General features: G+C 53.6%; 1 protein-coding gene across 1 annotated transcript; it reads left to right on the forward strand.

Annotated features, from left to right (window-relative positions):
* Nucleotides 1–5,987: 5,987 nt before the first annotated feature.
* On the forward strand, nt 5,988–45,309 carry Mn1 (MN1 proto-oncogene, transcriptional regulator). The gene is made up of 2 exons (XM_055605771.1): nt 5,988–9,701; nt 42,861–45,309. The coding sequence occupies exons 1-2, from the start codon at nt 5,990–5,992 to the stop codon at nt 43,034–43,036; spliced, it is 3,888 nt and encodes a 1,295-aa protein (XP_055461746.1). The 5' UTR covers nt 5,988–5,989; the 3' UTR covers nt 43,037–45,309.
* The last annotated feature ends 21,255 nt before the right edge of the window (nt 45,310–66,564 follow it).

Consider the following 66,564-nt stretch of genomic DNA (forward strand, 5'->3'; position numbering starts at 1 on the left):
ATCTATCTATCTATCTATCTATCTATCTATCTATCTATCTATCTATCTATCTATCATATATCTATTCATCTTCATTCTTTCTTCATCTGTTCATCATCCATTCATTCAATCCATTTTTCTTTTTCTTTCTCAATTATCTGTGTGTTCATCCACCTATCCAATGAGCCATGTTCTTTCTCAAACATTTCCTCCTCTCTGAAACCTTTATAGACAGATGTAAGGCTGCTGTCGATTCAGGGCAGTGACAATGGCTCTGAACTTTATGGCTGCCATACCAAAGCTGCTCTGACAAGGGACAGGTGGGTGGACCTGGTGCCCATGGAGTGAGTCCTGTGCCACAAGAGGGAACTCTAGTCTGTGCAAATAGAATGAGATGTTCTGAGCTAGCTAATTAGGGACAAACACATCCTTTCTCTGAGGTCTAATTTCCAAGGAAACCAGGTGAGGATGACTTTTGAGACCACCTTGCAGGGCAAAGAAAGGAATAGTTCTCAGATCTCCAGGGGTTTACTTCTGAGTTTTCATGGTATTCACAAGGTCCACTTCCCCTGGAGGGCCTCCTGATCCCAGCCCTGTTGTTCTCATTGCTGCCTGAAACTTCCCACATCCTTCTAACCTGGTTTCTGTACCTGGAAAGGTCCTTTGGCCTTATCTGGTTTTCATACTCATATTCTACCTTCAAAACCCACCTTTGGGAATCCTTTTTCTATTTCGTTACCCTCTCATTACAGCTATTTTAAGCCCTAATTAATGGAATTCTTCTCATGTTAAATAATGGGACTCCTTTGATCTGATTTAAAGGTTGAAATTGTTTTCAAACTGCTTCTGAGTTTCCAGATTAAACCTTGGCATCCAGTGGGCATCCAGTGGACAGCTAGAAGAGACACCCTCAAAAGATATCAGGTCTCATGTGTAGAGAGGTGGGAATCACTGTTGCTTAGCAACCAGCAGCCTGTGGCTACACAGGAAGGTCTTATACCTTCCACCTGCTAGTCGGCCCTTCTCTCTCCTCTCCTGCCCACTCTGGGGCTGGCTGGAGGTTTCTGTCCAGGGTGCCATCTAGACTGTTCCATGGGCACTAGGGTGGAGAAGGGATTAAGGCGCCTGTTGTGATGTCAACTTTGATAGCTGGGCTACTGAGCAAGGCTGATTTGGACTATCATTTTCCCTGCCTTCTTGCATTCAGATGCTGGAGACATACCAATGAGGCAACTGTAGTGACAGGGAGCGGAACTTAATCATGGGCTACAAGTGAGGTCTGTTGGCTTTGCAAACACCATCAATCACCCTTAGGCTTACACAAACTGGCTTCCACGCTCCTTTCCAATAAAGAAGGAAGCAGCTCAGAGTAGGTAACATTGTGCCCAAAGTAACACAGCTCATGAAGGTGAAAGTAAGATTTCAATCCATAGGTCCATGGACAACTTCATCTCAAAGCTACTCTGTGGCACTGCCAAGGACCCCGGCAAGTGTCCAGGCTCCAAAAATGCATGGGAGACCTGGGGAAGGGAAAGCATTTGCTGGGGAAGGGCTTGCTATTCTCCTGCCTCTCAGGACAGCCATGCACGGCTATGAGCATGGTAACATAGGCCCAGAAGTAGCCCCAGCTGCTGTCTCTGGACTGGAATTTGGGATCCGCTATTACATGGCTCTAGGCAAATCTTTGACCAAGAGAGGCGTCTGTCGAATGGGTCAGGCCTAGACCTTGAAGATGAACCATGGAGATGAAATAGAACCTTAGAGGGGATGGCCAGATGAGAGGCCGCCTCAGTCATCAGTGCTGACGCGTCTGTCCACTGTGGGTGCTGGTGGGTCCCCTTTGTGTTTGTGTGGGCCTGATGGGCAAACGTGAGCGCCGTGTCTCCTGCTCGTGGGGTCGAGGGCTTTGAGTGTGTGCTTTGTTGCATGTGGATTCAGAAGGCCTTCTTCAGCCCCACTCGAAGGCTGTCCTGAGCACCTAGGGGGCCACTCCAGGCAGCTCCTCACACATCACCCGCACAGAGCACCCTTGGCAGCCCCAGGGCCCCAGCCCATCTGTGTCCCTTCCTTCCTTTGCTGGTGCCAACATGCTCGGTAGTGGTGGTAGCGGTGGGGTACAGGAAGGGGGAGAGGAAGGAGAAGGCCCGGGTGGATGCCCCAGGCTCTGCAGCTCCTGGCTTGGTGCCGGCAGGGACTCTGAGTTTGTCTGAGCACTAGGGGGCAATGTGTCTGTTTGAAAGAAACTTAGAAGCCAGCTCCAGAGGTCTGTGCACACACAGACACGTACAGGGGTGCCCACACCACACCACACCACGGAGGTACACACAGGGCCCAGGCAGGACATGCCAGCAGGACGACAGACACACCAGACACACGAGGCAGAGGTGAGGGCACCCAAGAGGCAAAGGCAACTGCACAGAGATACATAGGTGCACACCCAGAGAGATGGGCGGCGGTGGCTAGCGCGCACACACACACACACACACACACACACACACACACGCACACACACACACACACCCACACACATACACGCACACACACATACACACACACACACACACCACAGCAGTCTCCAAAGATGCATGCACCTGCCATATATAGAAACATACAGATGCCAGCTAGCCTCCCGGGACAAAGACACAAATGTAAGCACAGTCCATTTATAGTGTTAAGGAAGGGAACCCCCCCTTGTTCTGCATGCTCTTTCAGACACTCACCCCAAAGTCCTGACTGTGGGAAAGACTCTGGGAAAAACATGCCTACCCCTCCTCCCTTCGGTGCAAGCAGAAAATCCAGTCAGATGTGGGGACCCCCAACCCAAGGAGCGTGAAGTGACACCCCAACGCCTCAGACCAATACTCCCCAGACAGCAAGCCTGTGAACCCTTCTTCCCAGCTCCTGACGTCCCCCCTAGTGCTGCAAACAGGGGTGCCCCGCCGTGTCCCCTCCAGACATGACACACAGGGCATTTCATCCCTGCTTCCTGAGAAGGTCCCTGTCCCCAACACAGTGGCACACGGCCAGGTGTCTCAGCTTTGCTACCTGGGGCCTCCTCCTGCCATCAATCCTGGAACTCTCTCCCTTGTTGTTGGGAGGTCCAAAGGTCCCTAGCTCTGGGCCTGGAGGGTCAGTGGGGTACCTAACTGGGTCCTCATTCCTTTGTGCCTACCAAGCCTCTGTCTTCTCTCTGGCTCTCCTTCCCTGTCACTTTGCTAAGTAATAATTTCCATGTCCAATTCCATTTCTTTTCTAGTTCTGAAACCTCTAAGCTATCAGCAAGAGGATAGTTCGCATGAAAACTAATTACACAAAATCAATATTTAATCACAGACCAACAACCTGATCCTGCAGAAAAATCCTTTTAAAACTCCACCACCCTGCACAAATACTTCTTCCCAATGCTTATTTATGGGCCCGGTTTTTTGGTGGGGGTAATTTTCATTTTTAATTTCAAAAGGAGAAAAAAAAAAGTCTGTAGACTGCAGGAAAGGCCTGAGCTTCTTGCAGCTTCCTGAGCTTTGAGTGTGTGTGAGGGTGGGGGTGGGGTGGGGGTGGAGGCTGTGGGTGAGTGGTGTGTGTGTGTGTGTGTGTGTGTTTGATTTCTTCAGAAGTCCCTTGGGGCTTACTGCCCCTCTTCCTAAATCGAGCCCATTTTCCAACGTTACTTTGCTCAGAAGCTCCAGGGAGCAATGAATCCGCCGCGAATGACACGGTAACTTTTAACTCATGCCCACGACAGTGGAGTGCTTAATCTGAGGTTTTTAAATAAAAAGGGCTCCGGGTTGGTTTTATTATAACGTTTATTTCATTTCAGATTTCATGCGTAATTTAGCAAACGCTAGACAGACTTGGGCGATAAACACTTTCTTTTGTGGGGGGAAAAGGCATTTTTATACACCATGCTTAATTTTATTTAGATTTAATAGCGATATCAGGGCACTTCAACGAAAGTTTTTTTTTTTTTTTCTTCCTTTCTTCTTTTCCCCCCTCCTCTTTTAAGAATGCTGGCCTGCCAGCAAAATTGCCTCGCTTTATTTCATGGCAAGGAAAATTAAAAGCCTTTCCGCCCCTCCTCCCCTACTTACACTTTGAGAGGAAAACACGCACTCGCATGCTGGCGCTTGGGTGCGCGCGCATCCACAGAATAAACACCTCCACCTCCCATCACCTCCAACTTCCAACTTTTAATTGCAAGATAGATTTCAGCCTCCGTGAGGAGCAGAAAGATCTAAACATTTTAAGTAAGATTACTGGGATAAATATTTCATATGAAACAGGGCAGATATTAAATTACTCCTATTGATTTTAGTATCACAATCCAATTCCGTTCATTGACCTCTTCAGTTTAATTGATCTCTTAAGGAGGCCAACTCTGCGCCCTCCGGGGCCTGGGCTGAGCGCCTGGGGCTACAGCAAGGTGTCGCCCCTCACCCCCCACCCCGTGCGCCCTTTGCGCGTCGCTCTTCTTGGGGTTCCGCATTGTCTCGCCTCGCTGCTCCTGCGCGGGGCTCACCCGAAGCGTTCCCATAAAGAGGCCAAGTGTGCGTGGCTTCTTCCCGGTGGAGCCAGCGGCAGAGAACCGGAAGCCGCGGACGGTGGGAGACTAGGGAAAGGAGCGAGCCAGTCCGGGGTCCCGGAGACAAGCTTACTTCGTGTTTCCCACCGGCGATCACCTCCTGAACTTCCCGGGGCCGACTCCCTGGGGCGCCGCCTCGGGCCGAAGCACCAGGCGACACTTAGCGACTTTCCCTGGCGAGTCCCGGGGCTCTGCCAGGCGACCCCATTGTCTGCGCGCCCCGCACAGCTCACCGCCCACCTCCCCGCCCCCTGCCCACCCCGGCAGGTCGCGCTGGGCTTCAGTTGGGGGTGGGGAGTTGGGAACAGCGTGAATGGGAAGAGGGCGGACAAAGCCTGGCTCCCGCCGTCGTCCTCGGCTCGCGCCCTCCCCAGCCGGGGGCACCCAGGGCGAACCCCCATCGCGGGAGCGCCGGACCCGGAGTGGCGCGGGTCGGTGGCCGGGCCTGCGCAGCCGGGACCCGGGACCACCTTAAGAGCGAGCCCCGCCCCCGAGGCCGCTCGGGCGGCGCTGATTGGTGCAGAGGTAATGGCTGGAATGGATTGCTGAAACGCAAAACTTGTTGCTGCTTCTCCCGGCGCCGGCGAGAGGCAGACGCGGAGCGGGATCCCGGACCTCGCAGCGCCCCGCCCGCTCCGCGCGCCCCGCTCTCCCCGGCGGCCCCTTCCTGGGTCCGAGAGGAGCCGCGGAGCGCGGAGGCGGGAACCGCAGCTTCGGAGCCGCCGGCCCCGCGCCTCTCCTCCCGCGCGCGGCCCGGCACGCCCGCGAACTCGCGCGGAGACCGGCGGACGAGCCCGAGCCGCGGAGCCGCGCCGTCTCCCGCAGCCTGCGCTCCCGCCCCGGCGCCCGCGTCTCCTGCTGCGGGGGCCGGCAACGGCGATGAGGAGCCGAGCAGCCCGTCTGCCGAGCCGCTGAAGCCTTCGCCGCCGATCGCGCGCCGCCGACCGACCGGAGGTGCGGGAGCCGGTGCGGCCCGGGCGCGGGGACTTTGGGCGAGGGAAGGACCAGAGGGGCTCCCCTCCGGCCCCAGCCGCCTCGCCGCGGACACTAGAAGGTGATCATTCCGCCCTCCCGCCCCTCTCCCTCCCCCCCTACCTAACTTTTTTGTCTCAGCTCGTCGTTGGCCGCCGGGTTTCCTCTCCGCGTGACCCACCCGCGGCCGTGCCATCCACCCGGGGCATGGGCCCCCCGACCAGGCTCCAGGAGGCGCCGCGGCCTCACAAGACGTGAGAGGCCGGCTTGGGTCGGTCCCGAGTTCCGGAGAGCTCCCAGCCAGCGCCCGCGCGCCCGGCCGGGTGGCGGTGAGCGCTGCGCCCTGCGCTGCAGAACGTCCCGGGGCGCCGGAGCCGCGGCTGAAGCGAGTGGCTGGCCCGGGGCGCGCGACGGGGCAGGCTGTCATGCCCTATTGATCCCCCCGGTCCCCCGCCAAGTATGTTTGGGCTGGACCAGTTCGAGCCCCAGATCAACAGCCGGCACGCTGCTCAGGGCGAGGGGAACTTTAACGAAGCCGGACTGAGCATGAACGCCCACTTCAAGGCTCCCGCTTTCCACGCCGGGCCCCCTCCTGGCCCCGTGGACCCCGCCATAAGCGCCCTGGGAGAACCCCCGATCTTGGGTTTGAACATGGAGCCCTACGGCTTCCACGCGCGCGGCCACTCGGAGCTGCACGCGGGGGGGCTGCAGGCGCAGCCCGTGCACGGCTTCTTCGGCGGTCAGCAGCCTCACCACGGCCACCCCGGAGGCCCCCACCCGCACCAGCAGCACCCCCACTTCGGGGGCAACTTCGGTGGCCCGGACCCGGGCGCCTCGTGTCTGCACGGGGGCCGGCTGCTGGGCTACGGGGGTGCGGCGGGCGGCCTGGGCAGCCAGCCGCCCTTCGCGGAGAGTTACGAGCACATGGCGGAGAGCCAGGGGCCGGAGGGCTTCGGCCCGCAGCGCCCGGGAAACCTCCCGGACTTCCATGGTTCGGGCACCTCGGGCCATGCCGTGCCTGCCCCGTGCCTGCCGCTGGACCAGAGCCCGAACCGGGCGGCCTCTTTCCACGGCCTGTCCGCCTCCAGCGGCCCGGATTCGCACAGCCTGGAACCCCGGAGGGTGACGAACCAAGGAGCCGTAGACTCGATGGAATACAATTACCCGGGCGAGCCGCCCTCGGGACATTTTGACATGTTTTCACCCTCTGACTCCGAGGGCCAGCTGCCCCATTATGCTGCGGGTCGCCAGGTGCCCGGGGGCGCTTTCCCCGGTGCCCCGGCCATGCCCAGAGCCGCGGGCATGGTGGGTCTGTCCAAAATGCATGGCCAGCCGCCGCCGCCGCAGCCGCAGCAGCAGCCGCAGCACGGGATGTTCTTCGAGAGGTTTGGCGGGGCCCGGAAGATGCCCGTGGGTCTGGAGCCCGCGGTGGGCTCCCGGCACCCGTTGATGCAGCCTCCCCAGCAGGCCCCACCGCCCCCGCAGCAGCAGCCCCCGCAGCAGCCGCCGCCGCCACCCGGGCTTCTGGTCCGACAGAATTCTTGTCCTCCCGCGCTCCCGCGGCCCCAGCAGGGAGAGGCTGGCACCCCCAGTAGCGGCCTGCAGGACGGGGGGCCCATGCTGCCCAGCCAGCACGCGCAGTTCGAGTACCCCATCCACCGGCTGGAGAACCGGAGCATGCACCCGTATTCGGAGCCCGTTTTCAGCATGCAGCACCCCCCTCCGCAGCAGGCGCCCAACCAGAGGCTGCAGCACTTCGATGCTCCCCCCTACATGAACGTGGCCAAGAGGCCGCGCTTTGACTTCCCGGGCGGCGGAGGCGTGGACCGCTGCGCCTCGTGGAATGGCAGCATGCATAACGGCGCCCTGGACAACCAGCTCTCTCCCTCTGCCTACCCAGGCCTCCCAGGCGAGTTCACACCGCCCGTGCCGGACAGCTTTCCCTCGGGACCGCCCTTGCAGCACCCGGGGCCAGACCACCAGTCCCTGCAGCAGCAGCAGCAGCAGCAGCAGCAACAGCAGCAGCAACAGCAGCAGCAGCAACAGCAGCAGCAGCAGCAGCGCCAGAATGCAGCCCTCATGATCAAACAGATGGCGTCCCGGAACCAGCAGCAGCGGCTGCGCCAGCCCAACCTGGCCCAGCTAGGCCATCCTGGGGACGTGGGCCAGGGCGGCCTGGTCCACGGAGGTTCGGTGAGCGGCCTGGCCCAGACGAACTTTGAGCGCGAAGGCGGCAGCGCGGGCGCGGGGCGCCTGGGTGGCTTCGAGCAGCAGCCCCACCTGGCGCAGGAGAGCGCGTGGTTCCCCGGCCCACACCCGCCCGGAGACCTGCTGCCCCGGAGGATGGGCGGCGCGGGGCTGCCGGCCGACTGCGGCCCGCACGACCCGGGCCTGGCGCCTCCCCCCGCCCCGGGGGGCTCGGGGGTGCTGTTCCGAGGCTCCCTGCAGGAGCCTCTGAGGATGCCGGGGGAAGGCCATGTGCCCGCGCTGGCCTCGCCCGGGCTGCAGTTTGGAAGCAGCCTGGCCGGTCTGGGCCAGTTGCAGTCGCCCGGGGCCGGCGTGGGACTGCCCAGCGCTTCCTCGGAGCGGCGGCCTCCGCCCCCGGACTTCCCCGCGCCGGCCCTCGGGGGCCAGTCGGGCTTTCCGTTCGGCTCGGGGAGCCGGCAGGCCACGCCGCACAGCGCTCCGGGCGTGAACTCGCCCCCGGGCGCGGGCGCGGCCAGCGGCGGCTCGGGGGCCGGCGGCGCCGCTTACCCGCCGCAGGCGGATTTCCAGCCCAGCCAGCGCAGCTCGGCCAGTAAGCTGGGCGCGCTGTCGCTGGGGTCCTTCAACAAGCCCAGCTCCAAGGACAACCTGTTCGGCCAGAGCTGCCTGGCTGCGCTCTCCACCGCTTGCCAGAACATGATCGCCAGCCTGGGCGCCCCCAACCTCAACGTGACTTTCAACAAGAAGAACCCACCCGAGGGGAAGAGGAAACTGAGCCAGAACGAGCCCGACAGCGCGGCCGCAGCCGGGAACCCGGGCTCGGATTATTTCCCCGGAGGGACTACTCCAGGGGCCCCTGGACCCGGAGGCCCTTCCGGGACCGGCGGCAGTGGCCCCAAAGCCTCGGGACCGCCCAACCCTCCCATCCAGGGGGACGGGACCAGTCTCTCCCCCAATTATACCCTGGAGTCAACCTCGGGGAACGACGGCAAGCCCGTCCCCGGGGGCGGTGGCCGGGGAAGGGGACGCAGAAAAAGGGACAGCGGTCACGTGAGCCCCGGGACCTTCTTTGACAAGTACTCCGCGGCTCCTGACAGCGGGGGAGCACCAGGGGTGAGCCCGGGACAGCAGCAGGCTCCCAGCTCAGCCGCTGGGGGAAGCTCCGTGAATGAGGCCCGCGGGCCCACGCCCCACGAGAAGGCCCTCACGTCACCGTCGTGGGGCAAGGGAGCCGAGCTGCTCCTCGGGGACCAGCCGGACCTCATGGCGTCCCTGGACAGCACAGCCAAATCGGGCGGCAGTTCCCCGCACGTGGGGGAGTTCGCCTCTGATGAGGTGAGCACGAGTTATGCGAATGAGGACGAAGTGTCCTCCAGTTCTGACAACACCACGGGCCTGGCCAAAGCCAGCCGAAGTCCCCTGGTGACCAGCTCACCCAAACTCCCTCCTCGAGGGGTGGGTGCTGGGGACCACGCACCGAAGGCTCCCACGCTCGGCCTGGGCATCCTGTCTACCTCTACCTCGACCCCTGACAGCTATGGTGGCGGCGGGGGCACTGGCCATCCCGGCACACCGGGTCTGGAGCAGGTCCGGACCCCAACGAGCAGCAGCGGTGCGCCGCCTCCCGAGGAGATTCATCCCCTGGAGATCCTCCAGGCCCAGATTCAGCTGCAGAGACAGCAGTTCAGCATCTCGGAGGACCAGCCCCTGGGGCTCAAAGGTGGCAAAAAAACCGAGTGTGCTGTAGGGGCCTCCGGAGCGCAGAACGGTGACAGCGAGCTGGGTAGCTGCTGCTCCGAGGCCGTCAAGAGCGCCATGAGCACCATCGACCTGGACTCATTGATGGCAGAGCACAGCACCACCTGGTACATGCCGCCTGACAAGGCCCTGGTGGATGGTGGAGATGACGACAAGACGCTGGCGCCCTGGGAGAAGGCCAAGTCCCAGAACCCCAACAACAAAGAAGGTATATGTACCCGCCTTCCTTGCTTTCTGGTGCCAGCCCTAGCCTAGGCTGGCCTTCATCTCCACTCAGACTCTGGCTGCACCCTGCTGGGCTGTCAGGTAGATTTTGGCTTTCCTGGTGGCAAGAACTTTGGAGAGTCGGCTGTAGTCTGTAGTCATGCCTTCTGCCTCCCCGGTGCTAGCTGAGTTTTTCAGGGTTCAGGCCTTGGGGAAGCTGGGCTCCTCCCGTCTCACACGGAGACCCTTGCTGCCCTCAGCATTCAGCCCCACTGCTTAGGTGTTCTGCCCCCCCCCCCCCCCCGCAGGACAACTGGAAGGCCGAAAAGCTCTCGGCCTCTCCTCCCAGGCCTTTAGCTGGAGTTGGCTTAGGTGGCAATACTTTTGGATCAAGGTCCCCTGGCCCTGGTGTGGGCAGTGTCCCTCAGAGGCTAGTCCTCGTTGGATGTTTGCTTTTAGAGAATAGCTCCTTGGGCGTTTAAGATGCAGAGTTTCACAGGAAAATCGAAACACCTGGGTACCTGCCCAGGGTCTAGGCACCCCCCCTTCCCCTGCAGTCTCAGGTGTATCTGCTTGACACTGGGCCGGGTTCTGCCTGGCAGGACCACACCACTCCTTCAGGACATCATTTGTGTTTGGGGATATGACTATGTATTCCTAAGGCACAAAGGCGCTTCGTTTGTCAATATCTCACTTGGTGTTGGTGACAGATGTCCAGTCCCAGGTCTCATTTGCATTCAGAACACCCCTTCCCTAGCAGGCCTGGAGGCCTTTAAGGTGGCAGGGACAGGGACAGGGACAGTCTAACAGCTTTTAAAGCCAAAGATGAATAGGCTGCAGTAAGTTTACGTTTCATTTTAACCGGGGCTTTTTATTTTAAAACAAAAGCATAGCTAGCAGCATTTTTTTTTTTTTTTTAATTGGTAACATTGTTTTGCCTCCTTTTCCCACTTTGCTTCTAAATCCTAGTTAGCTTCTCCAGATTTTGTTGGATGGAGTGGAGTATTAGCATGGTGCCCACGGCTGGCATTTAAAGCCTGTCTTTCAGAACTGCACCCGGGATCACTGCTCCCTCTTCAGTTTTCTGCTCTCTGTTGGACCCTCTTACAGTCTGCTGTGCCTTAAGGATGGCTTTGCGGAGGGTGGGTTTTAAGAGGATCCGATGGTCCCCTTTAGGGAAAAGGAAGGGGGATGGTTGTAGGATTCAGAACTCTGTCTGGGGAGCCTTCCTGGGGTTTCTGGTTCACGAGTGTGGCCTGGCTGCTCTTCTCTTTGTTCGTCCTTGCTGCCCAGCCTGGGATGCCCAGACGCGCGCGCTCTCATTTGAGGCCGGGTGTTTAGCATGCACGGCAGACAGCAGCCCCACATCAGCATTCTGAAGATCACTCCTGGGCAAGGCCAGGAACTGGTTAGTTTGGGGCCCTCAGCGCCCCCTCCCTGGCTCTTAAAATGGAGCCGGACACCGCATCCTGCCGCCCCCTTGTTTTCTTGTGTAAGACGTCTCGATCCAGCCCGATCGATAGTCAGTTAGCACAGAATTCAGCCTTGTCACTTCTCCTGGCCCAGCCTGCCCCCCTCCTCCAGTAATTAAGAACTTATTGGCCAAAATGGGATGAAAAAAGTTTTTTAAAAATTAGAGAATTAATTAAAAAAAATCTGGTTAGTATTTCCCCTTCCAGTCTTTGGAAAGACCTTATGGGTGGAGAAGTGTTGGGAGGTTTTCATGAGATTTAAAAAACGAAATGTATCTTCCCAGCTCATTCTCAATGTCTGCGAGTGCTGAAATGCCATGGTGGAAACGTTTTTCATGTTGTTTCCATGTCCCAGTAACACACACCTAGGGAAGCCTGTGCCAGTAGTTTTTGGGTTGGTTCCCCCCTATAAACTGGAGGAAAGCGCTCCTGTGTGAGAGGACAGAGACTTCCTTCCAGCCCAGAAGGCTGGCCGCCACCCAAGCCCATGGGGATACCCACTTGACCTCCTTTGTTCCTCACCCTGGTAGAGGGAGGCTAGCACCCTCGACAGCTCGAGGAATTGAGGTGTTGGAGTGCTGCCGCATGGGCTGCGAGTTGGGCCTGAATAAGGTCTCTCCGCCTCTGCCTCCCTTCCCGGTAGTAAATAAGGATGATTAAACTTTTCATTACGATAACACCCCACAGTTCCATCCGTCCAGGTTGGAAATAAATACACACGGCTTTCTGTCAGCCTCTGAGAGCCCTGGCTGAAAAACCAGCGAAGAGAGCCACTTTGAAATAAGTCAGAAAAAAAAAAAAATAACTAAATAAATAAATAAAAGCAAAGAAAAATGGTCCTTCTCTTAAAAGTCCCGAAGCACGGTTTGCTGGAGTAGGGGATACCCAATGGGCTATCGATGGGCCTTCACCTTCCTCCACCCTCCCAGGCAAAGGCTGTTTCTATGATGATTATTTTATTTTGTCTCTCTGTAAAACGTGTCGGTACTAATGTGATTAAATATTAACCCCGTTTCTGAAATTCTCTGCTCCTGTAAAACCCTAGACCAGTGTTTTACAAAGTAGCCCACGCTGGAGGGCAAGACCTTGGGACCTCACAAGTGTGGAGGCATGGGGATGCCCCCTGCTTGTTCTCGGGGCGTAGACCGCCCCTGGGAGAGGAGGAAAACTTCCTGTCAAGTCCAGACCAGAAGGTCTGGTGATGAGCAGAGTGAGCCTCTCTAGATGAGTCGGCCCTCACTCCTCAGCTAACCAGACAACTTTTGATGAGGAAACTGCGCTTCCATGTCCCAGGCTTTTTGCACAGAGTTAGAGTGGAGTAGAGGGTGGGGTGAGCCAACCTGAGTTTGAGGCGATGCAGGTATGTGTCATGTCAGCAAGGATAACACGGATTTACCATAGCCGGACTGACCTCCACCTAGGGCGTAGATTGTAGACTTGGGGAATTTCAACGCACAAAGGCAAGAAAGCTGATAGTCAGAAGACAGACAACGGGTGCTGACTTGGAAAAATCCGTTTTCCCTCTTCCTTTGCCCACATGCTTTTCAGAATGGGAATTAGCCACGTTCTGCGCTGAGTCTGTTCTTACCAAACTTCTTCCCGTTGGTGGCTCTGCGCGTTAAACCCAGCAGCCAGAGGGTCTTCCGCACACTGAGAAGCTGGGACTGCCTCTGTCTGCACTGTGCCCCCGAACTGTCCTGTCCCCTGCTTTTGGGAGTCGTGTGTTTTTACAGAGACTCCCGAAGAAATGTTTAGAATTTCATGCCTCTCCGTGTTCCTGTAGGAACACAGGCAGGGCTGAGAAATACTAGGCGGGCAGGAATGGAACCCTAGATTCTGTTGGATGGAGGGGGACTTGAGGACGAGAGGCTCACCCTGGCTGCATCCTGGCTGGTGGGGCCATCTGTCCATCCTTCCTGCACTAGAGAGAGAATTTTGAAGTCCTGCCGGGGCTTTTCCCAGAAAAGTAAGCTGCCATTGCTGTCACCTTTCCCTCAAAGCATCATCCAGCACGGTTTGTTTGCCTTCGTGTGACTTCTGTGCAGCAGGAAGATGTAACCCCGAGCTCCTCAGGTGCTAACCAAGGGTACCGTAAACTGATAGGGGCCCCTCTTTGTGCAGCCGGTACTCCGGCTGCCCACTCCCTGGCTACGGAGGGCGCATAACTACTGCTCTTCCACGCTTGTTTAATATTTCATGGCTGTAATAAACCTGTCTCCCTTGCCCGCCTCCCGACATAAAACCCCAAGTAGCACACATCTGCAATTATACATTTCTACTAAATATTAATAAAGGACAACGGTTTTTTTTTTTTTTAAGGGGCTGACGCTCAGTAGGGTTGAACTTGCTATAGGCTCTGCTCCTGTGTTTTTCTGTTATTTTAAAATTTATTTATTTATTTCAAGTACTGGTGCATTTCAATATGCACCATTTACTTATAGTTACACACAACTTGGGCTGACGGAAAGGCATTCCTCATGATAGCCTTCTCGCATATAAACTCATTTAGATTTCTTGCAAGGCCCCTTTAGGCCGGAAGTGAGAGGCTGTCGAAATGCACTCCTGTTTTATTGAGGGCTCTAGGAAAAGAGCGTGGGTGGCTTAATCTCATTTCTCTTTCTAGCAATGAAATTCTATGATTCCTGATATGATTTTGTTTGCCTGACAGAGGTATTTAAATTTCTACAAAGAATCTTAATAGGTCCTGAGACTACAGCTGCCTTCACCAACAAGCTACCCGATCCGCTCTCCTGATATAAAATATGCATCTTTAATACACAGTGCTAGAGGACCGGGCGGAACGAGAGGAGCGGAATTCTCCTCTGGGTGGGAGGGCTGGCTGGAGGGGATCAGGGGCTCCTCCGCACTTTGGAATCCAGCAAATCACTAGTGGCCCGTTTCTCTCCACTCGAGTGACAATAACATTGGATTGTGTTCCTTGCCCAGGGAGCAATCTGCTTTGCCAAAACCATTTAGGAGATAAATACTGTCAGTTAGGAATACTGTATTTACCTCTGTTTGGCTAATTTTAGAGATGAAAAGCCTGCAGCTTTGTATAATGGGATCAAATGTCTGGGGACACACAGGCAACAGGAGGGACCGCCAGCTCCTCCCTTGCCCGGGGGTCCTCAGCTAGCGTGTTTTCCTGTAACCAGCATGCCTGCCTTCTAGCCTATTTGGCTAATTCTGTTTGTTCTTTGCCCAGGAGGAGCTGGAGTAGCCCAGCCTTCCCACCTTCACTGAAGTCAGGGTCTGTCTAGTGAGGGTAGGTTTGTTAGGATGCATCTATTTTTAGATGTGTCTTGGGGAGATAGATTTGAGTGTGGGATTTGATTGCTCACGGCAGACACATTGATAGATTCCCTTGGCGTGTGATGGCCAGGACCGGCATTTGGAGTTTCCCGGCCTCCCCATATACACTGAGGCCAGAGTAAGTAGTCTGGGGCCTCGAGTGGATTCAAGTCTTATGCCAGGTCTTGGGGTGACAAGAAAGGGCGGACACACGCCTTTGTGTGGCTCTTCCCCATACTTTGACACACACACACACACACACACACACACACACACACACACACACGTCAAGGTGTACACGGCCAAGCCTGCATCCCTCACTCAGATCTGTACCTTCTTGTCTGCTGTCCTCAGTCTGCCTTCCCGAAAGTAAGCTACTCCTCACCCCAGTGGCCACAGACAGGCTCCGGTTCTGTAAAGGGATGGGACAGGCACAAGTCCCAAAACTGGTGGTTTTGAAGATCCTGACGACAAAATCCAGGCCTCGCACGAAGGCCGCCGGTCTGAGGGTGGCTTCGGATTGGAGCCTCAGCTGTAGACACGGGCATTCTGTGCTGGGCTGCATGTATGGGCACGTGGTGTGGAAGGGTTTTCCCGGCTAAGTTCAGCCATGTCTGGTTTCCTGTGAGGAGAGAAACCCATGAATGAGTGATATCCCCTCCAGTTGTGGGCATCGGGCACTGCTGGTTGTTTATGGAAATTCCACTCCTTTATTGTAATTTTTTTTTTTTTTTTTTTTTTTGGTACCAATGATGTGTCAGAGCTTTGAAATTAGTCATGGCTCAGCCCGCAGGGACCCTCTGTGTCCAAAGGCACAGCACTCCCTTTACATCTCAACACTGAGCTGCTTGGGGGGGACTGTGAAGCCCAGCACGAGGTTCCAAGCTCAAGCAACTGCTGGGATCCTGGCACATCTACCTAGACGGGTTGCCAGCCCAAGGTGGCTGGCATTTCCTGCCATCTTCCGAGGGACAACTGCATGCCAGTCCCATTTGGGGACAACCGGTTGTTCTGTTGGGTGTAGTGTAAAGACACCTCGTAGGTGTGCCCTTCCTAGGGGCTAGACAGCACAGGGCTGCGCCCACATGTGGACAGTAGAGTTGAGTTCAGTTTTCTCGGGTGGGGAACCGGTTCGAAAGCTGTCCTTTTCTTGGGGTGACCAGAGGGGGCTGAGGCCTGCTGTGTTCTCTCCCCTGCATTTTAATCGGCAGGCTTGAGGTGTGGAAGGCCGGCTAAGTACTGAGGACAGTAGTGTTGACCGACAGGGGCACCAGGTCCGGGAGGCAACTGCCTGAGTTTCAAGTCTCCAGTCATTTCAGCTTGGGCCTTGCAACCTCACTGTAGACAGCCCCGAGCCTCCGGAGTGAGGCTCCCCCTAGCCACAGCATTCAAGGCTGAGGAAGCCGGGTTGTCGGCATGAGTGCTGTTCCCTTGTGAAGCCAGATCAGAGAGAACTTTATAGTGACGTCTGCGAATCCTTCCACGATTTATACATCGTCGGAGGGACCCAAATGCCCTTTAAACAGAAGGCAATTGAGGTCCTAGCACATTCCTGCTCACTTGCTGGCTCTTTCCGAATGTCCCACAAGAGACATCTTCCATGAAATGAACTGCTCTGAAAAAGGAGGGTAAAAACACACCCGGCTGGTTTAGTCCAGTGCAGCCCACATCCTTAGCGGCAGAAGCTGACACTCGACAGTCTTGCCCTCAAAGCACTGAGGTTCAAGATGCCTGCCCTGCCTCGTTCCCCCTAACTTGTGGATCATCCGTGGGACTGGAATTCTCCATCTTTCTTTTTATTTTTTTGACCTCTCTGTGGAGAGTTCAGGGTCTTCACAAAACACCCATCCCCAGGATTCAGATGGCTGTCAGCCTCTGGTTTAGGGTCTGTAGTCTGGTCTACCAGGGCTGGTGCTTTCTCTGGGTAAGCTGACGTGGATTGGAAAAGCATGCTGGGGACACATTGCCTTAGAGGGTCTTTGGAGAGCTCGCTGCTTCAGTGCCTCTCCCAAGCTCCTTCCACCCCCACCCCAAGGTAGCAAATGCTTTGAAGGGACTGACTCCTAGGCACTCTGGAGCCTCTTGCCCTGGCCCCCTTTGCTGCATCCAGCCTGTGGCAAGCAAGTGGCCCATCCCTGTGTTTGAGCTCCAAGATTTAAAATGACTTTTTCCTCTGGAGCGTTGATACGTACTTAAAGAGTCTTTGGGCAGGAAGGTTTCCTTTGACCCTAAGGCTCGGGAAAGACACTTTCCTGGGGCTGATGGACTCTGACTTTTCTTATGCCTTGGGCTTTGCACGGAGTGACTGGGGCTATGAGTCTGTTGTGAAGCTGGGGAACCTCAGCATGCTTTGTCTAGCTTTCTTGGTTGTGTTTGGGAGCTCCTAGAACGTGAGGTGATGGTTAATGAATTCCTCCATGCATGTGTTCATGTGACCCCCTCCCCTCCAAATACACGCACTGCGCGTGCGCGCGCGCGCACACACACACACACACACACACACACACACACACACTTCTCTAGTCATTCAGGACACGGGGCATAGGACCCTTCCTCGTTACCATGACGTCCTCAGATCTGGGAACACAGCATTGTTAAATGATTGACAATGACCACCAGGAATACGATACTTCTGAAGATGGCTGGGTGAGGCAACAGAGACCCCCAGTCAGCCTTGGGAGGAAGCTAGGCTAGGCTGAGAATTTATTGAGAAGTTGGTGGGTCCTCTCCTGTTTGAAAACTCCTAACTCTTTTATGGGCTCTGTGTGCTCTGCCCTTCTTTCTCGGGAGCCAGAAGGCAGAGAGAGAGAGAGAGAGAGAGAGAGAGAGAGAGAGAGAGAGAGAGGCAGCTTTCCCCAGTTTGGAAGCCTGGGGTACATCTTATCTTCTTACAGTGGGAGGAGTGGCTGTCACAGAGATGATGGACAGGCCGAAGTGCACCCTGAATCCAATGTCATTTACTGCATCTCAAGATTTAGGTGTGGAAAATAATTTCTAACAGTGGGAGCTATTTCCACCTCCCAGACAAGGCAAGGGTGTGGAAATTGCTTGGAGTCTGACATACCCATCACAGATGACAATCCACAGGGCCGTAGGTGTAGGGGACGTAGATATGGAAGCCTTTGCTTGGAAGGTCTGTTACCAGTCAGGAATCATTTTCGTGTGGTTAGCAGCCGAACCAATACAGGCGGTGGCAACCTCAGACAGGCCTAAGGTGGGTCGAGGTGCAGAAATACCCATCCAGACAAGTCCTGCAGATGCAGGGAGATTACAGGACGTGCTGGAGTTCGTCCCTAACCCAGGGACAATGGGGTGGGGAGTGTCTTTCCCCTGGGGAGCTGTGGGCTGGTCTAACCTTCCCCACTCCACGTGGCAGGTCCATTACAGTTGAAGGAACCAGCACACCCTCATTGTCCTCCCACTCGGTAGATATTTTTATCCTTTTTCTGAATGGTGAGGCAAAAGGGAACTCAAGTTAGTGACAGATTTAGCAGAAGGGAGATTTCCTGACTTGGGGTAAGCCAGATATAGGAAGGAGCCACGGCAAAGGGACTGAAGCCCATCCTTTAAGGGACCAGAAACCCTCATGCCCTGGTGAAAGGCCTGGCTGGCTGAAACAAGTGGCCTTTTCATCTCTGCAGCCAACTGTTGCGTAGCTTGCTAGTGGCTGAGGAGAGAAAGGTCGGGATTTGGGAGTGATTGCAGGATTCATATGCTCAGACTATTTCTAAATGATCCAGGCTGGACATTTTGTGTGTGTGTGTGTGTGTGTGTGTGTGTGTGTGTGTGTGTGTGTGTCCCTGTCCATCTGAGCTAAGGCCTGGCCTGGGAACTCTTACTAGGAAATGAAAAGATAATGTTCACCTCTTGAAGCTCAGACAAAGTTTTGGCCCCATTTGGAGTGAGGTATAAGGTTTTGCTGAATTGGCTATTCTTCTGGGCCTCTGGGACAGGGCTGTTGAATTTCCTTGTGTATTTCATTGTTTTGGCTCAGTTTAGTTAATAAGCATTTCTTGTACTAATGTAGGCACCCAATCACTGGTCACAGAAGAAATGCCCCCACACCCCATCCCTACACAGGCCGGGAAGAGAGGACAAGGGGCCTCAGAGATAACCTAGTTAGTTGCTCAGCTGTTCCCACCACCCAGGGCCTTGGAGGCTGCCGTAAGGCAGGGTGTCTCCTGATGCCCCCATCCTGGGACCGTGGGCAGTTTCTGAGCATCAATTCCTAAAAGACTGGGAGGCAGATGGCATGACCCCAAGCCTGAGGCACCTCAAAGTGCTTCGGGGCTCCCTGCATCGTCTCGCAGAGACGTGGGGGCTGGTTTTCCTTCTTTGGAAGGAAGGGAAACGATGCTGAGGCCTCACAAGCCGGAAAAAGGAAGGAGATGGCAGGCTGGCCCAGAACCTTTTTGAACATCGAGTCTCCACAGGACACACATGTCATGTTGACGGTGTGTCCACCGCCCCTCTCTTTGTCCGTGGGCTCCTCACACCTGCCTGTCTCTTGAGATGGTGTTTGAAAGACTCCACATCCTAAAGCTGCTACCACCATAAAGCCAGGTTAGGCGATGACAATTTTTGAGCAGCCATCTTCCTGAGAGCCCCCGGGTCCCCGACTGCTTTGACTCTCACGTGTTGTTTTCTTCCAAGGCCCCATCTTTGCACAGCCAGGCCCAGCCTGGGTGTTTTGGCGCCGTGCCAACCTTCGGTGAACTTGAGGCTCGGAGGAAACGGGCGTTTGGAATGATGAGAACACGATTTCTTTTTTTATGTGGGTCTGTTAAAGTCTAATGGACATTGGTGTCTGGCTTTAAATTTGGAGAGGGTCTTTATCTAACCCTTAAAACCAGAGTCATTTCCTGTAATTACGACCCCCAGCTTCCTTGTGCGGGGTGCTCCGGCAGGGTGGGGGCACACCTGTTACCTTTCCTAACTGTGATTATGACATTTCGAGCTCCTGGTTGGTAGTAAGAATTTATGGGCTGGGTCGTGCCAGAAGACAGCAGCCAGAGGCGCGGTGGCGAGGGAGCCCCACGCCCAGCTCCTGCCACAGCCTCACTCTTCTTTAATGAATTAATTTAGCTTCCCATACTTGGTATTCAGTAGTTATTTTGGGAATCCAAGGGAGAAAGCTGGAAGATTTGAAAAAAAAAAAAAAAAAAAAAAAAGAGACACTTAAAGAAAGAAAGAAAAAGTGCTGCTTTTGAAGTGTGAGCTGACTTGACATGAAATGCTGGGGGGACTTGTGAGGACTGTGGGGACAGACCCATGCCATGAGGCCAGAGGCGACCCCACTTCTCCCAGTGGAGAGCTTCCCCTTATTCTGGGCAGCAGAGTTCAGAGCAGCCGGGAACCTCTGTGCAGCATCAGTAGTGGCTGTCTATACGGCCTTGCCTTCCAAATCTAGAGAAATGTGGTTTAGTGGGAAATAGCAGTCCTACCATCTTGCTGTTTGCTCAGTGTTTAAAAATAGTTTGTTTTGATGTTCTAAATTTCATCTTATCCTTATTTGCTTGTTTGATGGAGACATGTTTGCCGTAGTGTGTTGGGCTTGGTGTGTGTGTTGGTGGTTGGATGGTTAGAACCATACAGCCAAAAAGCATTGGTGATTTGGCATGGCAGCTGGTAAGAGGGACATTGCTTTTGGCTTAAACTGTCTCTTCTCTTCCTCAGCCCTCACTCCCCTGCTCAGTAATGTTTCGTTTCTTCCTTTAAAAAAAAGGATGGGGCCCCGTTTTCTGAGTCTCCCTCTGAGTAGCATTTCAGGGGTTACAGAAAATGTGTTTGAGGGCGATCTCGGCTCTCAGCCTGGGTGTCCCAGCACTAATGGTTAGCAAGGCCTATTACAGAGAAGCGGAGTACATTGTAAATGGCTTATGCAGAAAAACCATTTAGATAAAAATGCAATTTTCCCTTCTGCATGGAGTACTAAGAATTAATAGCACATTCCTTCTAAATGGGTATTTTCATATTATATTTTCCCCCTAATGAAATTCTTTTCCCAAACAGGAGCAACTTTCATTTTGAACTTGGGGGTAGAGCGGACGTGTTCAGTAGCAGGCAGATAGAGTGCCCCAGCCCTCCTTGTCAGCCCTGCCCTTTGGGGGAGCCCGGGAGCTGGCCATGCATGTGTAGGCTGAGACGGGCAGAAGGCTTCGGCAGCCCTGTGTGGGTGTCCTTCCTTTTTCCTGTTGTAGGCTTGGGGTGTTTTTGACGCATAGAGAAATTAGCGCCTGGGCCATGGCCTGGCCCTTGAAAGTGACCTCACCTTCCCAGCCTGGGGAGTTCCCATGATTCTCTTTGATTGTGTCTGCCTGCCTGCAGGCCAACTCCTTCATAGGTGACAGCTGGGGACTGCTTTGTCCTGGGTACCCAGCGAGGGGCTGCTCCGGGGGCCATATCCAGCAGTGTCTGCCTGAATGGCTGATCCAGGCAGCAGATCAGGTCCAGGCTAGACAACTCACAGCAGAGTGTTGCAAGCTTGTCACCGGCTTCCCTGGGATTGGTTGGGTGCCTTGCCTTGCTCAGGCAATTTGGTAGGGAAGCACTGCTTACTGCAGAACATCCCAGAACACACGTCCATGCTGCTTTCCCAAGTGAAAGCAGTTAAAGCAGAAGTCCTAAGGCGGGAGACACTTAACGCTCGTCTTTAATGTTCCTGTCCTAAAACATTTCCCAGCTGAGAGAACTGCCCAGAGAGGTCAGGCAACTCAGAGAAGATCACACAGCGTAGCTTCCAGTGAGGGATGCACTTCAACTGAGCCTGGCCTGTGACCTTTTTCTTTCTCACTGGGGAGCTAGGCTCTCGTTCAGCTAAGTTTTCTGCAGACCGGGACCGAAGTCAGATGACAAACCAGAAATTCTCAAAGCTTTCTAGACTGTCCCAGGACACACATCCCCCAGGAGCATTCAGCATTCGCTGCCCTCAGCCTTGCAGATAACGGTCCTCCGGAGGCTGTGTGGAACTCATCCCTCCAGGTGAGGGACTGTGCCTCAGGCTTGTCTCTGGCTTTTCCGAGCTGATGTGGTCTCAGATACCCACTTGCTCTTTTGCTTTCTGGCATCTTTGACATGGATAAGAAAGGGAATGTCCTCTCCCTCCCTCCCCGTAGAAGTTCTGTGAAGACGCATAGTGTGAAGATGCGGGGCCGATGATGGAATGATGCTATAGAGAAGCCAGGCCTCCTGGGTTCAGACCCCAGCCGCTCTGGAGCAGGTTACTCAGTCTCTCTGTGCTTCTGTTTTCTTATTGGTGAGGAGGCTAATAACAGTTCTACCTCAGTGAGCCGGCACTCTGGAGCCCTCTGCACAACACCAGCCTTTACTGGCCGGCCGGCTCTGCCGTGTGGAGATGGAAGACGTACACATAGCATTGCTTTTACTTTTGTCCGATCTGACTGGGGAAACTCGGGCATGTTGCAATGTCACAGGCGGGGGGTGGGGACCACCATCCCTGATTCAGCCTCACCATCAGGCTGGAGGGTGGGAGAACGAGCCGCATACAGACCCTCTTGCTGGAGGCTGTTGGACAGACCTCAGGCAGGCACTGGCAGGCTGGCGGAGCTGTCCGGCACTGTCAAGCACTGCTGGTTGCAGGCAGCTGGGAGCATGGAGGTGTTTTTCTTCCTCCTGACAGCAATACCCGGCTGGGAAGCAGTCCCTGGTGTGCGTAACGGTCACCCCTCCTGTTGGAGGAATTCATGAGTTACCCCGACCCTAGCCTCCCAGTTCTGGGCGAGGAGCCAGAGCCAGCCATAAACAGTCTGGGAGCTGACAGTACACCCGCAGAACCCCGGTGTCTAGCACCTCAGGTGGGGGCCTCAGCAACCTGCAGAACTGGGCCGAACAGAGAGAGTGATCTGGGGGCAGAGTGTTGACAGGCAGCGAAGTCTCTGCTGCTGCTGAGATTAAGGTAGCAGGAGTTGGAAGGCCTGGGTTGAATCCCCCTGTGCTGTGTGACTTTGGGCAAGTGCTCCCCCTTCCTGAGCATTGGTTTCTTCTCCTGGGTAGGGGTTTCTTCTCAAGAGTGGCTGTTGGCTGAGCAGAAAAGAGGTGGCCCAGAGTTCGGCGTGCTGAATTCAGAGGGAAGGGATGGTTCTCTGACCCTCAGCTTAGTGCTGTCCGAACTTCAGTTTTCATAGCTGCCAACTGAGCTGTGGTGGTGGTCCATCACCCCTGGTGATGCCCCCCAGGGGAATTTTGACAGTTGTCACACTGAGGCAGGTTCCTCTTGGAGTCTACTGGATAGAGAGGCCTGGCAGGCCCTATCCCACTATGCCTGAGGTGTGGCCCTCAACAGCAACAGCAGCACATCCAGCTCCACCCATCAGTAGAGCCCAGGAAGTGAGAAATGCCTGGACGGCAGTGAGTGGCTTGGGTTCAGAATAAACATCACGTCATCCAGTGGGCCCTCATCATGAGTGGGGTCACGGGGAGCCACAGGGACCTAAGCCCCACTCTGGTGCAGGTTGCCCTCCCTAAGAAGGCCACAGACTACAAAAAAAGACAGCGTCATGGGATGGGCCAGCCTGGAAATGCAGCAGGACACACACACAGTTTTAGCCTGGGCCGCAGGGAGATGGAGACGCAGTGCTGAGTTCTGGGTGGTGGGAAAGAATAGACCGTGGCATTCTGAACTCAAAGCTGCTGATGCCAGTGGTGAAAATGCTGATGTTTCGGCCATAGACTTTCTGGATCTGTAACATGGACTCCCGTGGCTTGAAGCCAGCCACGTTCAACTGGGCAGATTCAACTGGGCAGGGTCCAGAGGGCTTGAGAGCATAGTTGAGGCTATGTGATGGGAGCTGCGGAGGTCTGGGCTCTGGAAGGTGAGAGCCCAATTAAGTTTACTTTGAATCCAAGGTGTCCAGAATATTTTCTTCCTTCCAGTTGGGATGAAGGATGTTCCTGCCACCCTGGGAGGAGGAGCTGGGGCACCAAGGAGGGGTCCAGCTTGCCTCACCTGGGGAGTCTGTGGTCCTCTGTTCAGGGCAATCTAGGATTTATGTGCTGGTCCAGGGTGCCTGCTTCCTCCGTCCCTCAGCCATTGTTCTTGAGGCCTACAGAGGTCACCAGCAGGAAGGCACAGGCCCCACCCAGGTGGCTGCCCTGGCCTCCGCCTTCTGGAAGCCTTTCTTTTGCTTTCCTCCCAGCCCTGTTCATGGCAAAGGAATGCAGGCACCTAGGCCTAAGCCTCAGTTTGCAGAGAGGGAAGGCTTAGCGATAGATAGGATGTGAGCTGCCCAAGGTCATTTTGTCTTGGGGGGATGGTATGCAAGCTTTTCTGAGCCACGGTTAGGGAAAGGCTCAGGAATTTGTATGTACTGGAGGTAACACAACTCTCCCATTCTCCCAGCCCTGGGACAGGCGATGGGGCTGGACTTAGAGCCCTGGGCGACAGTGTCACTAGGGGGTGTGGCTGGGATGAAGCCAGCCTTATCTCCTCATTGGGCTTCTGGGATCCAAGACACGGACCCTGGTCTCTGCTAATGAGAAGGGAGCTTTTTGTGTGTGCAGGGGCACATGGCCATCCTGGCAGGGCTGCTTCCTGTTGATTTCAGGTGGGCCCAGGGCCTGTCACAGATAATACTGAGCGCGGCAACCCCAGCACCCTGCTGTCTCTGACCCCTGAAGCTCAGGTGGCCTCCACCAGAGAGCTGGGTCAGAGATCAAGGTCATCTGTCTCTGCCGGGAAGGTGATCTCCATTTCAGCCCACCTACCTCTTCCTTATCTACCCTCACCCCTCATGCCTCCTCCTGTGCTATGCCACCTCCCACCTTCAGCCACCATCTTTAAGACCAGGATGGCTATCAGAATGGCTGTGATGGGATTTCCTGTCCCACTTAGAGCCTGCTGGTCATCAGCATTGGCGTGTATGTCTCAGAACTAGAGGAGGAAGACAGTGCTAGAACCAAAGCCACTGGAGAGAGCCTTCAGTTCCCCAGGCCTCGGTTTCCTCAGCTACCATTTGGGTTATATTGGTGTGGTGAGGTTGGAGAGTTCTCACCTCGATGCCTGGCATGGCCCAGATGTTCCAGGCCCTGGCAGACGCATGATTTCCATCACTGATGGGTAAAATCAGGGACCTGTGGGGCAGTGAGGGATGCCGCAGCAAGAGGGGAGCCAGTATCCTTGCACAGGGATCTTGGGCAGGACCAAGGGGGAGGTCAGTCTGTAGTTTGGGGTAGTGGTGATCCCAGGGGCTTGGCTTCGGGACTTTCCAGGCTGGCTGTGTGTTTTCAAGTGCAGGCCGGTATGAAGATGCATCTGATGAGGCAGAAAAACTTTTTTTTTTAATTTAATTTTAAAATTTTGTTGTTCGCTTATTATTTGTGTGTATATGTGTGTACACATTTCACAGCGAATTACCTGGAAGTCAGAGGACAACTTTCAGGAGTCAGCTCTTTCCTTCCACTATATGTCCTGGGGATTGGCCTCAGGTCATCAGGCTTGGCAGCAAGTGGCTTTACCCACTGAGCCATTTTGCTGGCCCCAATCCATTAGTTTAAAACTCCTTGCACCATGTAGCTGCCTCTTCGATCTCTGCTCTCGCAGGCTTTGGAAAATCTGCCCCTTGCTAACATGAGGAGACTGTTGTAGAAAGTCCCTGGGAGACTGCTAAGAACATCTCACAGAATGAGAATGGCGCCTGCGTGTGGGCACGGGCCGTGAACAGACCAGCCTGTCTGTCGGCTTTTAATCAGAGGGCATCCCTGCTGCTCTGTCACCTGCCGTGGTCTCCGAGGCAGGAGAGGAGAAGCACCCTGCAGGTCATCCCTCTTTTGAGACATAGCCCAGGCTTGCTCCCCCACCTCAGACCTCTCCTTGTTCTCCCCTCCCTCCTGCAGGAGCCATACCAGCATGCTCCTTTGCACCCCCACAACCAGTCTGCACCCCAGACGACCAGGCGTGTGTCATTTTGACTGTTGTGATGGCTTGGAAGAGAGCAGGGCTGTTAGGGAGCCTGGAGCAGTGTCAAGAAGGAAGAGCTGAGCCACAGTGATGCACACCCCAGGGACTGAGGCACCCCCATACCTTCCTCTAGGCCAGAGGTTCTCAACTTGGGGGACCCCCCGAGGGTCCAATGACCCTTTTACAGGGGTTGACTAAGGCCATCAGAAAACACCTTTTCATCACAGTTTGTAACAGTAGCAAAGTTACAGTTATGAAGTAGTAATAGTTTAACGGTTGAGGGTCACCACAGCACGAGGAACGGTGTTAAAGGGACACAGCGTCAGGAAGGTTGAAGACCACTGCTCTAGGTAATGTCTCCTGCCTGCCCTGAAGCTGGCCAGCCTGCCTCTGGATTTCAGACTTCCCTGTGTATTCTATCTGTTATTATTATCATTCAACTTGGTCAGGGTGAAAGTCTGTGTGACCAGGCCTGCCTGCCTGCATTTGAAGACAATTAAACAAAGACCCACTCTTTAATCGGGAGGTGTGTGTGTGTGTGTGTGTGTGTGTGTGTGTGTGTGTGTGTGTGTGTGTAGGAAATCACATTTGGTCAATTCTTCATCCTCTTTGGCTCTAACTAGAGATGGCCTCAAGTGGAGTGAGCACCCCCGCCATGGGACAGCTAAATTTCTCCCTCAGAGCAGGCACCTTGCTCTTCAAATGGGGTGTTCCCTGCTCGGGAAGACACTGGCAAAGGACCCTGTCAGGGTTAATTCATCAAAAGCACACCAGCTCCAGCTGATACCAGATCTTTCTTGAGTTTGCTGGGTGGAGGCAATTGAGCTCTGCTGGAGGAAATCTATAGATGCTCTTCCTTCTGTACCCCTCTTTTCTTCTTTCCCATAAGCTTGGGTCTACTCCATGATTCTTTCTCTTCCCCTTTCTGAATGGAATGCCAGCATCCCTGGGGTGGATCTGCAGGGCACAGGCCAGCCTAGGTGTACTGGGAGAGAGCTCAGCCCTGCACGGAATGGATGGACACAGGGTCCCCCACATCAGTATCTGCCCTTCGGCACTGAGCTGAGTCTAAGCTGTTTTGCAGTGGGAGCAACAGGTGCAGCAGCTGGCTTTAGCAGAGGATTCCCCCACGTGCTGTGCGCTGCTGGCCGCCAGACAGACTTGGTTGCATTCGTGTAGGGCGGGCATGGCCACATTCACCACTTCAAACCATCAGGCCACAGGCAAGGCCCAGGGGAAGTCCAGGCCTCACTGGGAGCTATGCTGTGTCTCGACTTACAGATAGGGAAACCGAGGTCTTGGCAAGGTGGTGCTGGGCTCAGCGGAGCGGAAGTGGGTGCGGCTCCCCCAGGTCTCAATCCTTAGAATCTCTCTTTGGACCCCTCTTGCATAGAATGAGAGAGGGCTGGGCTCACAGGTGAACATCATAGCTGTTCTGTGACCCTGGGACCAGCCTGCCAGTGGCTTGGGTCAGTCTCTGAAGAGCCCGTTGGCCTATATGTAATTACGGATGCTGTCTCCAGGCCTCAACTTCCCCATCTGAGCCTTGGGAAGATGTCAGTGTTGGGGCTCAAAGGAAGAAGGCCCTGTTAGAATTAGCCCCACTATGGCTAGCCAGAAGCATGAAGGGCACCGTGCGAGCAAGTGAGGCTGGAGGTAGGGAGCTCTGACAGCCTAGCCTTTGGGCTAGCCCCTGAACTGGGGCTGTGTGGCTGTTTTTCAGTGTAGGAAGAAATGTCGGCTTCCTAGATAGCAATGCATTTGTGATGGGAGCGGGGGGGGGGGGGTGTCTCTACCCTAAGCTGGGCCTCAGTTTCCCCGTATGCAATGGAGAACTTGTAGTAAGACTTCCAGGTGAAAACACCCTGACATGAATGCTACCCTCAGGTGGGCTGGCTGGCTGGAAGGGCTTGCTTCCAGATGACAGAGTGCAGGTTTGGCTGAGTGTGCAGGAAGCCATGTTTATCAGTTCAAGGCCTGCAGAGAGAATTGTCAATAGAAGGACCAAAATGGTGTTTGCAAGCCTGGCGCTCTGCCACTCTGCAGTGAAGCCCCATGTTAATCACTTGTTCCCTTCTGACTCAGCTTCCCCTCCTGGGAAATGAGGCCCATGGATTTCCTACTGCCCAGGGAGCTAGGAGGACTGGGTGAAGCATGACATGAAAGATGCCAGCCTGGGATCTCCCATGGCACTGTCTGGTCTGGTGTAGCCTGGGAAGATCTGGAGCAGCAGAAACAACCAAGTTCTCCCCTGGCTGGCTATGGCTTCTCTCCCTCTCTCCCTTTCTCCCTCCCTCCTCACTCTGAAATCAAGCTCAGCACGTTTCCCTGGGAACTGCTTAATATTCTACTGTGGTAAAATGAACTCATTGGAGCCACCCGCACGCAGCTGAATGAGCCCCGGCAGCCTTTCAGAGTGGCTCTAGACCCCCCTTGGGCCTTGGGGAAGGCTGGCAGCAGCCATAGCTCTGGGACAAGGGTCCTCTTTTCTTCCTAGTTCCCCAGGGAGCCCGTTTCCCCAAAGGAGCTCCTGGAGGGCCAGAAGGGGTCTGCAGCTTGGGTTGGGAGGCCTGTTTGGGGCTTGTTTGGGCTGCATGGCTCTGTGTGTGAGGCCTCCTGGGGCAGGCTGAGAAAGCTAGGCCTTCCACAGTCTCATGACTTTCCCCAGTCCAGCCTTAAGTTGGGCCCAGGGTAGGCAGGAAGCCCCAACCTACAAGCTATATGACTGGTAAAGATGGTAAACTTGGTGATGGTGGTGATGGCGATGATGATGGTGGTGATGCTTCTGGTGGCGGTGGTGATTATGGCAGTGGGACTGGTGATGCTGGTGGTGGTGCTGGTGGTGATGATGATGGTGCTGGTGATGCTGCTGGTGACAGTGGTAATATGGAAGTGGTACTAGTTACTATTGTGATGGGAACCATGGTGATGATGGCAGCAAAAACCGTACCATTTGTGACTCCCCCAGAATCACTGGGGATCTCTGCTATCCTGATTCCTATTTGACACACGAGAGGGCTGAGGCCTCCCAAAGTCAGCTAGTTCAGAGTCGTACAGCCAGGAGATGGTAAGGAACAGTAGCCGCCGGAGCCCAGCTCTGGCCACCAGGCCCCAGCTCTGTTCTCGACACCACCGCAGGGCTGTGTTGAGGTCGAGTGGGAGCACTGTGCACAGTCCCACAGTGGCACTGCTGAAGTGCAGTCACTGTCACTGCTTGATGACTTAACAGCTGTGGGTTCGCTTTTCCTACACCCAGTTGCACCTGTGTGTCATGCTTTGCCCCGAGCTCCCTCAAAAGTCATACGTTAGGGACTGTCCTGAGTATACAGGAGGCACAATGAAACTGACTGTATCGCACCTGGCAGGTGGCAGCTAGCATGACATCTACTATTATTATTTTTGACATCATAGCAAACGTTACTATCACTACCACCATCATCATCACCATCATCACCATTACCAGCATCACCATCACTGCCATCATTATCACTACCAGCCTCACCATTACCATTATCATCACCATCACCACCATCACCACCACCATCATCACCATCACTACCACCATCATCACCATCATCATCACCATCACCATCACCATCATCACCACCACCACCATCATCATCACCACCATCATCACCATCACTACCACCATCATCATCACCACCACCACCACCATCATCATCATCACTACCACCATCATCACCATCACTACCACCATCATCACCATCATCATCACCATCATCACCACCATCACTACCACCATCATCATCACCACCACCACCATCATCACCATCACTACCACCACCATCATCATCATCACTATCACCATCATCACCATCACTACCACCACCACCATCATCATCACCACCACTGCCACACCCTTCAGCCCCTGCATCTTTAAGACCCTGCTGAGTGGATTTCAGCTGCTCAGGGCTTTCACAGGGGAGGGGTGCCAGGGGTAGTAGGAGGCAGATGTGAGGTTGTTTGTTTCTAGAGCCTGGACTCCGTGCGTGGCCCAGGCTGGTCTCAGCCTCTTGACTGCTGGGATTACAGGCATGCTGCACCACACCTCATTGATAATATGTATACCTATCAGCTGACTTTGGCTTGGTTATTTTACTGCTCTGGACCTTGGTTTCTCCTTTGCTGTGATGGGGCTGGGTGAGATCACAGACTCAGCACCATGGATCAGTCTAGATTGACCAGTCTTGGCTGCTTGTAACAGTGTGTAGAAGTCTGAAGCTGGGCGGGGGTCCGTAGGCACCACTGCTGTGGTTTGTGGGGATGTCTGGTAACCCTGAAAAATTCCCATGGGGCCTCTTGGCCTCAGGTTGGTTTAGGGGAAGGATCTTCATATTAGGAAAGTGTAGTACTTCTTTGTAGGAAAAACACTTGTCACACTAGCCCTTGACACAGATTGGATGGACTTGGCAGGTCATTCTGGACTAGTGGAAATGTCCTCTGCTGCCACGTGTAGTCTCGACTGGCCTCATGCATTTTAGGACAGCCTGGTGTGGCCGGCTGTAAAGGACTGGGCTGATTCTCATTTCTAAATTTCGTTTAATTTGGAACTGTCAGAGCCATTGGTGTGTGTGCATGTGGGGTAACCTCAGGACACCCCAGTTCTGGCCTCTAGAGCTTCTTAATCCCAGCATCATTTGTTAGTGTTACTGCAAGAACTCAGGTGGGTCCTGAGGGGAGGAGAGTCTGTTGCTTGGCAACAGAGATAGACAGTCCTGGCCATGCTCCTCTGCGTTTGTTTCCCGGGTGGTGGCTGCCTGCTTGGAGCCTGCTGTTCTCTTGTGGGTCTTGGCCTCTTCTGGGGATGAGAGCTGCTTTTCAGAGAGCTGAGCTGCGTTGTGCAGGGGCCTGGATCTGGTGCTCAGTGTCAGAGACTGTGTGTAGGTGCTTATCCCCCAGGGCCCCAGGAAATAGCCTGGTGGTTCCAGGTGTACAGGAGGCCCCAGCAGGGAAGGCAGGGAGTTAGGGTGGCGGGAAAGCTATGGCTCTCTTCCAGCTTCTCTTTCGATCACCTGCCTCTGGTGTGGGATGGTGCTGGACGAGGTACCGGGAAGGACTTGGCCAGGTCTCCAGTCAGTGGCTTCTGTGATGTGTGGTGGCGAGCGACTTGCGCTCTCTCTGAATGGGAGTCTGCTGCCTGTAAAACAGAGTTCTCGCCCTGCAGTGGTGTGTGCAAGATGCTTAGGAAGCAGGCATGTGGTGCCCATTCCTGGGGAAGTCAGCGAAGTGTTTGCCCTCTACCCAGCTGATCTCTCTCTCTCATTCCTATTTTCATTCTCTCCTCTCCTCTCCCTGTCCTTAAAAATTATTGCCCCCCCCGCCTCAGTTCTTCTCCCCCTGTCCAGAGATGGCTGCAGAGAACTGCAGCTGGGGAACTGATTCTCCTGCCTGAAGTCAATCAACTTAACTCTCACTCAGAGATCATCATCATGCCACAGCCAGGCAGGCTGGGCACAGAGCCTTCCAGGGCAGAAGGACATGGCTACCACCTTTCAGCCCATGCCCAGGTCTACCTTGCACAAAAGGCACCTCTAGCCACCCTCTCTTCTCTCTCCCTGAATCTAAAGCCCTCAGGGAACAGTCTAGGATCCAGGTTCTGAAGTGAGGCTGTTGATGTGTCCGGGTTCTGGAAAGGGTATGTGTGGGTTTCCCCTATCTGCGACCCTGGCAGGGCACAGTGGCCCTTCAGGAGGTTCTGTGTCTCCTGCCACCAGCAGTCCCCTGCAAGTTCCTATTCATGTTATCCTGGAGTCCCAGCATGGTGGCAAGGCTTCCTCACTGTGAGGCCTTGTCAGGACTTGGCAAATGACAAGACCTACTGTGTGCAATATCGGGGAGCCAACCCAGGGAGCAGAAGTCAGGGCCCTTGGTATATAGAAATCACACTCTTGGGTTGTACAGACGATTATGAGAGATTAGGGTACCCTGTTACCGTACAGATGACACCAGGTGTGACAAGGGGCATAGAGCAGTCTTGCTAAGGCAGGAAGGGTCATGTAGGGAAATAAGCCAGGGACAACAATAGCCCAGCAAGCTGAAGGCAGGAGTAGGGCTGCCTCTCCTGGTGACATTGGACTATGAAGCCTGCAGAGTGTCTTTGATGGATCTAGTAGCAACTTCTGCAATGGCTTAAAAGGCCTGGCCTTGGGCTGGAGAGATGGCTCAGCAGTTAAGAGCATTAGTTGTTCTTCCACAGGACATGAGTTCAAATCCTAGCACCCACATGGCTGCTCACAGGTATCTGTAACTCCAGTTCCAGGGGCTCTGACACCCTCACACCCATACAAGCAGTCAGAGAATACTAATATACATAAAATAAAAATAAAATTAAAAAGAAGGCCTGGCCTTGGGTTCCTGATGTACGGCACCTACCAGCCCTGTCTCCTGGGGTCTTTTTCCGTCTTCTTTGGAACATCCCAGTGACAAGGAACTCTGACCTCTGCCCTAGGAGGAGAAGTTCTGGGTTCTATCTAATCCAGCCTTTGTGGTGTCCTAGAGACTTAAACCAAACAGAAAATCCCTCGCAAGGTGGAGTATGGGTGTTCCCAAATGTGTCTTGTTGGGGGAAATCTGACAGATGAGGCCGTGCTGACTCAGTCGCTGGCCCCCACCCCTGTACCTGCCTCTTCCCTAGGAGGCCTCTGCTCCCCTAGGAGTCCACACCCCACCTACCCGGGTTATGCCAGAAACTGCACTTGGGTGTTACAGACCCAGTGGGAATCCTCCAAGCCTTCTCCCACCCCCAAGGGAGAGATTAAGGAACATTTCCCAGAAGTCCACAGGGCGGTTTGGGGGTGGGAAACACCCACCGGGGGCTTCTGCAGGTCATGGAGTCATGGTTCTGTCAGCTGACTTTCACCATCCAATCACAAGAGGGATAGCAGCTAAGAGTTGGCAAAGCAGTGTCCCTGAGGTCCCGCAGGTAGCTTCTGGCAGAGCTGGCACCTGGTTTTCCCTAATGGCAGAGGAGAGCCTGTTGGGAGCAAACTGGGCACTCTTCTTTCCAGAGAGTCAGAGGTGGGCTATCACAGAAGGAGCTGGGCATGAGTACCCTCTACATAAGCATCCAAAGATGTCTGTCCCGACTGCTGGGATGGTTCTTTTTAAGTCCAGGCTGTTTAACATGGATTCTGGATTCACACAGACGTGTGTTCGAAACTAGCCTGTCATTTTCAGTCACATGGCCTTGGTTCTCAGGCTGTCAGGGAGGTGAGCTGGGGATGTGGCTGTGGCTCAGTTGACAGAATGCCACCCTGGCATGATCTGTAATACAACATAAACAGGCCTGGTCATGTACACCTATAATCCCAAGCCTGCAGAGGTGGAGGTAAGGCTAACCTGGGCTAGCCTCAGCTGTGTGAGACCCTGTCTCAAAGAGAGATCAGCCTTGAGAGATGTGCTGCTGGTCTGGGCCGTTGTCTACGCATCTACTCCCAGGCTGTCTGTCTGGCCATAACTGTCTTTGCAGTTCAGGGTGTGGCTTCTAGGATGTGTCTCAGGCTTGAAGTGGCAGGCTTGCTCTGTCTCAGAGAACCCGTTTCTCCTCTTTTGTGGAAAATCCTGGGCCGATTTTTTTTTTTTTTTTTAATTCAAAAGCATTTTTAGAGCAACTCCAGTTCATTGATTTTTTTTTTTTTTCCTAGTTGGAGGTTGGAAGGTGTTCACAGTCAGCTAAGAAGAATGATGGGGCCACAGAGACCAATAAAGATATTTTAGATCCCCAAAGTCTCATGTAATATCCTCACATGTCTAGAGCATGTATTGAGCATCCACTAGGTGCCTGCTGACATCCTCCTTGTATAAACTTGAGCCTCAGGTTTGAAGGTTGACAAACTTTCTCTGTACAGGTGCCAGTTAATATTTGTGGTTTGTGGGTTACACCACACAGTGGTTCGTTTTGCCTGGGTCATGGAGTGCCCAGATCTTTTGGTAACTGTTGTTTGTCCGGAAAGCCCAGACACATGCCACGATGACATGAAAATAGCTGCAAACAAAGCCACATGCTAGTGAAACTTTACTTAGTGTGAGCCATGGTCGGTTACCCTGGGGTAAATGTCTCTGTGACTAGCCTGGGATAAGTGTCTCTGTGATTAGGTTAGGAGACACGGCAGAGCCCTCAGAGGCTTTTAAGGAATAGACTGGGGTGCTATTAGCCACAATTGCTGCCTGTCACTGCACACACAGGGAAATGGAGACTCAGTGGCAGGACCCGCCTCACCCTACCCATGGCACATCTTAGAGTCCTGGGCCTCTGTCTCCCTCCCTGTAACTTCATCGAGGACTTGCTGATGTGAGGTGTAGGCCGTGATAACTGCAGAGGGGAGGCAGAGGTGCAGGGAGGTGTGGCAGGCTGCTGAGGAGCCATCCTGGGCCTGGGGACCTGAGCTGCAGGTGCGACTTGGAAGCCGCCCAGGTCTCCTGGCTAGCCCAGTTAGGCAAGAGTTTTTCCAGAGTGTCATTCAGGTGTTGTGACTGTGGCTTTGATCTCCAGTTTGCTCAGGGTTGAAGGACACCAGGGATTGTGTGTGTTTCCACGTCAAGAGTTCTGTGCCAAGACTGGGGTAAGGGAGCCGAGAACTCTTACCCACCTTGATGTATTCCCTATGCCCAGCCCTTGCTCTGAAGACTCCCTGGCTCCCCATTGCTTTCAGGAGTACGAAGCTCCTTCCTGGACACCCCATGACATAGCCCATCGACCCTTGAGCTTGCTCTCCTCAGACCCCCACCCCAAGCGTAAGTTAGAGTGCAGGGTTCCAGATGTTCAGGGTCAAGTGAAGCTCTTCACTGTTCAGAAAGAGGCCCCCAGTGGCTTCAGACGTCCCTCTTCTTCCTCTCCTGAAAAATTCTGTGTTCATCCTTAAATCTGCCTACATACCTCCCAGAGCACAGCACACGGCACAGCTCACGGCACATAGCACACAGCACAACACGCAGCACACAGCATAGGCTTTCACTGTTTACCAGCATGTGCCAACATCTCTTCTCTGGCTAGGAGCTCTGAGGACAGGGCACAGGTTGGCGTGACCTCTCAGAGCCTTGAACCCAGCTCACTGTATAGGGCACATTGTGTTGTGCCCTGAAGATCTCCACAGGACCATGATGGGGGTCACTTGTTAAAAAGCTTAGTGTCCCTTCAGGGCCCAGCAGGAGCAAGCAATCGTGCTCTTCAGAGTAGGAGGTAGAGACGTGGGGAGCTGACTTGTGTCTGCCTCAGCCCCACAGCCTGGCACTTACGCATAGGTTACTCAGACCTTTGTATGGCGTGTGAACGACTACCCACATAGACCCTCTTTTTGGAAAACATCTTAACTATAGGAACTCACGTGGTGGCAGACAGTTACCATCACCACTGTCCCCCTGAAGAAGCACCCCACAAAGAGGAGCAGGCACCTCCAGGGACAACCTGGAACTACAGCCCCTTGAAAATGTATTTTCTGCAGTTGGAGCCGTGAGGCTGACGGCTAAAGAAATGGGTGTGCTTGTTTGTCTTGATAGACAGAGTATTGTCAGACCAGGAGGGCACAGCGAGTACAGCAACTTGAAGTGCAAACACCAGGGCGTGAGTTCAGGGCTCAGCACCAGCGGGAGAGCTGGGTGTGAATACACAAGACTGCCGCTCCTCGGGAGGACAGGACGGCGTGGCTTGTTGCCAGCCGGCTTAGCTCCACGTCCATTAGGAGACCCTGCCTCAAGGGAATAAGGCAGAGAGTAATGACACGGGGCACGGATATCCTCTTCTGGCCTCCATCAGCATGCTCACAGGAGTACACACCCTGTAGGTATCCCCCGACACCCCCCCAACACAGTGCCAACCTCCAAACCCACCACATACCACACCACATACATGCCTCTCCATACACCACACATACCTGCACACACAAAACACACACCTCTCTCTATACTACACACACACACACACACACACACACACACACACACGCACGCACGCACGCGCGCACACGGGCACACGTACACACGCACGCATCACCCACTCTCCACACACACTGACCGCTGAAGTGACCACATCCTGGCAGAGCATGTGAGGTGCTTAGAGCCCCGAAAGGTGCCAGGGGTGAGGTCACCCAGCACTCCGTCTCCTGTCATTGCACTAAAAGGCAGAACAGCTAAAGGCAGCGTCACTGCAGCTGGAGTCAGGACTCGCCCGGGACATACAAGGCTGTCCTCTGGGGACCATGCTCTCTGTGTCCTGCATCCCGGGCGAGGAACTGAGGCTTGAGGGCGGGAACTTTTGGCTAGAGGAGCTAGCGAGGTCTCTGAGTGTCAGGACATGTTTTACACCAGGATCTCCCAGGGGAGGGCTCACCACATCTGTTCCAGCTTGGAGAAACGATGTCCACCCTGCAGAGAGTGGCCTCTGTGCCCCCATGTCCCCTCTCTCATCACACTCCCCTCCCAACTTTGCCCTTTCCTGCCGTCAGCCGGCCCATCTGAGTGACAGCTGCCCTTGTCCCAAGGTGATGTGAATGGGTTGCTCAGCTTCCCCACAATGCCATCCTCACTTTTCTGGGCTCTCAAAGCTGGGCTCATGGACTCCTGGTCCTCAGTGAGGCTTTTACCCAGCCTGACCCTGTGCTAGGGCCAAAGGGCTTGCAGGACCCTCTTCAGGACCTGTGACAAAGGGCGCAGCTGCCTGAGGCAATGTTTCAAATTGTGTTCCCAGGGGTGCTTCATGTCTACCTTGGGTAACTCTTAACTCAGTGTTGTGAGCCTGGGCATTCTTTCCAGAGAGCAAGGAGGGCATTGACCAGAGGAGGGTGACAGAAATAGAGAAAGGAGGGGGGACTGTGAGGGAAGGCACTGGAGCTGTAGTCCTGCCACCCAGGCAAGGACATTTTATCTCTACAAATGACTCCACACCAGACAATGTGGGTGTGGCCGCTCTACTGCTCATCAGCTGTGTGACTGCAGTGCTGGAAGTTTGGACTCAGTTTCCAAGGCTGTGAAATGGGCTGTAGATTTGGCCTTTGCGCCCTGGCTGTTGAGGTGACCCGAGCTCAGCAGAGCCAGTGACTCTTGTCACAGTTATAGCCTGTGACTGGCAGTACAGAGGCATGACTAACTTCCCTCCTGTTTTTCTGTTGTCACATGACACTGGAGTTTCACATCACAGATGGAGAGCTGAGCCGGAGGAACATGGGTGTGGGAAGGTAGCTGAGATCAGGTGCTGCCTACCTTGGTCCCTGTGAGATGCCATGCAGTGTCACCAGCTGGCTACTGTCCCTGAATCCTGAGGTCAAGGCTTCAGTGGGGGCCCCAGTCCTGCCCCAACCTCTGCCTGTAAAATGGACTCCCAAGGCATGGAAGGACTGTGGGTCAGCCAGTGCCTTAGTTACTCATCGTGTGGCTGTGGCAAGAAGCAGCTGAAGGAAGGGAGGCTTTACTCAGGCTCCCAGTTCAAGGATTATGGTCTGTCGTGGTGGTTGGGAAGGCATGGTGGCAGGAGGATAAGGCGACTGTCACATCCCACTGTAGCCAGGAGGATGAAGGTGGCACTCAGCTTGCTTTTTCCTTCTAGTTTGGTCTAGGACCCAGCCCATTCGATGGTGCCACCTGCATTTAGGGCAGGTCTTTCTTCCATAATTAACTCAATCCAGCTAAGCCTTCACAGGTGGCCTGGAGGCTTCCATCCTAGGTGGCTCCAGAAGAGCCAGCCAAGTTGACAGTCAACTGTAACCACAGCTAGCATGGGGTGCATGTCGTGACCCTGGCACTCAGGATGCTGAGGCAGAACTGTATGCTTAGGTCATCCTGGGCTACACAGAGGGACTGTGTAGCACTCTGTCCTTTAAAAGCCAAGGCTGGACACCCACCTGCCACAGTCATCAGAGACGACTGAACAGGCCCATCGAGGGGGGGGGATTTGCACCAGGCCATACAATGGGCAGGGTATCATAAAGACATTGAACAGGTTCCTAATAGGCATTTTTCTGTGTGCCAGGAGGGAGAGGGCAAGAGGGCCGGCATGGCCAGCCAAGGCCTTCTGCCATCCACATCTGGCCGAGGCTTGTTCTTTTTGCCCCTGAACCCAGAGGGTTGAGCTGTGGGCCTGTCTTTTTCCAGAGCTCAACAAAGACAGTAGAATCTGGGTCCTCCGGCTGCAGAGGTAGTCCTTTTTGCTTACAGGGTCCTCTACAGCCCAGTTTCAACTTCAGTGTGTAGCCTGGACATGAATTCGTGGTTCTCATGGCTTAGCCTCTAAGTATTGGGATGATAGGTATGTTCCACCATGTCCAGAAGCAGGCTCATGGAGACATGCCTTAGCACCATGGTAAAGAGAGTTGAGGGCTGAGGAGACAGCTCAGTTGGTAAAGGGCTTGGAACGTAGGGATAGGGACCCAAGTTTTCGTCTCCAGCACCCATGTCAACCCCAGACATGGGAGCATGTATTTGTAACCACCACATGGGAAGTAAAGACAGTAGCATCCTTGGGGCTCACTGGTCAGTCAGTGTAGTCAAACCTGTGAGTTTCAGGCTCAGTGAGACATCCTGTCACAAAAACTAAAAATGACAGAGACACATGCACCGTTGATGGCGCTTGCACAGGACCGAAGCCTTGAACAGTGTGGCCTTCCTTTCCTGAGCTCCCTCTGAGGGAGCAGGCCCAAGCAGCTGGTGTCATTGGCCACAGAGTGGGGTCATCATCCATCTCAGGCGAGTGACTGTCTCTGCTGTCAGGGGCTCATCCACCTGAGCCCTGTGTCTCTAGGTGTTTATCCTTGGCAGCCTCGGGGGAGGATCCCGGGCATACAACTGCCCGCCACCCTGTGTCTGCCAGCAGGGCTAGAAGGTCATGTACCTTGGGTTGGGGACCGCCCATGGGTTTGACAGCTGGGCAGGACGGTGAGAATCAACAGGGGTGCAGAGGGAGGGTGCTACAGACCGAATGTGGAAGGAGGAGGGGTGTGGCCATGGCAAAGACAGGGCTTTGTGTAAGGATTGTACAATGTAGGGAAGATGCAGAAATGACACTAGAGGCCAAGTGGCATGTGTGACCAGGTGGTTGTGTAAAGTCAGGGCTCAATCCTGGGGACTGGGGAGCTATGGAAGGTTTAAGTAGGAGAGGGGTCTGTCCAGCCCTGTGCACACAGTAGATTCAGAGAGAACCAAAGCAGCTGTAGGCTGGAGCCGGTGTAGCTGGTCTCAAGAAAAGGAAGTGGTCCAGCCCTGCCTCAGCCAAGGGCAGAAGTCACAGAAGATTCCTGGGTCCAAATAAAGGAAATTCAAAGTATATTTCCCTTTGTGGGAATCGGGCGAGGTGAATGTGGGGGTGGCATTAGCTGTTGCTCAGGCCCACACTCCCTCTTACGTAAGCCATGAGTTAAAAATACCCTCTCTGCCTCATGCTGGCCATAGAGAGCCCCCACAGAGATGAGAGCACTGTTGTTCTAGGTCTGGTACCCCCAGATCCTGGGCTATTGAGTGCCAAGTTTAGGCTCCGGACTTTTGGAGGTGTGGGTGCCCCACAGACCTGGCCAGAGGTGGATCCACCCACCTCCCCTCTGTGCCCACCCATGATATGGAGGGCATCAGCTGGACCCCACCTGTCTGGTGGGCAGAGAACAGAAGGCCAGGCCAGAATCCCTATCGCAGGACTCAAAGCAGAATGGGTCTGGAGAGAATGAGGCAGGAGGAGGTCACCCAACAAGGCTGCTGGGGTCTGTGCCCCATGGTGGATCCTGGCTGGGGCTTCAGTGCAGAGCAGGGTGCAGCTAGAGGAAGCCTCTGTGGACCTAGATGAAGAAAGGAATGACAGAGGAGGAAGCCGTGGAAGCAAAGGAGAGAATGAGGGGGGTGGTGGGGAGAAGGGAAGAGGAAGAAAGGAAGGACAGAAAGAGGGAAGGAAAGTATGGAGGAGGAAGGAGAAAAGACAGACAACAGGTAGACATTTTGCTCCAGTAGCCACTCGAGCTCCCAAGCCCCTGGCATTCCAGGTTTCCCTGCTTTGCACAGCTGACTCCAGGATCTGAAGGCCCAGGGATGGACACACGCAAATATTGCAGAACACAGGTACTGGCTGCCATTGTTGTTGGGCCCACAGGAGCAGGATGGAGACATGGCTTCCACTGGGCTCACTGCTTCCTCTGCTTCAGCGGCTGATGTCTCCATGTCTTGCTGTGGCTTGAAGTTGGGCAGACGGAAGCCCACATGAGCCTTTTGGCTACATTGGGGGAGCCAGGCTGGCTCTGACCTCAACTCTATGAAGCAAGCCATCAGCAATGATGACCCAGTGCGGGGTCATTGTTGGTGAGGTTCATGCAGGGCATGTTTAGAGACGATGGTACCCCTCCCCTCTGGGTGGGGCCACTCAGACCTCACCTTTATGCATGAGGCCTGCCCTTCTGCTTCATGGTCCCTTTGCTGCTGTGAGCCTGGCTCACCCTAAACGGCCCCTCCAGGAACAAATGAAAGAACAGGTGCTGCGGATAGTCAGCAGCCTAGGTGTGGGAGTTCCCTCACCTCTCAGGAACCCCAGGCTTAAAAGAGAAAGCCAGCCTGTGGCATCTACCAGCACCAGGTACCCAAGGATCTCAGGTCCCCCTTAGCCTCAGGGCTTGGTGAAGGGACAGTGTTATCTGTCTCTGCATTGCTGGCATGGAGGCCTGGCTGTGCCTGCCACCTGAGGCTTGGGGACTCAGTGTCATCCTGGCTGGGACAGATTGGGACTGGAACAGCTTCTTTAAGATAGATTGATCACCTGTGAGTTGACCGCCTGGGGGGCCACTGTCTAGGGTATGATGGGTCCCCCCACTGTAATGAGTCGGCAGATGGTGTGAATACAGGCTTGCACAGTCAAGAGCTGAAGAACAACACTCTCTCCTAAAAGGCCTACGTGTGGACACTAGGCTGGGGTTGCCTGCTGGGACCGGAGAATTCTGTACCCATGCTGTGTGCCACCAGGCCAGACCCTCACCCTCTCTGAACCACAGGTGCTCCTTGCCAAAATGGAGGAAGGGCAGTGCATCGTGTGCTTGTTGAGGGATGGAATTAGGCAGTCCTGGACTCTACCTCAGGGGCAGCAAGTGCCTGACTCTGAGATCCAGACACAGCTGAGCAAGTGGCAGGCCTGGGAATGGGAGCAGAGGGTAACCCGGGTGTGGATTTACCTGAGCCTGCCAATCCTACATGCTTAAGAAATACCTATTTCCTGTCACCTTCTTGCGACCTGCAGAGCTGGAGCTGGCTCATTGCTGCTTTGATGAGGGCCTCCATTTCTCTGGTCTCTCTGTGTGTAATGGGTACAGGCATGACTACATGAGTCTCCTGAGAGTATGACCCGCCCGCCCTTCGTGGGGTATTGCACTCTGGAATAATAGAACATGCGGCAGGAAGCAGGGATCTGCTGGGAGTGAGGCATGTGTGGGCTCAGAGTAAGGACTGTATTGCTACAAGCTGGGGCCCGTGTGCCCTCAGGGACCTGACCCTCTGAGGTTTACGGGGTATTGAAACTTATGCCTGAAACCTTAGTTGCTTTTACAAGATGGCTGAAGACTCACGAGTTGAGGAGGAGGGAGATCACCCCGCCAAGGCGTAGGGAATGAGGGCCTTCTTCACCAGCTTCTGGGCGGCTCCCTTATCACCTTCCCAGGGGCCTGCCCATCAGTCCTTCCTGGGACCTTTCTATACCAGGCGGCCACAGGCCTGGAGACAGGCAGCAGTGGAGAGCTGTGTTACACAGTGGGTAGAATTGCCACCACGATGGATCACAGAATGGTGCTGCCTGGCGTCACTCAGGAGGATCCACAGGCCACTGTGCCAGGACACAATAGGTCCCAGATAAATGCTTGTTGATTGAATGAGCGAGGGCAGAAGCCAGTGCAGGTTGCTCTCCCAACCTGCCAGGTCCGGAAGCCCTAATTCTTAGAGGCTTGCCTGGCCCAGGGGGTGGGGCTTAGCGCCAGAGCCTTCCTCCTCTGCAGGCTAGGGCTAGGCTCTTAATCCTAAGCACCTCTTCTGTAGTGATGATGAGTGGTTCACGGGGTTCAGTATCCGGGTGTGCCCCCTTAATCTGAGTTGGGCCCCCACCCCAGTTTCATCTTTGTCTTTCATCTTTCATCTTTGAAGTCACCATATTCAAACCTAGTTTTCTGAGCCTTCCTGTAAGGCAGCCTCACATAGGGTATCAGACCTTCTGAAAAAAGAGAATTGGGAAAGTGTCATTCAGACACAGTAGGGCAGAGCCCAGCGTTGCTTGGCAGCATGCTCTGAAAATCTCCAATCTGTCCCATCCACCTCAAGCAGAGGAGGAACGATTTTGGCCTAACTCCTACTGGCATGTTAGTGGTTGTTGAAAACCTTTCTCCCTTGGGACATATCTGACACAGAGACAGCTGTGACCTGTGGTAGTTCTGGTTCTGTGTGGCCAATAGAGCAGGTTCCCATGAAGGTGTGGAGGGAGCACGGACCACCCCAACCACTGGCCTTTCCAGTGATGGCTGGTGTGGTCTGGGAGCTCAACGCTGTCTACAACCCAGAGCACTACAAGGCACTTTATAGTTTGTACAAATACCTGAACATAGTAAGAGCCTTGATAACAGATGCATATGAGGCCCACATTGCCTGGGTCATTCCATTTTCAGAGAATGGGACTTGGATTCCATTGTAGGGCTAGAACTGGTGTCAGTTAGAGCTATATGTCTCCAGGCAAGTTTCTGCATCTCTCTGGGCTGCAGGTGTCTTGTCTGCAGAGTGCAGGGCTGGGAGGGTGAGGGGTATAGTAGGTGCCCGTAGGCTCCTCCCTTGTCAGTCCACTCCACAAACCACCTCTTCTGAGCCCGCTCCCTGTGCCCTGGGAAGGGACAGAAACTCCTGGATGGGAGGAAGCTACAGGGACGTGACCACAGAGCACTCTGACCTCTGCTTGCCACAGTTGGTGTCTCACTGGTCCCCCCTGGCTCCTTCTCTACTCTGCCAGTAGAATTCTCCTTCATGTCCCCTGAGGCAGGCCATTACCCAATCTGGACCTCAGTTTTCTTAACTGTAATGTTAGGTAGCCACCCTTAGCTCCTGGACTGTGCTCTGCAGTCTGTCTATTTAAGGAAGTTTTGAGTGCATAATAGGCCCACAGCAGGTGCCTGTCCAAAGGACTAGACAGCTCTCCCCAACTCCTTTGGGGTATCTGTGGAGTCCTCTGTACACTCTGATGTGTTTTTAGATGGCTTCTCACTCTCCTGGTGTCTGGTTAGTCTTCATCCACCAGAGATGGGCAATTTATGATGTCATCCCATCCCATCTCCTGCTTCCCAGGGGACAACAGACCTGGGTGTGATGTGGGTGTGGCCTGGTGGGCTTTTCTTACACAGTCTTCATAGCCCAAGCTTCTGAGACCATCCCCAGCCATGGAAGAGGGCCAGATACGACCTCTCATTATCCCCTCGGCTGTCACCCCTGCAGGATGTCCCACTGGCTACCTGTGTCTTCTAACTTGTGTCTTCTTTCTCCACAGCCCATGACCTCCCCACCAACAAGGCCTCAGCCACCCAGCCCGGCAGTCACCTGCAGTGCCTGACTGTCCACTGCACAGATGGTGACCCCAAGGCCCGCGCCTCCGTACCCACCTGGCGGTCACTACACTCCGACATCTCCAACCGATTTGGGACATTTGTGGCTGCCCTGACTTGAGCCCACGGGAGTCCCCACCCTACCCACCTATGAGGGCCTCTGTGGCTGAGCAGACTCTTATGTTTTTGTTTAGGTTGGTACCTGCTTAGTGGCACTCAGAATGGAAAGGGTTTGTTTAAAGGGGCTGGGGAAGGTGAGAAAAAGAACCTCAAAAATTATTTTAAAGAAACTGTGTGATACACCGTGACACCGGTGTCAGTCCTCAGCCAACAGCAAACGCTGGCTCAAGCCTTTTTTCCTGCTAGAGAACCCCTATTTTCTGTACTCGGCGTGTTCTAGAAGGCCCTTGCCTCGTTTAAGCCCAGCCAGGGTGCACCTGTTACCCCTTTTCTTTTTTACTCTCTTCGATTCTTTTCATTCCCTGCTTCCCTTCCTCTCCCCCCTTTGCTTTGTTCATCACTTATGAAGATGAAAATCTTGGAGAATAGTGTTCTGGAATATTCCTGGGTGGAAGCCGCAGGGTCGTCGCAGTGTTAGCTCCTCCGTCACCAGTCAGGACAACAAGCATCCCTAGGAACTGCGTTTCCTCTGTTCCCTGAGAACTTGGAGAGGCATTTTCCTCACTGGCCCTGAGCCTTCAACTAGCTTCCATCCCTCCCACTGGGAGCTGTCCCTCCAGACCATTCTGGGTTGTGAGCTGGATGCTGTAAGGCCATGTTCAGCCACTTGAAGGAAGGAGCCTGCCAGGGTCATGAGCTCTCCTCTCCATTGTAACCCCTGTCTTCTCTGTGCTGAGCAGGGTGGCCTTATGACCCTCAGAGGGGACAGGGAGGGGTAGTCAGTTGTGCCAGTGACTTCCTGGCCCTGCTCTCCCAGAATGGCAGCTGGGATGCCTCAGCTCTCCTACTTCCTCCTAGCCTACTCTAAGTGACTCTATCTCTGGGAGGAGGGATTAGGGCAGCCGGACTCTGGCTGAGACCCTGTCATTGATCCTGTAGCTCCCTCAGGAGGGAAGGAGAATGAAACGAATGGCTTCATGGTATCCATTCTGGGGCCTCATGTTCCCTTTGTGGGGTATCTCCTGCCCTTCTGATTTGGTTTCATGCTCATTCAAAAGCAGAGCCCTGCCCAATAGGTCCCCCGGGAGAGGTGCTTCCCCCTAAGCAGAGAGGAGCAGAGATTGTAGCGCTGATAAGGACAACACCTTAGGGTGTGGTCTATACCCTGCTAAGCTGTGACCCACTGCTGTGGGGCCGTCCATCCGTCCCTCCCTGGGAGCGTCAGGCCAGAGCCAACCCTCCTGTTTCAGCTCAGTTTTTTTGTTGTCAGTGTGTCTTTCCAATTGCTTCTTTCTGAGGCCCCCAGCCCCAACTTGACAGACCCCCTTCCTTTTCTTAGCAAGAGGCCTGGAAGGCTTAGGGCTCTCTACACACCTCTATTGTTTGTGTCAAGGGACTTTCAGGTGTGGGAGCCACTTGCCAAAAGCCGACTTTCTCCCTCCTGTCCTCCTCCTCCTCTTGGCTGAGGTCTGAGCCCCCCAGGCCTGTACTTGTTGCCTGGGCAGTGAGATGGCCTCAAAGGGCAGAAACAGGTGGCATGGGCTGGTGAGCAGGAAGGGCCCCAAACAGTGAGGGGGATGGCTTCCCCTTCCACAGGAGCATCCACCAGGCTTTGGTCCAGACTCCACATTTACCCTCAGAGTTTGCACCGTCTAGCTGTCTGAGAGTGCCAGCCTTTCCCTTCCCAAACACGAATGACTTCTCCTTACTGCTTAAGGCTGGAAAACGAGCATCCTAATGTCCACCAACGAACTTCCCAGCACCAAGCCCACACACAGCCACCAGCGAGTGGCTCAGGTCACCCGGAAGTGTCCAGTGTTACCTTGTTCTCACTCCCCACCACCCCAGGGTGGAGAAGCTTTTAAAACAGCCTTAAGCAAAAGGACATCATGTTGTTAAGTTTGGTTTTAGTGGAAAGAATAAAAAATGGAAGAAAACCGCGCCCGAAGCGCAGGAGCCTGGGAACACTGTAATCAGTATACAGCCAACTCCAGTAGAGAGAAGGAAATCGCTATTGCACATGTAAAATATGAACCCTTAACCCTGCAGTGCGGTGCGCGAGCCTGTAAGCTTTTTTTTGACTCTTAAAGAAAACCATTTCTGAAATGCTTGGTTGGAAGACAGTGACAATAGCTCATGAAACTGAGTGGTATTTTTCTTTCTTTTTTTAAAAAAAATATGTAAAGTTGAGTCTTCCGTATTCACGCATACTGTATATACGTGTATATGTTTTGCTGAGCAGCTTAAATAACAATAAATACGACGTTAATGGTGTCTGGTGCATTTTTGTGGGTGGGGCTTATCTCTCTCCCTAGGCTCCTGTGTGTGCACTAGCCCTATCACTTGTAGAGCCCAGCTCTCCCCCGTTTGGCTACCTTGGTTGCTCTGATAATCCTGACCCCTCCATCTCCTAAGGATGGGGTTGCAAGCAGCCATCACACCTGTCATGTAAATGTCAGGCATCCAAACTCCAGTCCTCACCCTTGTGCTGCACCTTATACACAGAGCCATCTCCCCACCTGCCATGGGGCTTTTATGTTCCATGGAATGCTGGAATTGGAGGCCCTGGGTTCCACCCCTGCCCCCATGTTCCAGGGGTGCAGATAGCATCCAATTAGAAGGTCTTCCGCCATCTTCTGTAGCCCAGAATTCCAGGCACAGCTCTACAATGTTACTGAGACACCCCCTTCTCCCCTTCACATCTTTAACGGTGTGTCCCCACAGTGTGAGCCATGAAACCCGGCAGCAGAAGCCAGGGAGGGCTTGTTAACATTGGCTCGCTGGCCGAAGTCAGGCCCGTCCTTGAATTCCATAGTTATACGGTGCTCCGGTTTCTCTCAGCCTGCCGCAGTCATCAGTGTGCCCCCTGTCACATGGGCCTCTACTGCCCTCCCCTCCCTGGAAGTTCATTCCACTTAGCTGATCCCCAGGTAGCCATGTAACTGGCCAGCCAGGCCAGCCATACCTCTATCTCAGGAGCAAAGAATGCTGTTTCCCACAATGCTCTGAGGCAGTGACAATCCCCAGGCCTCCTCAGAGGTGCGGAGTACACACCACTGGCCCCACAGAGGCGAGGCCTGTGGGCATAGGGGAGCACAGCCAGATGCAGGGTTCGGGCAGGTGTGAGATCCGAGTCCCCTTGCAAAGGACTAGTCACAAGGAAATCAGCATTGGTTTTGAACTCAGCTGCAGCATTTCTCCCGATGTGTCCAGGTCGGTAACTGTCAGGTGCATACAAGCTAGAGGTGGGGTCCTCTGAAGCATGTCTCAGAACAATGCTGTCTCCTTGAATTTCCATGGCCACCTGCGCCCAATGGGAACAAGGGCTCAGCTTACAAAGCAGCTTTGAGGCCTGTTGCAACAGACACCGTGGTCTCCCTGCCCATAAATTATCCAGGTCTAGGAAGGGAACACGGGGAATAAAGTGACAGCTTAAAGTAAGGAGTCAAGTCGCAGTGGTGGTCTAAGGGTCTCGAGGACGGCTTCCTCCGCCAGAGCATGTCCAGACAGGGTTTTGAAGAATGAGTAAGAGTTTATCCTACTTCTCTTACCATATAGATGGACCTTGATTGTCTTTGTCTCTGCATTAGCTCAAGGACCCTCTGTCTTCTGCTTAAAAATCTTTCAACCTTTAAAGGGCCCCTCCCAGACTGTCACTGTTCTGTGATCATGGTCAGGACCCGAGGAAGGGCACAACTATAGAGAGTGTTTGTGTCTGGCTGGAGTGGGCTTGTGGGGCTGTATTACACTAGGAATGGCCTCTGGGGTGGGGACCCCAGACATATACAACAGGGAGGTGGGGGGTCACCTGCTCAGGGACTCGGCAGCAGGCCAGCAGGCAGGGGTTCCACTCATAGGTCAGGCCTCCCACTCTGGCAGGGAAGCCCCCAGCCCATGCCACCTCAGACTAGCTCCCTCTTCCACCCCACCCTGACAGTCTAGGGGTGGAACAAGGACCCTGCTCCACTCCAGTCAGGACTAGGGTGAGGCTCTGAAGTGGCAGAGGGATGCAGAGTCTAGGACAGGTAGGTGCATCACAGCCCAGGGCCCACCCTTTGTGCCTCAGTTTGCTTGTCTGTTTTGTGGGGAGGAGGAACTCCGTCCTGGGTGATTTTTACTGTCAAGTTGACAATCTGGAGTCACCTGGGAAGACAGATGCTCAGTTCAAGGATTGCCTCTATCAGACTGGCACAGAGGTGTCTTTTTTTGATTGATGGTTGATGGTGGGGGACCTAGCCCACTCTGGGTGGTGCTACCCTAAGCTGGTGGGTTTATAAGAAAGCAGCTGAGCATGAGCCAATGAGAAAGCTGGACACAAACCAGTAAGCAGCCTTCATCATGGCTCCTATTTTGAGTTCCTGTCCTGACTTTCCTCAAAGACGGCGTGATGGTCTGAGCGATAATGGCTCCTATATTTGAATACTTGGTCCCAAGTTGGTGGAACTGTCTGGGAAGGATGAGGAGGGGTGGTCTCGTTGGAGGAAACACATCACACTGGAGGTGGGCTTTGAGGTTTCAAAAGCCCAGGCCAGCCAGGCCCAGTCTCTCTCTCCTCCCTCTGTGCCCCTCCCCTGCCTCTGCCTCTGCCTCTGCCTCTGCTCTCTGCCTGTGATTCAACTTTGAGCTCTCAGCTACTGCTCCAGTGCCATGCCTGCCTGCCCACTGCCATGCTTCCTGCCATGGTGGTCATGGTCTCTAACCCTCTGGAACTGTGAGCCCCAAAATTAAGTGCTTTCTTTTATGAGTTGCCTTGGTCATGGTGTTTTATTCCAGCAATAGAAAAGTAACTAAGACAGATGGCGTGGGACCTGGATGTATGAGCCAGGCAATCCCTTTCCTCCCTAAGTTGCTTTTAGTTAGAGTGTCTTACCACACCAACAGAAGGGAACACAGAGGAAAAGCTGACTGCCTCCTGGGAAGACCTGTCTCAGGGTCACAGGAAAAGCCCAGCCTGAGCAGTGCCAGGATTCACAGGTTCCTGTAAGTCTCTGCCCTGTGCTGGGACTGAGGCAGGAGGATGCAGAGCAGGCAGTGGGAAGCTGCTGCTTGCTCATCCTTGTGTTAGCTCTGAATGCTTGGATGCCCCCTGTTCAAGTTGAGACCTTTTGAAAGTTTAAAACATGCTGAGCTTTCAAAGTTAGCCCAGGAAAAGAAGAGAAATTAAATACCTCACTAATTAAAATCGAGTTTTTTATTAATAAAATTGAAATAACAAACTGAATATCCTAATAAAATAACTACACCTATTTTTTTTTTCCTCAATTAAAATGTGGTGGAGTGATTTTCTTTCAGTGTGTGTCTGTCTGCTCCCCATGGTTATAACAAAATAGTCAAGCCTGGGAGTTTTCTAAAGCAAAGAGGTTTGGTTAGCTTATAGCTTGGGGAGCTAAAAGTTCAAAATGGCTCAGGTGCACCAGCTGTCACAGTGTGGTTAGTGCATGACAGTGGTGGTGGGGTGAACAGGAGGGGGGAGGAGGGAGGGAGAGACAGAAGAGGAGGAAAAAGAGGGAGGAGGAGACGTAGAGAAAGAGAAGGGGATAGGAATCGGGAAGGGAGAGAGGGAAATAGGGAAGGAAGAAGGGAGGAATAGGGAGGCAGAGATGGAACAAGAGAGGAGAGACTGAACTTGCTTTGCTGTGGGACCTGACCCAGCCCCTGAAACCCCACCCAGTCTCGGGACAACCAACACAGGCTGCGGAAAAGAAGAGTCCATTCCTGGGACTGGTTTCCTCAGACCCTAAATGCCTCTTAAGGACCTCACCTTTGCCAGTGTCATCCATCAGAGAAGGAAACACTGGGGGTTAGAAAGACTGCACCCCACATAGCACAGGCCCTGGCAGTGCCCACAGCTGAGCTCGTGGTCTCTCTGTGGACAGTCGCCTTTGAGAAAACAGCTTGCTGAGTTCTTAGGCTACTTGGCTTTCTTGGTGGAGAAAGTACAACAGAGGGTTTGGGGCCTCTGCTGAGCGCCCCTGGGCAAATCACCTCACTTCTCTGAACTTCACTTCCTTTAGCTTCTCGAGTGTTCCTTAACTGACTGCTCTGTAAGTAGTAGGTGTTCACTAAAAGCAAGAAGTCTCCTGTCACACGCTCGGTCTTCACCCTGAACAGGGAAGGTGGGAGGGTTGGGGTGAGATTTATTTCTGCTTGCTCCTGTGCAGGAGAACGACTCAGGGTCCACACTCTCCGTTCTCCATCTGGGAAATGAATACAACACTGGGGTACCTTGAATTAATGGTGCAAGTTGGGGTTGGGGTACATACAGACTGGAGCGAAGCAGGACAGGGGCCTGGGCACTTGAACAGGTGACCGCCCCAGCGTGTCTGAGGGTTCCATGGTGGCACAGAGCAGAACTTCTTTTCTTGGAGAAATGGGTAGGTACACAGAGGATTTATGGCATCAGTTTTCTTCTTTAAGAGATTAGGAAAGGGATCCAGGGGCAGACAGGAGCAGGGGTACCTAGTGAGGGGCTCTTCAGGGAGGACTCTGTGTTGGGACACTGCAGCTGAGCCACAGAGGGCAGGCAGCAGCAACCAGCCTTTGTCTCCACCCAGGGCTGAGTGGAAACAGGATGAGTTGGGGTAAGAGCTAAATTCCACAACTGTAACCCTGCGTGTCTCAGTCCATTTTCTCTTACTAACACTGATGGCCAATGGAGCAGTGACTCATTTCTTACAGCTCGCAAAGCTGGAAGTTTAATGTCAAGGGGGTCACACCCACACGCAGAGGGCACGGCTGGGGAGACAAGGCAAGGTGTCAGTCTGCGTTTTTCCTCTTTGTGAAAAGCCACTGACGCAACTGCCAGGGTCCCCCACCTCATGCTCCCGTGTAACCTGGTTTCAGCCGCAGCCCCAGCAACACAAGGAGCCCAGAAAGGCCAGACACGCAGGGTGACAGACCAGGTGACAGACAGGGTGAGACAGGGTCTGGGGTCACAAGAGCCTTAGGAGTTGTCCTGAGAATACCAGGAGAGTATTTTCTTGTTGAGAGAGAACATCTGCAGTATTATATAAAAGCAGTAATTTGCTGGCTGTGAGGAGATGAGGTCAGGGGCCTTCCTTTCAGAAACCCCCAAAGAACCAGGGCTCTTTAGCACGTGTCCCGGCTAACCCACTTCCTGTACCTGAGAACTCCCCTGCTCTGGTCTCAGAGAACCACGTGCAATGTGGCCTCTCATGCCTGTGTAGGTCTCATGCCTCATGATGTGTCCCTTCTAGCAAGTGGGGCACTGCTTTCCTCCTTTGCAAAGTTAAATGCTATTCCCTTGCATAGCTAGACCAGAGAGTGTTTATCCACTCATCTGCTGGTAAATTTTGTAGCTATTTTTACCCTTTGGACCATGGTGAATCTTGTAATGACTATTTGTTAACTGATTTTCATTTCAGAATATGCTTCCAATTAAAAAAAAAAGTATATATTAGCAAATACATTTTTATAATTTCTTTTTCTATATCCTTTTTAAAAAGACTTATTTGCTCTATTTGTATATATGCCTGCATGGACAGAAGAGGACATTATATCCCATCATAGATCAATGCAAGGGAATAGCATTTAACTTTGCAAAGAGGGCATCAGATCTCATTATAGATGGTTATGAGCACCATGTGGTTGCTGGGAATTGAACTCAGGACCTCTATAAGAGCAGCCACTTAACCACTGAGCCATCTCTCTAGCCCAGCAAATATATTTTTGACAAAGAACTAACTTTTATCTATGGTGCTATGTCTTCTGAGGCTTGGAAGGAGTCACTTGATGATGATTATGATGATAATGATTATGATTATTTGGGCAGGATGGCCTTGAACCCACAGTCCTCTTTTGTCTCAGACTCCTGAGTACTGTGATTATAGGTAAGCATGTATAACATCCTTGGAATTGATTTTTGTTTTGTTTTCAGGACAGGGTTTCCTTTGTGTAGCCTTTGCTGTCCTGGACTCACTTTGTAGGCCAGCCTGGACTTGAACTCACAGAGATCCGCCTACTTCTTCTGGGATTACAGGTATGCACCATCACGCCCGGCTTGGAATTGATTTTTGTTAATTTTTAAATTATCATTATTTGTGAATGTGTATGGGGTGATTGACTGTGTCATGGTGTGTTTGTGGAGGTCAGAGGACAATTTTGAAGTCATTTCTCTCCTTCCACCTTCACACGGATTCTGGGGATTGTAGTTCAGTTGCCAGGCTGGCATGGTAAACACCTTTATCCCTCCAAGTCAGCTTATCGGTCTATCTGTTTGTTTGTTAAATACAGTGGCGCCTGCGTCACATTTTAAATCTGAGCTATGTCTGGGCATGAAGCTCAGAGGCAGAGCACATGCTTAGGTTCAATCCCAGCCCTGCAAAGAAAAGCCAGAATCAAAAACTCAGGTATGAGTTACATAAAGCAAAGCACACAGATCCTAAGTGTGCGATTTGCTGTCTTCACAAACACACCTGTGTAGCCCAGCCCTCCATCAGCATGAGTGCTCTAGAAAGTTCTCTCCTGACTATCCCCATCAATACTGTGGTCCCCATCACTGCAGAGAAGCTGAGTCTGTCCAGGGGCTTTAATGGTATAGAGATGGACAGGAACAGCCTGGTCTCACCCAAGTCTGCCTTCTCCTCTGTATAATGCTTTGAGGTTATTGTGCCCACAATAATTTATCCCTTTTTATTGAGTAGCATTTCACTGTATGGACATACCACAGTCTATTTGCCCAGTCACCTGTTGATCCATGTTTTCAATTTGTAGTTACTTGGGACAAATAATAGTGCTCTTAACAATAGTATCCCATCTTGGGCAATGTTCTGGTCTATCGCTGTGAAGAGACACCATGACCAAGGCAGCTTATAAAAGAAAGCATTTAATCAGGGGCATGCTTATAGTTTCAGAGGGTGAATCCATGACCATCATGGTGGGGAGCATGGCAGAAGGCAGGTAAACATGGGGCTGGAGCAGTAGCTGAGAGCTTATATTTATATCCATGGGCAGAGAGAGAGAGAGAGAGAGAGAGAGAGAGAGAGGGAGAGAGAGAGGCTTTTGAAATGTCAAAGCTCACCCTCAATAATAACATCTTCTTCAACAAGGTCACATCTTCTAATCCTTCTCAAACAGTTCTACCAACTGGTGACCAAACATTCAAATATATGAGCCTATGGGAGCCATTCTTCAAAACACCACATTTCTCTCCCTGCCCCATGGGTTTGTAGCTATGACATAATGCAAAATACATTCAGTCCAACTTCAAAAGTCCCCATAATCGTTCACAGTCTCAGCACTGTGTAGAAGTCCAAAGTCTACAAAGTGTGTATCTACCTCCACCCCCAGATGCACCAGGGCCAGGTTCCCAGTGAGGGAGGAATGGAAGGGTGCCTGTGCAGGTAGCATCTGCAGCCTCCAGGACTGCCTGAACATGGCCTGCTTGGAAACCCTGCTTCTGTACTCCCAAGAGCCTTGTGCAGGGGCAGCATGCTCCCAAACCAAGGTCCATAGTGTCCCCGGGCAGGGCTGCTCCTAGCCCCAGTTCTGAGCTGAGGGAGCGTAGGTCTGGCTGTGCAGGCTGCCGTCCCCCCCCCGCTAAAAGTCTGTGAGCACAAGCAGCCATTGTCTAGTCCAGGAAATCGGACCTCCCAACCGACAGGAAGGGGTGGGGGCGGATCTGCACGGGAATGTCTGCTTGAGGAGGAGAAATGATGTCACTTCAGCCATAAAAAGGCAAGTGCCCTGAAAGTACAGGCTTCCCTGCTCTGAGGGGACAGAGGAGTCTCTTCCAAGAGGCCTGTCCCTGTCACGTGGCCCCGGGTCCTGAAGGGAAGGTTCCCTCCCCCTGTGGGATGGACAAGAGGAATTTTGTGCATAGCCTTGTTTTTTCGTGGTGCTGGTGATGGAACCCAGGGCCTTGCCTGTGGCAGACAATTGCTCTTCCACAGGGCCACATCCCAGCCACCGTGAAAAGTAATTTTCAATTCCCAATGGAACCACCTGTCCGTGCCACGGGGAAGGCTTCTCCTGCCCGTGCTAAGTCTTTAGCAGCGTCTCCTCACTTGTTCCTCTTATGGAAGCACACCAGAGCCACTGCAGGCTGCTGGGCAGCTACACTGGGGTGCAGCTGTGAGAGAAGTCAGCCGGAGCCCCTCCTGCAGGAGGCTGGCATCCATGAGAGTTGGTAGAGCACACTGACAATGTCCTGGAGACCCGGGGAGTGAGTGTGTCTGAAAAAGGAAGTCCTTGTATAGGGTGAGAAGCCGGGGGAGGCCCAGAGGGAAAGCTCAGCATCATATGATGATATGAGGGGTCCACCATATTTGTGGGAGGAACAATGTGAGCGGGAACAATGGTCTGGCAGACAGAGGGAATAGTGACAGAGGCAGGATAGGGGTCCACCGGTGTCCCTGGATAAGCAATGGTGCCTGGCAAAATGGTGGCTTTGGGATAAAGCTACCAGTGTCAGCCTTGACAACTAGGCTTTGTGCATGGCAAAGGTGATAGTGGTGGTGGTGATGATTATGATGGTGACTGTGATGGTGATGGTGGTGTTCGTTATGGTGATGGTATGGTGATGGTAATGATTGTGATGGTGGTGCCGCTGGTGGTGGTAATAGTATTGATTATGATGGTGACAATGGTGGTGGTGGCAGTGATGGTAATAGTGACAGTGTTGACGATGGTGGTGGTGCTGATGCTGGTGACAGTTATGCCAATTCATCTTAATTGTTAACCTGATTGGTCTGAGAAGTTTTGAAGATTATGAAATCGCACCTCTGCATATGTCTGTGAAGGGTGTGTCCAGAAAGGACTTACCTTCCCCGAATGTGGACGATATCCTTCCATAGGCTGAGGAGATGGAAGGACTAAAGGGTAAAGGGGAGGCAGCCCCTGGCACAGGCTGCCTGTGCCCTCTCCAGACTCCACTCTCCCCTCCTGGCTACTACGAATGATATGTAAGTGCCTCTCCATGCTCGACCATGCCCTTTGCCACCACGGACTGGTCCCTCTGAAACCGTGAGCCAAATTAACCCTTTGTCTCTGCACTTGTTTTGCTTTCAGGAATTTCATCAGGGTTGGAAGAATCTCGGCACAGAGGCGGTGGTGGTAGCTGTGTAAACACTAGAACCACTAACTTCACAGGGTTACTCCCACCCTCACCCGTGCCTGCTAATACAGCCCTTTCCCACAGATCAGTGCCATTTGTCCTGCCCTGACCGTTTGGGCCCAGGCTTTGAAGGTGATTGGTCACCCTGTGTTCAGGTCCTGCCACCCCCTGGTGCTGGAAGCTGTACCCTAGTCCAAGGAGAAAGGCCATTTCACAACCCACGGCTCTCAGTACCAAGTCCCAGGAGCTGAGCATGGGATAACTGGGTGCGTGTGGTTGCAATTCCTCCGAGAACACGCAGCCAATGGAGCTGGACAAAGGCCCAGGGCCCCACAGGACTGAAAACTCAGGGGTCGCTTCCTGGATGTCCAGAGACTCCCAGAACCAGCTGAATGGCCAGCAGTGCTGGGCTGTGGCCACTGACCAACAGCAGGAAACTGGAGCTGTGCTCCTTCCCTTGAGTTTGCCCAGAATATATGAGGTAGGGGAAGATGTTGGGGGGACTCAGTTTTATATCACGTGAAAAGCAAAGGTGAATAATCTTTTTAAAAGATCTGGGCTGAGGACCTTGCTCGGCTGGTAGCGCACTTGCCCAGGATGTACAAAGCCTCTTTTGGAAGCCCCAGCACTGAGTAAATTTGGTGTGGTAGCACATACCTGTAATTCCAGCTCTTGGGAGGTGGAGGCAGGAGGACATCTTTAGCTTCATAGGAAGTTAGAGGGCAGCCTCGGACACACAAGATTCTGTCACAAGACAAAACGAAACAAAACAAAGAAACAACGACCTCCCTAATGAGCCTAAAGACTCTAACTACGGGAGGCCAGCAGTGTGAGAGGTGCTGAGCGGGGCTCCAGCCTCCGGAGCTATCTACCCAGAATGCCCCAGGCCCCCTTCCCTTCTTCCCAGGCATCCACTCTCCCTTCCTCACGGGACTCAGCGGCATCCTTGGTCACTCTCCAGCCACCATCATGATTGGGTCAAAGGCAGGCACATGACCCACAGTGAGACAATCAGAGCCCTTCTCGTATAACCAGCTTTTCTCCACAGAGTTGAGTGTTGTGGCCCACTCCAGCTGTGGGGAGATGAAGAGGGAAGCATGAGGCAGAGAGACACAGCCAAGGACAAAGGCAAAGTCTGGAAGAGATGGTGTCCTCGGAAGTGGGCCCACCTACACCTAATGGTTTTTTTTTTTGTTTGTTTGTTTTTTGAGCCCCTCATGCAGTCCTGTTAGGACTCCAACTCAACACCGTCTGCACCAGCCTCTGGGTGCTGGGGCTATGGGCACTTGGCCCACTCCCAAACATTTCTTCTCAGCTGCTGACTCCCGGTTGTCTCCTGGGGTTCCTCCCAGCTGCTACTGAGGGTACTTCCTGCTCCCACAGCACCTTGGTGGTTCTTGGCTCTGGCCTTTCAAAGCCTGGCTCAGCATCACTATCGATACTTGCTACTCATCAGCACCACCTGTCTCTCTGGACTCCAGGCTCTGCGGTGACTCAGCCTCTACAGCAGGGCTTCCCAACCTTCTTAATGCTGCGAACTTTAACAGCTCCTCATGAGGTGACCCCAACCATAAAGGGTTTTTTTTTTGTTTGTTTGTTTTGTTTTGCTACTTCATAACTGTAATGTTGCTCCTGCTAGGAGTCCTAATTTAAATATCTGATATGCAGGATATCTGATATGCAACCCCTGTGTTGAAAGGGTCATTCAACCTTCAAAGGAGTCGTGATCCTCAGGTTGGGGAATCACTGTTCTGGGAGCTCTTAACCCTGCGGTAGCTCTGGAAAGTATCTGTCACCCTCTGGCTTACAAACATAGATACAGAGATACAGTGTTATCTGGCATTCACTCTAGGTCACCTGGCAGCCATTTATACTGAAGCCACTTCCCACGAGTTCTTCTCTGAGGGCCCCTGACAGAGCACAAAGATTGACCTAATGCTCACCAAATGTTCACCTCAGGAATACCGGCCACCTCAGCTTCTTAGTTGCTGCTTTCAGAGTTGGTGGCTTTGTGCGACAGACACTCTCTTTATTCCCATTTGGTTTGAGAGAGCTGAGTGGCTTACCAAAGGCCAAGCAGCTAGAAGATGCCCTAGCCTCCCCTCCTGTGTTATCTCTGGCGTGTGTGAGTCCTGCCGCCCATGGGTGGTGGCGTTAGGACTGAAAGGCCCTGACCCTGTCCTGCCTTCTTAAGCTGAGGCTTTTTGGCTTCTCTGTGGGGCACAGGGTCTATGTTCTATTCCTTGAATCTAGGCATGCCCAGGCTGCAGGAGGCACAGACAACAGGAACACATTTCCTTTGCTTCTGGGTATGTGCATGCTCCTCTAAGATGAAGGTGAAGCCCTGCCTTGGCTGAGGATTGTGGTTGCTGGAGAGAGGCATTTGCTGTTAGCAACCCCAGTGAAAACTCATTGGTTCATAAAAAACCAAACCAAAAGAAACAAACCTCCAAACCCACAGAAAACCCAAAACAACAATACCAATGCCACCCAGTGCATGCTGCTAAAATTCCTTCCTTTGGGGAGAAGTAGAGCATCTGCCCTTCTTCCCGCGAGCCCAGCAACGACCCGATTCCGCCAAAGTTCCCTCTGGGGAACCAATGCCTTTCCTGGGCTTCCACCAAAGGTGAAGGGTTACCTGCAGGAATGTGGGTGCTCCTCCCCAAAGCAGCTACACTAGAAAGTGTAGGCTGACACCCCTCCCCAGTCTTTCCTGCAAAGCATTGCCAGGTGGCAGAGCAGCTGGATACTCAGGTGAGGACCTTGTGCCCCAGTCTGAGCTGGGGGTAAACTGTCAACCAGCCCACTTGGGATGGCCTTTCACAAAGGGGCAACTCCTCAAGATGAATTCCTCAAGACGGTGGTTGCTTGACTTGGAGGACTCATGAACGGGCTTCTGGTGAGGGCTCTCTGCCAGCTGGGCCTCTTCCTCCTCTTCTTTTTTCTCCTCTTCTTCCTCCTCTCTCTCCTTTTCCTTCTTTTCTTCCTCCTCCATGCCTCCTTCTCTCCCTCCTCCTTTGTTTTTTGAGACAGGGTTTCTCTGTGTAGCCCTGGCTGTCCTGAATTCACTATATAGACCAGGCTGATCTTGAACTCATAGAGATCCACCTGCCTCTGCCTCCCAAATGCTGGGCTTAAAGGCATGCGCCACCACCGCTGGGCAGGTGGCCATCTTTTCACTGTGGTCCTTGAACACTGGAGAGAGAGAGATGAAGATGGAAAGGGAAGAAAATGAGAGGAAAGTGGAGGAGGAATGGAAGTTGGAGGGGAGGGAATCTTTCTCGTAAGTCTATAGCCCTATTGGATTAGGGCCCAACCCTTATGACCTCATCAACCTTTATTTCCTAACCCCTTTCCCTCCAGATATCCTACTGCGGCTTAACCCTTTAGCGCACAACATTGTCATGTGCATGAGGGTGGGGAGAGGGGGTGGGGGGCAGCAGTGGGGTGGTGCATTTCCGTAGTGCTGGGTTGGTTATGTATTAGCCAGTCACGTGTGGCAGCAGTCAACCTCAGGTGTGCCTGGTGTTCCACAGGCGCTGTCCACCTGGTGTTTTGGGCAGTGGTCTGTGGCTGGCTGGGAGTCTGATGATTTGCCTATGGTGACCGGCAAGAGAGCCCGAGGCATCTGTCCGTCTGTACCTCCTCAAGGCTGGACTACCATACCTGGCTTTTTTACATGGATTGTGGAGATTGGACTTAGGGCCTCACACTGCAAGGCAAGCCTTTACAAGCTGAACCATCTCTCCAGCCCCTACATTAAATTTATTTTTGACTGATGCATCACGCACAGAGACTACGCGTATGTGGGGATCAGTAAGGTATGGAGTGACCCCCTCCAAACAAGCAGAGTGTCTCCACCCTCTTCCCCACTCTCTCATTCGCACTCCACGGCCACGATTCTACTCTCAACTTTTGGGACATCAACTCTTTTTTGACATTGCACACATGAATGGGGTCACATGATAGGTCTCTTTCTGTGCCTGGCCTACTCCACTGAACTCGAGGGTCTCCATTTCCATCTACGTTTTCATAATAGCAGGATTTCATTCTTTTTTTATGGCCGGGTAGGACTGCACGTTGTGGGGGCTCCATATTGTATTTTTGAGATCATCAGTCGGTGGACACCGAGGCTGTTGGCAGTTCTCAGCTCAGGAAGGGCATGTGATAAGCTCAGTGTGCAGTTCTAGTCTCTGGAGACAGATCACGGAGGGGGACGGTCCAGCACTTTCCACAATGGCTGTGTTCCTTCTAATGTCTCAGCTTGGGATGGTTTTCCTGGGAGGACCCCTGCTGGAAGTAGAGTCGCACTTGGGCACGGCATTAAGGGTACTCCTCTGACCTTGGCTCAGTCATGTAGCTTGTGTGCAGTGAGGCGACCCTGCAAGCCAGACTGGGGCAGTCCTGCCTCTGCCCTCAGCCATCTCCAAGGAAGGACTTGCTGGGGGTGGAGGCAGATGGGGTAGGCCCACGGTCCCCAGTGCCGCAGCCAGTTTGCTCAGATCACCCATCATCAGCATAACCCTGGGCAGGAGATGGAGTCCAGCCCAGCTCTGCCCTGCAGTGCTTCCTGGACAATACCCTGCTAAGCTGCAAACTGTGCCTAGCACCAGGCACCCTGAGGATGTGGCATTACTTTCCATTCAGATCTATTACGATGAGGAGGAAGGGCATGGAGGAAGGGTGTGCCAGCCTCAGCCATCTGCCCCTGGGTAGTGTTTGCGGGAGTCCCCTTTTCCCTACATCTGCTTCCGGCTGGGGAGTTTGTCACCCCAGTTTCCATTCTTCTGTACCACTGAGGGAGGCTGTCCCAGTGCCCACCTCTACAGCCCCTCACCATGTGGTGTGCAGGAATTGAGTCACGTGTTTTATTGTACTAAATGTATCATTGATCAAGCCTGAAGGCACTTGGCTGTCCCCCACCGGCTCCACCCTCTGCTGAGTAGCTCAGTGTGGGTAGTGGGTACTCACTGGACCTACGTGGCACACAAGGGATTCCGGAACCAGCTTGCCAGGTGATGTTCTGTGTCGTGCCTTTCATATTTCCAGTGTTCTGGATCCCATTTTTTATGAATGTGGGAATGGAGACCCAGAGGGGTTAACCGACTCATTCAAGATCACACAGCAAGAGAGAAAGAGGGACAGAATTTGAACATATGTGTTCAAGTGTCCAGAGCCAGGTATGAGCAGTGTCGCTCCCCTGGGCTCTGCTGAGCTCCCCTGGGCTACCACACCAACTCTTGGGCCAGCAGCATGCTTTTCTTAGCCCATAGGAGCCTTGCTGGGAGGGAGATGGCAGCTGGGAGACACCACTGCTACGCTGCCTCATGGATGATGAAGCGGCAGGGCGGCTTCTGAGCAGCATGTCAGCAAATCCACGGAGCTGAGGTCCTGGTGGCTGGGAGGAGGAGGCCGCGTTGATGACAGTGACGGGCACAGTTCTGGAAGCTTGGGTGACTCCACGTCACTCCTGCGCGTGGAGCGGGGGAGCCTCTCCTCCCTGGGCCTCGCGTCAAGCCAGCTATTTTTAACCCTGCTTTTTATAGTTAAAACATGCTCATGTCACAGTCACCAAGAAGGAGCATGGCAGACTCCAAGGAAGGATGCTCAGGCAGAGTGGCTCCAACTCCCACCTTCCCTGCAGCTACTCACAGTTCCTTGTGGGGACTTTCCTCAAGGCAGGGACCTGACTCCAGCGAGAACTGACTGTTCTCTTGGTCTCCCAGCCAGAACCTTAGGGACACTGTCCTCTGAACACCCGGAGACATCCCACAGACATCTCCCTGTGCTTCAGTGACTGAACCCATAATCCTACCAGCCCCCAAACCCACCGTCACCCAGCTGGGTTGCTCCTGTTTAAAAGGTCAGATCTGCTGGGAGACAGCTTTGAGGACCTGACTTTGATTCCCCAGAATGTACATTTTAAAAGCTCTTGTGGTGTGAGCTATAATCCCAGCACTGGAAAGGAGGGCCCTTGTGTGTGTGGGGGCGGGGGGGGGGAGGGCTCGACCAGGCAGCCTAGCCAGTGAGACAACCTTCCTCAAAAAAAAAAAAAAGAGGCGGGAAGTATCTGAGGAAATTAAGCTAAGGTTGTCTTCTGGCCTTCACACATGCGTACGCATGCACACATGTATGTACACATAGATCAAACCTGACCATGGTGTTTGCAAAGTTGACACTCTCCTTCCTCCTTGGAATGAGACCCCTTCCCTCACCTCAGCTGTGCTCTTCCTCCTGGCCCCTGCTACCTCTGCTCAGGCCTCTGCTCATGGCCATGTCTGATGGCCACTTGGCTTAGACCCACCATGCTCCTCAGCATACTTTATCACCTTAAACATCTCCAGCCAGAACGAGGCCTGGGGTGGGGCTGAGGCCACCAGGAAACAAGGCCTCAGGACCCAAGGGCCAGCGAGGAAATGCTGACCTCCTGCGTGAGGGACCCATGCCCCTTCTCACTGGGTTGGATGGGACGCAGGGAAGTTTTCCTCTGTTCTTTCAGTCACTCCTTGGAACTCTAAATTCTGGAGAGAACCCAGAAGCAGGGTGGGCCCCATCGCTTTTCCCTGCTGCTTTCAGTCTGCAGAGGAGACTGTGTTAGGAGATTTTATGGCTATGGAATAAGTTTGGAGACAGCTGAGTGATGAAGCCAGGCCCCCGTGCTCTCTTCTGCCGCTTCGCTGTGGGATTTCGGGTGGATGGCGTAGCTTCTCAGAGCATCATTGATGAAATAATGGACTCCCTCATCATTGTCTTGTAGACTGTGTTTTTTGAATATTCCCACAACTGTGTATCCCAGCATCACTGCCTGCTAGAACATGGAGGCCCCCTCCCCCAGAGCCCAAGTCCCTTCACCTTGACCCTGGGGTGGATAGTCCTGTGTGACCACACACCGCCTGCCGCTGGTGGTGCTTTAGGCTGCGCAGCCTGGGGATGGCTTGCGTTGTGGCAGAACAGGGAGCAGGCAGCCTCCCTGCTTATAGGAGACAGCGAAGCACGGAGACGGCGGTGGGTTGTGTCCAAGCTCACAGAGCATGGACACACATGGCACATCCTTCTGCTGCTTCTGTGTGGGCGGTGAGCATGCGGTCACTGGGTCCTGAGCCCACCGCAGGCTGGTCCTGTCTTCTCTCCTCATAGCACTTAACCTGCACCCATTGCTCAGAGCAGCATGGATGGGCCAGGTCCGGTGCCTCCAGCCAGATCTGCTGCTGCCAGCTGAGTCCTCCCAGCTTCAATGGCAGCCTAGGAGGTGGGGCCAAGAAGACCAGCCGAGCACTGGCAGTGGAAGGGCTCTTGAGAGGGGGATGTCATCTGGCACCAGCCATGCTTCCTGGAGACCTGTGGCTCGGCTCATCCTCAGAGCTGGAATTGCCCCATACAGGATCTGTGGCTTCCCTCTTGGCATAAGTAATACTGTTAATTAAGCAGCCAAGGGGGGAGCATGGCTGGCGCCAGTGAGGGGACAATGGCTTGAAAAGGGAACAGGGAGCCACAGCCATGGCTTCCCATACAAGGCTTTCAAAAGAGCAGCTGTGGGGAGTGGGCAGGCAGAGCCCAGTCGGCAAGAGCAGGGAACATGGGGTGCTCCATGCCAGCTGCCTAGCTGTGCCCTATGGCACCCCAGCCCACCCGTTACAGCAGGACTCTTCTGCCAGAGACAGAGTCTCAGTCCTCATGGGTTTCTCAAGACAGAGCATCTTAGCTTCCTCTTCTCCAAAACAAACAACCAAACCACCAAAGTAGCTTCTGTTTCTTCTGTGGGTGGATAGTGCCAGGACCGTGGTTCTCTGGAATGTCGGCCTGAGAATTTGGGCCTGAAAAGCAGTGCTTCCTGGATAAGCATGCAAGGATTGATTAGCAATGTCTGACAGGATTGGGTATGTGGGACTAGGGCACTGTCTAGGGATTGAAGTGTCATGGTACCTGCATCTTCAGGTCTTCATGCTTCGTACGTTTAGCCTGTGCACGGACCTGTGGCCCACGCACACCCTCCCAATACTTCAGCCCACTCCAGATGGCTTCCCATACCTAGCACCAAGCGAATGTTGTGTTTCATGGTCAGGGAGTAAGAGAAAGCCAGTCTATACCTCAGTGCACAGGCCGTTAGGGATTAACCCTTTCTGTCCCAGGCCAGGAGCTGTGCAGAGCTGACCACTTTCTTTCCCTCTGTGCTGTGATTTTTGAGGTAAAGTAGGGAGAATCTGGGGTCCAGTGAGGACACGCCAGGGTGGTAATAAAGTCTTGTCGTCTCTCAGTTGCTCCAAGTCACAACCCAGCCACAGGCTGCTAAATGCAGCTTCATAAGCGCAGTTATTAAATGCTGGCCATTTAACACTTTAATTTAATAAATAACTATTATAAACAAGCAATCAAGTAATTCAATAACTTAATATGTAATAATTTAATTTAAAAAGCCTGCACGTGACCATTTTCCTAGAACCCAGGACTCGGGAGGCTGAGGCATAATAATAGAGAGTTGGAAGCTAGCCTGGGCTACATAGATCCTGTCTCAAGAACCAACCAAACAAGCAAACAAAAAACCAGACAGTATTACTGTTCACAAGGCTGCCCAGGGTACCTACCCTGGAAGAGCTTAGAGCCCAGAGCAACAGAGAACACAGGGCCCTAACCCCAGTAATGGCCACCTTGCCTCCAGCAGGGCTGGGTTGATCCCTGCTTCATCTGCTCCCATGTATTTTCCCGCTATCCCCTCCCTTGGTTTTCATGGTGACCCTCTGGGTGTGTGTGACACACTTCGGCAGTGTGATACTGTCAATCCCCCTTTCAGAGGAGGAAAGGACATCTGGCTATGAGCGCTGGAACCTTGAGCTGAACGTCCTTTCCCTCCTTGACCTCTTCTTTTCAGCATAGATCAGCCCCATAAGCTGCTGGCTCCGTCTTTCAAATTTTTATACAAGCCCCAGGCCCAGGATTGCTGGCCTGGGGCATTCTGTCATCTCCTAGGGTTTCTCCTACAGAGCCCTACAGTGGGTTAGGAAGAGCCTTTGGGTGACTGGAGAGAGAAGTCTGGGCACCTGTGCCATGTGTGGTTATAGGTACCAAAGCTGACCAGCCAGGTGGAGAGTATGTGGTGCTGATGTGGCATGAGCAGGGATGAGAGGCCAAGAGATGTGAGTAAGAGCACACCAGTGTCGCCTGTGTGTGTGTGTGTGTGTGTGTGTGTGTACAACCACTGTCCAAGGCCCTGGAACATCAGGCTTGGGGCAAGGGTCTTCTTGAAGCTCCCAATCCCCCCCTCAGACCTCTCTCACCTCCGCTCATAGCCTCACTCACCCTTACTTTCACCCTCTCGTCAGCCACATGGACTCACAGTCCTGTGTCAGTCAGCGCAGGCTGAGCCATGCTGCAGCAACAAAGATCCCACACACAGCCCTGCACAGCAGAAGAAGTTTTATCCAGGCTCTGTCTTATTCTCTCTTCCCCCTGCTTCCTCCTCTCCTCCTTCTCTGGGACTCACAATCTCGGTATCAGTCAGTGCAGGCTGTGCTGTGCCTCAGTAACAAGCAGCCCCAGGCCTCAGCACAGCTCAACCATTGGGGCTTGTTCCCACCCACACTCTGGATCGGTGCACTCCCTCTCACCTTCTTCTAGCCCCTCACTTCCTGTGTGACCTGCACACGGACTCTGTAATCTGTGTGGCAGGGAAGCCACGCATGTCCTGTCACATTAATTGGTCACAGTGGTGGCCGTGGTGGCTGTAGAGGGGTGGTCTTTCTTCAAGGAAGTGTTGGGCATCTGTACCTACATGCATAGAGGCACCGAGGTCCTCCCTCAGGACCCTCGTGCCTATGCAGTGCTGCAGAGAGCTACAGCCTACCCTCACAGGCACTCCAGCCCCTCACCAACACCTGTCACTTGCTTCTACCCACAGCACGCTTGCAGCCACGCCCACACTCCACGTGAGTCACACTCACCCTGCCTGCCGTAGATGAAATGCTGATACATTCAGATGCGGTGGCCAGAGTGACCGCATCAGAAGGAAGGGTCCTTAGAGGTGACGAGGGTAGGAGGGTGAGCCTCTAAGTGGGACCAGTGCCTGAGCACACCTTTAATCCATCTGACATGTGAGGACACGATAGGCCAGCAGCTTCAAGGAAGTGGTGGCACCTGGCACCTCTGGACATGGCAGCCTGCAGAACCTTGGCTGGTGCTTGTCTGTGGCTCTTCAGCCCCTTCTGAGACATGGCCACAGTCAGGCCACCTGTCCTTCTGTCCTGCCTAGTTTTATGTCACCTGACACAACCTAGAGTTATTTGAGAAGAGGGAACTTTAATTGAAGACAAAACTATGCTGCTTTTCTTACATAGTGATTGATGTATTTGGGCCCAGCCCACTGTGGGTGGGGCCAGCCCTGGGCTGGTGGTCCTAGGTTCTATTAGAAAGCAGGCTGAACAAGCCATGAAGAGCAAGCCAGTGAGCAGCACCCCTCCACGGCCTCTGCATCAGCTCCTGCCCCCAAACCTGGCACCTGCAGAGCTCCTTGCACTGGACCTATCTTGGTTGGTACACATTCCCTGAATGATCATGCAAGGGGAAATTCGTCAACAGTGAGACAAGAAAGATCAGGGCAGGGGCTAGGCATGAGCGTGTGTGCATGTGTGTGTGAATCTGTGTGCAAGTGTGTGTACCTAAAGGTTATGTGCGCATGCGTGTGTGTGCATTATGTGTGAGCCTGTGTATGCGTGCATGGAAGTTTGTTTGTGGGCCTGTGTGTATGTGTGCGTGTGAGGGCAGAGTGGGTGAGGGGTGACAGGAGCTGGGCTTGTGTGGGTTTTGCCAGGCTATGGTTTGAATGTGAGCCCCAAGTTCTTCACAGAGGTCCAGCCACTGATATTCAGAGCCAGAGCAGCCTTTGGGAGGTGGGCAGATGGGTCAGGAGACAGCACACAGTGTCCATCCAGAGGCTCTTGGTCTCAGCTGATGTCTGTGTCACCCTGAACATGGACTCTGGGCCACCAGTGTGCACTGCAATCTTGTTTTTCGCATCCCCAGTGTGGGTCTTCATCACTGCAGTCTGATTGACACCCCCCCCCCCGCTCTCGCCTGCGGCCATCCGTCTCTGGGTGGGAGCCGGCAAGCATGTCTTGGTTGGACATGGGTTTCTTTCTGCCTGTGCCTGTGGGGCTGTTGGCACCAGGACGGCCCTGGACCTGCCCCAGCTCCCCCGAGAGCGGCCCTCTCATGGACCGCAGCCCCAGGCCTGATCTCTGCTATTCTATTTACAGGCTCTGAAAGGGCAGCTCCAGCAATGAGGGGTGTCTGGGGTGGGTTTAACGTGCCTGGCAATTCTCACTGCCCCAGTGCCAGCCGGCATAATTCACTCCTAAATTATGGCCATAAATTCCTTCGAAGAGATGGATCCCCAGGCCTGTGGAGGGTTGATGCCAGTGTTGCTGAAGGGAACTCACACTTCTGCTGAAATTAAAAGGGCCAGCAGGCCAGCTTGTGCCTAGAGGTCTGCTCCCCTTGGCTGGCATCTCTGTCCCTTCGTGAGGTTATGAGTGTGTGGCACTCCTGTGTGGAGGTGGATGAACAGGGCTTCCATTTGAGTCCCCCACCTATAGCACTGCTTCGGGGCGTACCAGACCCCTAAGAGCGAAAAAATGTGATTGTTTAGAAGTTCCCAGGAGTAACACAGTCAGGGAATATGAGTGTAGTAATGGCTGAATCAGGATGAGGTCTGAGGGCACAGATGAGGACAAAGGAAAGGGGGGTCAGAGGCCAGGGCTGGAGCCAGGCGGTCACAATACAGGACAGAGAGGAGAGGCCGATACCTCCACTGGTGCAGCCTGTAGTGATGAGGAGCCTGGGGGGTGGGTGCTGAGATGCTGGGTGGGTTTGTCCCGTGGACAGATCTGGTGGTTGCAGAAGAGGAGCCCGGAGTGGATTCAGGGATTCTGGTCCAGGGTCTTGGCTCTGATCAGGACTCCCGGGCTCCTCTAGTCTGTTCTTCTCAGGCCTCATCTGTGAAATGGGGTGATGAACTCTTAGACGTCCTGATTCCCACCCACTCAAACATTCAGATGATACCAGCCTAGTCCTTTCTGTCACTGTCAGGTGCTGGGATGAGACCCCAGCTGGCATCTTCAACCTGCAGCCCACGGGCCACAGTGGACACAGATAGCCAGAAATGGTGTCCAATGCAAAAAACGGTAAACTGACTTCAACGTTACCCTGGTCTAGAAGGTCCGCTTGGTGATGATGCCTTTAGCAGCTTCTGACAGGCCCAATGACACGGGGCAGCTTTGAGCTCAGCTCACAAGGACAGCATCGGGATAGGCTGTGCATGGCGTCATCACCTGCTTTTGTTTTCATTTTCACCTCCCTCCCTCCCTCCTTCTCTCCTTACTTACTTATTCCCTTCCTCCTTCCTTCCTTTTATCATTTATCTATCTATCTATCTATCTATCTATCTATCTATCTATCTATCTATC

The sequence above is a fragment of the Psammomys obesus genome, unplaced genomic scaffold (genome assembly GCF_907164565.1).
Source record: "Psammomys obesus unplaced genomic scaffold, mPsaObe1.curated_primary_1811, whole genome shotgun sequence".
Lineage (NCBI taxonomy): Eukaryota > Metazoa > Chordata > Mammalia > Rodentia > Muridae > Psammomys > Psammomys obesus.

What these genes read in the sequence shown, in the direction of transcription:
- Mn1 (XM_055605771.1), top strand. Translation starts at nt 5,990, where the DNA reads ATGTTTGGGCTGGACCAGTTCGAGCCCCAGATCAACAGCCGGCACGCT. An exon ending in GAACCCCAACAACAAAGAAG is followed by an intron (nt 9,702 to 42,860) that starts GTATATGTACCC and finishes CTTTCTCCACAG; the next exon opens with CCCATGACCTCCCCACCAAC.